The 72089-nt window shown below is 32.7% G+C and overlaps 1 protein-coding gene and 1 non-coding gene across 2 annotated transcripts; one reads left to right on the top strand and one right to left on the bottom strand.

Moving 5' to 3' along the window:
- Positions 1–7492: 7492 nt before the first annotated feature.
- Positions 7493–7599, bottom strand: LOC120122292. Its single transcript, XR_005516067.1, has one exon. It is a non-coding gene; the product is annotated as a small nucleolar RNA R71 (small nucleolar RNA).
- A 23924-nt stretch (positions 7600–31523) lies between these two features.
- Positions 31524–43849, top strand: LOC120122183 (probable calcium-binding protein CML25). The gene is made up of 2 exons (XM_039141397.1): positions 31524–32099; positions 43687–43849. The coding sequence occupies exons 1-2, from the start codon at positions 31543–31545 to the stop codon at positions 43847–43849; spliced, it is 720 nt and encodes a 239-aa protein (XP_038997328.1). The 5' UTR covers positions 31524–31542.
- Positions 43850–72089: the final 28240 nt, after the last annotated feature.

Genomic DNA, 72089 nt, shown 5'->3' with positions numbered 1-72089 from the left:
ATTGTATTTAGATAACTAAGTTGTGTATCTAACATGAATTCCTCAACCATTGGGTTTTAGGCCCATCCTCCTTGATGAATCCATAACTAATTTCTAACTTAACCTTTTGGTAAGTGGATTAGCAATGTTCCTCTTCGACTTCACATATTCTAAAGAGAGTACTACATTCCTTATTAAATGTATCACTAATTCATGATTATGTGAATATGTCTCCTTTTTACCATTGTAGGCTTGATTTTAAGCCACACATATCGCTGCTTGCAAATCACACAATAAGGACACTAGATGAGTTATTTTTCCCTATAATGGTATTTATGCTAACAAATTTTAAGCCACTCAGCTTCTTACCCAACTAAGTCAAGAACAATAAACTCTGACTCCTGGTAGAATGAACGATACAAGTCTATTTATCAGACTTCCATGAGATCATTGCACTACCTAAGGTAAAGACATACTCATTCATAGAGTTTACTTCATCATTATTGGTAACCTAGTTAGCATCACAATATCCCTTTAAAATCGTAGGATATCCAAAAAAACTTGACTTTCCAATCCATAGTACCCTTAAGATATATTAGTAAGCATCTAAGCACAGTATAGTGTTCACTAATAATATTACGAGTATATCTACTCAACTTACTCATAGCATAGGTAATATCAGGCCGAGTATCATTAATAAAGAACATAAGACCCTTGATAATTTTGGCATATTCTTGTTGGGAAACATTGTTTCCTTTATTTTCAAAGCTCATATACTAGAGTCATAAAGAGCTCTAACAAAGACAACATCAAAACTATCAAATTTATTTAACACCTTCTCAACATAATGTGTTTGATTTAAACAAAATCCTTTTTCAATTTTCGTAACCTTAACTCTTAATATCACATCAACCTCTCCCATATCTATTATCTCAAATTGAGTGGATAATTTTTTTTTGCTAATGGATTCAATGTATTGAATATCAACATGTCATCAATATACAAACTTGTGATGATACAATCAATCCCAAACGTTTTTAATACATGTATGTATCCACTCCATTTACAATAAAACTAAAACTCAAAATAGTTTTGTGAAAATTTATGTACTATTGCTTTTGAGCTTGTTTAAGGCCATTAACTAACTTTTTAGGTCTGCACACTTTGTCTTCTGTATCAGGAGCTTCAAAAACCTAGTGGTTGATCCGTATAGATCTTCTCATCTAGATATTCATCCAAAAATGTAGTTTTTACATCCATCTAAAGTACATGCAACTTATAAATGGATGTTATTGCAAATAAGGCACCGGTTGTTGAGATTTTTGTAATTAGAGAGTATTTATCAAAGAAGTCTATACAAAACTTCTGAGTAAATCCTTTGACTACTAGTGTTTCCTTATATCTCCATATTGACCTATCTAGTCTAATTTTCTTTCTTATAACCCACATAGATTTAATTGGTCTAAATACTCTAGGAAAATCAACCAACTCCCATGTGTGATCAGATATTATTAACTCTAGTTTATCATTTATTGCATTTCTCCAAAAGCTAGTGTCAATAGAACTTATATGTTCACCATACAACTTTAGATCCATGTCTAACAGGAAAGTCTAAGCTATAGTTACAAAGATTAAGTATAATCACTAATTTTAGTAATAAAGGAAGTTAAGAAATATGGACTAAATGTAGTAGTTATGCTATATTTTTCACTTCTTCTAGGCTTTAATTCTATCTTTAGAGTATCCTCGATTGGAACAAAAGAATTTGAGGCAGAATTTTCTATATGTGTTTGAACATTTAATATAGGTTTCTTTAAAGGAAAGTTTTCTTCAAAGAACACAACGTCCCTAGATTAACAAATAGAGAAGTCATGAATATACATGAATTTGTATACGACATAGCCGATAAACATTGTATCAACGATTTTAAGACCGATGGTAGACTTTTTAAAGTCAGCAAACTAACTATTTTTAAACACCCTACGATTTTAAGTATTACAAATTAGGTGCATAACCTTTCCACAATGTGTATGTGGTACAGTCTCATTTTAATAAGTCTCTTAAGATGATGAATATTCACATGTCCTAATCTTACATGTCACATATCGATACTCTCAATAATATAAGCAGAACTTATGGTTTTATTACTTTTATTAAAATGAGTTTTTGTTACAGATAAACCTCCGTTTAAATAACCTTTCCCTACATAATCACTATTTTGGGAAAATATATGTTTACCTACTTCGAAAAATGGTTTAATTCTTACCTTATTGAGTAACCCACCACTAATCAAATTTCTACATAGGGAAGGTACATACAAAATATTATTTAAAGCTAAAGTTATATTAGAGGTCAGTTTTAGTAAAACCTTCTGTTTTCCTAATACTTCAGAGCTGCTAAAGTTCTCTATTTACACTTGTTCACCTTTTTCTATGTTCTCGAATTCGATGAAAAACTCTCATTTGGTGTAGAAATGTTGGAAGTGTTAGTGTCTACAATCCCCTCAGCATTGTTCTCCATCAGATTGACTTCAGAAACCACCATTGTTATGACTTTGGCAGCAATATTAGCAACATTTAGTTATGGTTTATTCTTATTTTGGTAGTCTGATCGTTGTTGGCATTGTTAAACTTTGTGTCTGGCTCGTCCACACATATAACAATTGAAGGGCTTTGATGGAGCCATATCCTTCATTGGCTTATAGAAGTTGATAATCTTATGAGTTTTGACCTTCTGCTTTTAGCCACCTTGTCTTTTGGACTTATCAAACTTGGACCTTTAGCCATACCCATATTCAACCAAATTAACCTTAAAAGATATGTTATTAAAAGAATTCAACTAATCATTAAGACGGTGGCTTCCTTTATCTTTATGTGCCTCATTAACTCCTTAATATCTGAAGACACAGCTTCTCGTAATCATGGACTTAATCCATGATTGGATTGTCATCAAACCTCTAGAATTTAAGCCACTCGATGACCATATATTTCTTTATCTCAGCATTAGAAATTGCATACTTTTACTCTATCATTTCTCATATGGCCTTTGCAATTTTCTCTTTAAGAACCATGCCAAACTGTTTATTCAACAGGTGACTTAGGAGAAAACCACAAATTGTCTTCTTTTCCTTCTTATACTTCTCAAAGTTTCCTAAGTAGAAGTGGAAATATCTGAGGGCTGAAGAACTTTGCTGGTAGGAGTAGGAGAAGCTTCACCACCAACAACATTCAAAACATCATCTAAGGACGATGGAGTCGACTGTTGCTAAGGCAGTGGCTTGAGCAACACATAATCAAGATCACGTTGCTCGAAGAAAATGATTATTTGTTCCCATCAAGTGCGTCTAGCTTTGAAAAATCAGGAACAAGCTTTGACATGGTACTTGACATTTTGAAGTAGAAAATTATTTCTAAATTGTTGGTAAAGATATTACAAAGTCAAACTATTAGCACTACTAGTTAATAATAAAACAAAATAAACAGTAAATGAATAATTGTGTCGTGGTATGAATCACTGTCTTAGAAATGATTTTGCCTCGATGTGTATAATCATTGTAGTACACGTCATCCCCTGAGGTTAATATGGTATCTTTAAATAATCGTACACCCAAAATATCGAAGTGGATAGTGTGATATTGCTATTCTCTTCACACCAAAAATATAAAATGGAAGAATTTAGAAAATATTTAAGAGGGCATACAGTTTTTCAAATCAAGATCAAAATGTTTTTGGATAATTTTAAAAAAAACTAAAATAATCAGTTATTTATAGGATTCTGTTGAGGGTAAAAAGGCCAAACAAAAAATAAGTAATCATGGATGATCTAATATTCGAAAAAAATAGCTAATTTAATATCTATAATTTCTCTATTGTAGCTGGATGAATCAACCATTAAAGTTGTCCAGATACATAGTAGAGATAGCTGTTGAAACAGATATTCAATCAGTAGAGTTAACGACTGTGATTAAGCACATGTAATTGCTATAATTAAACAACTGTATATAGTTATAAAACCGCCCAAATACATTCTTATCAGCATCCATACGACTTCTCATAATTTAGTTGTCAATTAAAGCAATTAAATTAGCGAGAATAATGTTTTCATATTTCAAAATCGGATAAAAACCAAGAATAAAAATTCATCACTTTAGAAAACACAAGGGGAAATTTTCTTCGAGGACTCTCTACAAAGAAAGGACACGCATAAACATATTGAAGACACGAATTTTCATAACCACGACCATAACTCAAACCGAGCTAGTTGAAGGATGTTGGCGACAATGCACGCGTGCAAGGAAGTTGATTCGCTAGATTCAATAAAGAAGGGGAAGAGTATCCCTTTAAATACCTTCCCAATGTGGGATATATACTCATACACTCTTGGGCATTACCAACACCACTGTTGTACAAGCTTTTCTCCACTTTTTTGTGTTTTCTCAATGGCTCAAGCAAATGTTGCTTTTTCAAAATAAATTTGATTGTTGACATCTCAATCACCTTATTTCTAGACATCTTGTATATGGCGATTTCCCCATGGCTTGTTGTCGATGGCTAAATAGTTGATGTTAAAGTGTGGTTGCTCTCTTTCCCCTCTTTGGGAGTGGTAGATAATTGCTAAGTGTGCATGTGGCTATGATTTTAATCGTAGCCCTTTATAATTATCATGAATGGTTCGCTATTCAAGGGTTCTCAAAGTTGGTTTTCTTGAGTTGTGCAAGGGTTCATTGTTTGCAGATGTACTTATTGTCATAATTTTGTTTATTTTCTATTTTTGCTTTATTTTTAGGTATGTATTTTGCATTAGGTTGGGGTGCTTTGGCTTACAGTTTGTTTCGAATACTAATACTTTTATTATATTGTGGTGTTGATGAATAAGATCCTCAGGGTACTCTTTCCCCTACTGTCGTTGTAATACCCCAAATTCTAGACTAGTAATTTTAGGTTACCCGAGAGGCATGTAGGCTCAACATGTTTCATCATTTAAGTCGTTGGGCTTGATTAGGTCAGAATCGGGCCCAATTAGCCATAAAAATGGTTTTTTGTTTAGTAAAAATATGAAAAGGGACCAACAGTGAAATTAGCCATTTTTAAAAGATGAAGACTTTTATATATTCTTCTCTTCACTTTGTTCATTCTCACTTCTCTTTTTCCTTCTTTTCCTCTCCTAATGCCTAGCTTAAGGTAAGTTCTTGATTCATTTTATATCTCTTTTAAGCATGAAATGCGTCCTTAATCTCTCCAACAAACTTGTTTTAAATATTCAAGCTTTGGGTTCTTATTTTTTTATGAAAAATAGGGGTTTTATCATTCAAACCTAGAGGAGAGTGTTTGCCAGCTAAAGGAGCTTCATTTCGGGATTCAAACATCAAGGTAGTGTATTTCTAATCATTTGGAGTATTAATCTTTCATAAATTGCAAGAAATTGCTAAGATTTATGTAGTATAGCATTTTAGGGTTTTAAATTTGATTTGTGCCATAAATCATGAATTTGTTGTAAAGCATGTGTTTTATGACACCTTAAAACCCTAAATAACTACCCACATCATTAGTATATGATTTAGAATCAAATTGTAGCATTTAGAGTGGTTTATGTGTTTTTCTGAGCCTAAAATAACCATCTTAGGGCTCGAGTATCGATACTGTTCACTGGGATGAAAAATATCGAGATTGGATGACTTGGGTAAAAATTATGGATTTCATGTTTGGAGTTGATAACTCTCCAAAAGAGTTATCTTTAGTAGCCCTTTTCACCTAGGTTTAGTTTGAACTTGAGCATGTTTAGGATGATTTTATGATTAAAATTACTTAGTTTTACACATTTTGCATGACATGAGCATTATGGTTTACTAAGGGTTAAAATTAGTTTTTACTGTTAAAAACTATTACATTGATGTCTTAGCATTATAGGAACGTTGAGCGGATGCTGTCGTGGTCATCTAAGCTCCAGACAATTGGGGGAAATTTTTGGATTGGGACAACTGGCCGGGGCAACTATCATTTGATTGTATATCACCTGAAACATGGACATCTTTTATTGGGAGATGAAATTCCCATCCAATCTATAAAAGGGGAGTACTTTAGTACAAAAAGTGTGACGCTCAAGAGCCTTTCCAAGTACCCAAATTTCCATGTTAAATCTCTAAGCACATGAAAGCCTAAGTCCTCTGCCATGGATTGCTGCAGCACAAGGGAAGCTTGTTGAGTAGCTTCAACGGTCAACAGATCTCCATTCAAGGCCTTATATTGAGAAAGGGAGTGATTTGAATGCATAAGCCTTTGTTTGATGATATTATGAATTTCATATTTTGTGTTTACTTTGATACTTATTTTTTGAGCTTAGAACTTTATGATTGTGAGTAGAAATGCTTATAATTAAATATATAGTATTTTCAATTAAATCAAGAAATAATTTCAGTCGATTTGCTATATACCTTTGTGAGCATTGGTATTGCAGGTAGTATAGTGTATGCTAAAAAGTATGCGGCCAATTAATTAGTGTTGTTAATATTTTAAGCCTTTAGTTGATGAAAGTGGTTAAAGTAGTTCAAGAGGTTTTAATCAAACCTAATTGCATAAATTGAGTATACATTTTATTCATGAGATTTGGAGTTCATAATTTTGTATTCATTGATTTAATAGTTGACTAGACGCTTCATGGAATGTTGTAGCATGAACTGGTGTTTACCTTATTGATTTTAATATTTTCTTTTTAGCATCTCTAATGCCTGATAAATCTTATTTTTGTGATAACATTATGCTCCTTATGGGTTTGACATCTGTAGCATCAATTGCTACCACTTTATTACTTGAGTGATACGTATACTTGCGTTAAATGCTATAGCTTCTTACGTATCATCAAGTTTTTGGCGTTGTTACCTGGGAACATCGATTTCTCTTAATTTTTATTACTTGTTTGTTTTTTTAAAGGTATTCTTAGTTTTTGTTTTTACTAGTGTATGCCCCTAAGCGACAAAGAATTAGAGTCGTTTGATCCATAAATTGAAAGAACATTTCAAAGATGTCACCGTGAAGCTGTTATGGATGGAAAAAGGAATGATATTTTACCCCCACTATAGAATGGAGAGAATAATGAGTATCCAGCTGGCATTGGAGCTGGGCAACCATGTCAGAACTTGGATTATCATAATTTCCCTATTCGTGAGCATGTGGTGCTGACATTAGATTATATGCATCTGAGCATTATGAGGCCAGTTATTAATGCTGCAAATTTTGAACTAAAACCAATTATGTTCCAAATGATGCAATCTATGGGGCAGTATGGAGGATCTATTATTGAAGATCCTTGGGCTCATTTGAGAGCATTTATGGAGGTTTATGATTCTTTTATTCAGCGAGGTATTTTGGAGTAGGCACTGAAGCTGAAGCTATTTCCTTATTCGCTACGTGATAAAGCACATGTTTGCTTGAGTTCACTACCACCAGGTGCTATGACATCCTAGAATGAATTAGAGCATAAATTGTTATTGTGGTTCAACCCACCGAATATGGATTCTAAGCTTCGAAATGATTTAACTTCATTCAAGCATATGGAAGATGAAAGCTTGTATGAAGCATGGGAAAGATTTAAAAAAGTTCTACGAAAGTGTCTTATACGTAGATTCCCACATTGGACTCAAATGAAGATGTTTTATAATGGGTTAAATATACACACTCATATGGTGTTGGATACTTATAAAAGTGGAGCTTTACTGGATAAGACATATAATGAAGCAAGTGATATCCTTGAAAGAATCTTCACTAATGATTACTAATATCCTAATACGTGCAACATGTTTGGTCGGCGTGCTGCTACAGCAGTAAACTCTAAAGCTTTCAACTCTATGGCATCTCATATTTCAATATTGATTGAAATGGTGAAAAAATTGCACAAACCAGGAGGAATGTATGAAGTCAAAGTTGTATCTCTTATCACTTGCGTATATTGTGGAGATGCCCATAATTTTGATGAATGCCCCTAAAATTTGGAGTCTATCTACTGTGTGTGGGAAAAGGAATGAATAATGCTTTTGGCAATACATACAATACAAATTTTAGAAATCATTCTAATCTTTCTTGGAAGTCAGAATGTTGCCAATCCGCAGCACCAACAGTATCAGCAGCAATATTATACTCAGCAGAGTCAAATGCCACAGCCACAGGAACATCAATTTGTTGCTCAGCCATAACAAAGTCATAATTACCAAGGTTAATCTTCAAAACAAACTTCAACTTTAACACCTTTTGAAGCTATGATGAAAGAATTTATGACGAGCTAATCTGCCTCATTAAGGGCTATAGAGAATCAAATGGGACAAATTGCTAATGCTCAAAATAGTCGATTGTAATGAACACTTCCTACCGACACTGAGAATCCCAAGCAAAATGGTAAAGAGCATTGCAAGGCCATTACCACAATAAGTGGAATTCATATTGGGGAACCAGTTGAAGAACTAAGGGACAATAATGATGTAGCTCATAAGCATGATAAAAGAAAGAGCAAAGAAGTTGAGGCTTAATCGCATGAGAGTCAATTTACAATACCAGATGCAGGGCAGAGTAGTAATTCAGAATCATTATCGATAGTAACCCCCACTACATCTAACGCTCAATCGACTTCAACGCCTCAACAACAACAACAACAAATGCCTCTACCATTTCCATAGCACTTTAAGAAGACAAAGAAAGATCATTAATACAAAGCTTTTATTGATGTCCTATGACAACTCACAATTAACATTCTATTGATTGATGCTTTAGAGAAAAACTGGAACTATATCAAATTCATGAAGGAAATTCTTTCGAATAAAAGGGACTTAGTGAGTTTGAGATAGTCGTTCTTACTAAAGGTTGTAACGCTATGGCTCCAAGTCACTTGCCATCGAAGCTTAAGGATCCATGGAGTTTCACTATTCCTTGTAACATTTATAGGTAAAGCTTTATGTGATTTAGGTGCTAGCATAAATCTAATGTCATTGTCAATATTTAAGAAATTTGGGAGCAGTGAAGCAAGGACCCACTATGGTTACTTTGCAACTTGTTGATCGTTTTATCATATATCCTACTAGTATTGTAGAGAACATGCTTGTGAGAATGGGCAAGTTTAATTTTCCTACGGAGTTCATAATTTTAGATTATGAAGCGGACAAATATGCTCCAATTATTCTCGGCCACCCATTCCTTGCCACAAAACGATCTTTTGTTGATGTTGAAAAGGGAGAATTAAGTATGCGCTTGAATGATGAGCATATTACTTTTAATGTTTTGAATAATGTTTCTTATATAAATGACAATGTTGACTATTTATCACTTGATGTGATTGAAATTTTGCACAAGAGCATTTGGACAAATGTTACAACGCTGATACATCCCTACGTGATTTAGTAGTATTCGAGGAATTCTTAACTGATGAAGAAGAAGAAGAATGTTATAGCAAGTATCTCCATAACATTGAACCTTTGCAAATGAATGATCATACTCTTCAACCATCGAATCCATCCATTAAAGAACCACCAAAACTTGAATTGAAACCTCTACTAAAGTATTCAAAATATAATTATCTTGAAGAAAATGAGAAACTACCAGTCATTATGGTAGCATAGTTTAAAGCATCTCAAGAAACTCAGTTGATTGATGTACTGAAGCAACATAAAAAAGCTATTACGTGGAGTATTATTGATATAAAAGGCATTAGTCCATTATTTTACATGCATAAAATTCTTTTGAAAGATCCCAAAAGTATCTCAATTGAACATTAGCGAAGATTAAATCCAATCATGAAAGAAGTGGTTAGAAAGAATATTATCAAATGGTTGGATGCAGGGATTATATACCCGATTTCGGACAACAATTAGGTCAGTCATGTACAATGTGTTCCAAAGAAAAGTGACATTACTGTGGTGACAAATGATAAAAATGAATTAGTGCTGACAAGAACAACAATTGGTTGGAGGATATGCATGGACTATAAGAAGCATAACAAAACATCAAGGAAATACCACTTCTCATTGCCATTTATAGACCAAATGCTAGATCGACTTGCCTATAATGTTTTTTTTTTGTTTTTTTGGATGGATATAATGGTTACAATCAAATTGATATAGCTCTAGAGGACCGGGAGAAAAGAACTTTCCCTTGTCTATATGGTACATTTGCTTTTAGTAGAATTCCATTTGGGTTATGTAATGCTCCAGTGACATTCTATCGATGTATGATGGTTATTTTCTCCAATATGATTGAAGACAATCTTGAGGTTTTTATGGATGATTTTTCAGTTTTTGGGCAAGACTTTGAGAAGTGTTTGAGCAATTTGGTTGCAGTTTTGAGAAGATACGGGGAGACCAACTTAGTTTTGAATTGGGAAAATTTCTTTTTATGGTCATGGAAGGTATAGTGCTAAGGTACCAAATTTCAAGCTGTGGCATCGAAGTAGATAAAGCAAAAGTGGATATTATTAAAAAATTGCCACCTCCTACCAATATGAAGGCAATTCGAAGTTTTCTTGGTTATGTTGGTTTCTATAGAAGGTTTATTAAAGATTTGTCTCGAATTGCTAAGCCATTGTGTTCATTGCTAGAGCAAAACAGGAAGTTTTTTATTGATGAAGAAGTGTTTCAATCCTTTGCGACAATCAAGAAGAAGCTAGTGAATGCCCCTGTTATTATGGCACCTGATTGAAATTTTCGCTATGAATTAATATGTTATGTTAATGATTTTATTGGAGAAGCAGTGCTAGGGCAACGAAAGGATAAAATGTTTCACGCGATAAATTATGCAAGTAGGACATTAAATGAAGCTAGGTTAACTACATCGCAACTGAAAAGAAGTTGCTTGTTATGGTGTTTGCTTTTGACTAATTTCGTTCATATCTGGTGGGTGCGAAAGTGATCGTCTATACTGACCACTCAGCGCTGAAGCATTTATTTTCCAAGAATGATACAAAACCTTGTTTAATTCGATGGGTACTTTTACTCCAAGAAGATTGTTATTGACGAAGAAGTGCTTCAATCTTTTGCGACAATCAAGAAGAAGCTAGTGAATGCCTATGGCATCTGATTGGAATTTTCCATTTGAATTAATATGTAATGCTAGTGATTTGTTGTAGGTGCAGTACTAGGGCAACGAAAGGATAAAATGTTTCACGTGATACATTATGAAAGTAGGACATTAAATTAAGCCCAGGTTAACTGTACCATAATTGAAAAGAAGTTGTTTGTTGTACTGTTTGCTTTCGACAAATTTTGTTCATATATGGTGGACGTGAAAGTGATTGTCTATACTGACCACTCAGCGCTGAAGCATTTATTTTCCAAGAATGATAGAATACCTTGTTTAATTTGATGGGTACTTTTACTCCAAGAATTTGATATTGAGATTTAGGATAAGAAGGATATCAAAATCAAGTGGCTGATCATTATCTAGGTTAGAATATAACACAAAAATGGCACATTTAGTAATTCCATATGAATTCCCTATTGGGACCGTCGGTGCATCCCACAACGTAGTGGAAACAAAACTCAACGATCTCACCAGCAATCCAAGTACGTAAAACCGAAATCAAGAGGAAGGGATGCGAATACTTACAACGGTTCCTTGGAAAAACAGCAAGAAGAGCAACGAGAAGTGGTGATCACAAACTGTTCGAATCGAAAGCCTCAACGAAAACACTTCTCGGCCTCTACTTAGTTCACCTTATTGAGAGAAAAGTTTTCTTTTTCCGAAAACCTGTTTTGAGAAAACGGCTGAAGTGAAAAAAACGTCTGCTAGACCTTGCCTCCTTTTAAGTATATCAATTACCCTAACATCTTAGGGTTTTTAAAGCTATTTTAAATTAATAAATAAAATATTATTTAATTAATTCAAATTAAATATACATTAAAGACTTATAATCTAAATTACAATCTTTAATGTTTATTTAAAAACTTATATAATTATTTCAAATTATATATATCAATTAAAAGAGTTGTAAACTAAATTACATTCTTTTAATGCTTATCTACTATATTCAGGTTAATTAAAATCATATGTATATCAAATATACATATCTTAACTATAGATATATTTTAGTAACATACAACAAATTGTACATCTTTGCTCATTTCAATCCTAGGGTGTGACCCTGTAGGTTCTTATAACGTTGGTTGTAATTATTAGAACAATTCTAATATTACATACAATGAGTGACATCTATCAGTATATCATTGTTACCTAAGTTACAAGAAATTATGATTCGACATATCATCTTCGTGATTAACTCTTTTATGTATTGCATCATTTTGTCCTTTATATCTAGAATAGGCACAAGTCTTAGAATAGTCATACTTGTATAGCCCATCTATTGTTTCTTTATATCTAGAGTAGACTATAATTAACGAATAATTTTGGTATCACATATCAACTTATTTGAGCATGGCCATGCATTTCTAGTCTCACTCAATCAAGTGGCCTGTGATATATTTCCTATTATGTAGGAAGGACAAATCCTATATTAACCATATACTCCCGCTCCATATATCGAGATATATTCAATAACAGTCTTTATAGTGCAACTAGTTACGGAGCATGTTTAACTGTATCAAAACATACAACAATATATGTTGGGATGATATTGATCTCAAGTCTGAGGATCATACATATAGTCATCACCATGAGCAATGTTATGAGTGTTACATAATAATCCAAGACATATGCTCATGATGGGTCAATCCAATACATTGTTCTCTAACAATATAATCATGTATCAATTCTGACATCTCTATGTCAATGACAACTCCTTATCATCAATAAATAACATGTTAGTCTTAATCGTATTAGTATTGTCCATGCCCATAATAATACTTGATTATGGATCTTTTAATAATGTTATTATATGGACTTTATTATCTTTCAGTTTATGTTAAAAACAGTCATATAACTGAAATAATATTGGCAATGCCTTTATTCAATAAAATCGGTAAATAAATGTATTATTACAATCATCATATGATTGGTCTTTGGGCATACTCTAACATTCCCTGATGAGCGTCTGTTAGTCGCTACAACATTACCGTGATATGCTGATTTTGCCAACTATCTAGTTAGTGGATGATGCCACCCGATCTTAATTACCAAGTTCGAAGGAAATTTGAAAGTGATGTAAGAATACCATTGGGAGGAGCCGTATTTATTTAAGAAATGTAATCATCAACTCATGCAGTGATGTATCCCTCAATGTAAATAGCAAAGCATCTTACAACATTGTCAAAGTGCCCCGTATGGAGGACATTTTGGTGGTATGCATACAATAGCAAAAGTACTTCAATGTGGATATTATTCACCATCAATTTTAAAGATGTCAATGAATTGTAAAGAATTGTGATCGCTACTAGGAAACAGGGAATATTTCACGATGAAATGAAATTTCAATGCAACCTATCTTGGGGATCAAGCTATTTGATGTTTGGGATTAGATTTTATGGTTTCATACCCTTCTTCATATGGAAACCTTGTATATTATGTATCCAAAAAGGGTGGAAACTGTAGCTTTTCCAAATAGCAACGTTAAGCAACATTGTGATTCTTGCACAAAAATATCTTCACTCGTTTTGGAACCCCTCTTACTTTTATTAGCGATGAAGGATCTCAACTTATTGGTCATCAGGTTGCTAGAGCATTTAATACATATGGAGTGAAGAATAAGATTGCTACAGTATATCATCCACAGTCTAATGGTCAAGCTAAAGTGTCTAACAAAGAAATCAAGCAAATTCTTGAGAAAGTGTTGAACCCTTCTAAAAAAACTGGTCACAATGACTTGAAGAAGCATTATAGACTTATAGGACTGCTTACAACACTCTATTAGAGATGTCCCCTTATCATATTGTTTATGAAAAATCTTGTCATTTATCGGTGGAGCTGGAGCATAAAGTTATGTGGGCGTTAAAGAGGTTGAACTTTGATCTAGATGTTGCAAACAAAAAACAAATGCTGGAGCTTAATGAGTTAGAGGAGCTCTGAAATAATGCATATGAGAGTTCACACATTTATAAAGACAAGAGTAAGAAGTAGCATGATTAAAATATTTAGCCAAGAGAATTCATTGATGGACAACAAGTGATGTTATTTAATTCGAGACTAAAGTTATTCATTGGGAAATTATGTTCTCATTAGTCAGGCCCTTTTGAAGTTCTTGAAGTTTTCCCTCATGATGCAATATTACTAAAATAATTAGTGGATGGAAGCACATTTAAAGTCAATGGGCAACGTTTAATGCGTTATTACCAAAAAAAGCCCTGACATTGCTTCAATCACACTAACTGACTCCCCTTGTTTTTGATATTTTTGTTCTTTTGAATATTTCAATTTCTTTGACATTTATTTTTAAGTCCTTATTTTCATTATTCTTTTTGTATATGTATTCTTCTTTCGATCATTCTCAGTCCCAATCATAATCGCCCATTTAAAATTTATCCATATCCCTCCATCCTAAGCATTTTAAATTTCAAAATGTTTTTATTCCATTTTTCATGCAACCTATTAACTCCCATTTACTTTACCTTCTTCTTCTCCCCGAGTTTAAAACCCTCATTACCCTCTCATTCATTTTTCTCATCCATCTACAAATTACTGTGGCGCTTAAAAAGTTGAGTTTAAAGATAATGATCATATACCTACTCTGACTCCTACCGTATCTACGCCCCAGACACTTTCTCTGTCGGAGGAAGTCACTAGATTCACGGATGATGAACAGCGATGGCGTTATGAAGAGGAGTTTGATGGTAGAGATTTTTGTTATGAGCATGGATTTGATTTAACTACGAACGAGGAGCCGTAAATCTTTGATTATATTTCTCAAATGGTTACGCAACGAGGTTGGGGGAATTTTTATGACAATTCTGGCGTCACCAACCAACAAGTAGTATGGGAATTTTATAATAATATCACTAATCAGACCAAGCGATTAGTCTTTGTTCATGAGAAGATGGTTCGTTGGTAGGAAAAACCAATTAATAGCTTATTGGGTATTGTCGAAGAGCCCTGTGAACATTCAGCCTTTGTGGAAAACTTAACTGAGGAAGAACTGGAGCAAGTTGGACGAGATGTTTGCTTACTCGGTCGTTCTTGGACGAGGTCAACAACTAGAGTTTGGACATAAAGCGATTGGATCTCCATCAAGACACAAGGGTATGGTTTATTTTCTTTAGAACTTGTTTAATGCCAACGATGCACTCCTCTACAATTACTAAGATCGAGTCTTACTTCTTCATTCTATTTTAATGGGGTGGAAATTGATGTTGGTAACATCATTTCTGGTTAAATGTTTGCTTATGCCCAGAAGACTTTAGGCTATTTGTATTTTCCATTGTTAATCACTTCACTGTTCTATCAAGAACAAGTGGTTTCTTTGTCCTCTGATAACATTATAGAGAATCGGAGCCCAATCAACCTTGCTACTGTGAGGCGAACACAGTTAAAGGATTAGCTAGACCTCATTAAAGCTTCTGGCGAACCATCTCCTCCCATTGCCACAACACAACTCCCGTTTGTGGATGATCGAACATTAGAGGGCCTAAAAATGGCTATAGCATCTGTTAATGCTAAGTTGGATCAGGCTATGGCGTTACAGAGCCATTCTCTTAGAATCGTCCCAGATGTGGAGCACTTAGGTACAATATTGGGAGTATGCATAGAAAAATGATCTAGCAAATAAAACTATGTTCTCCAAGTTATTTACAGACATTGAAGCACTATTTCCCTATCTTTCCAGCGAAGATATTGGAAGACTTGATACAGGGCTTTGCCTAATATTGGCCATTGTTCAGCTAGCATTGAGAGTCCTAATTCTAAACAGCCATAAGGTGAAGAAGAAACAATGGCAAGTGATACCAAGTCAATGGAAGGTGAAGAGGAAGTTGAAGGTGAAGAAGAAAAAGGAGAGTTGCAATAGAAGGCTACTAATGGAGCTGATCCTACAGTAGAGTAAGTGGTGGCTCAGTTATTGAATCTGAATGAAACTATACTGAAGGAAAGCTATTTTGTAATGAGATAAAATTGGAAGTGAATACGATGATATGTAATGTCATCGCTGCTGTAGAACAATAAGTTGTTGCTAGTCTACCAGAGAGCACTCCTATCGTACAGGTCGTTGACGCTGAGAGACCAGAACTAGAAGCAAAACAACAACTAGATGCTACGATATCCACAACTTCAATCTTTGATATTGTTGTGGAAAAATCATGTCAATGTCTTCCAGTCAAAAGAGGAAGAGCTCAGTGAAGGCAAAAAAAAAATAATAAAGCGTCTCCGCCCGAATATTCTTAGCTGCGTAAAAGCCTGAGGAAATTCACTTAAGAAAGTCTTGCTTCCCCTTCTCCTATTTTAGTTTATTTGTTTTTCTTGTGTAGTTGTTCATATTGCATACATTAGGATAATGCATCACATAGGTTTAGGGGTGTATTGTTAGGTTAAAAGTTGCATTTAGAACTATAGTTTCACATGGAGAATTGCATTGAAAATGCCATAGTATAATTTTGAAGAAACTAATGAATTTGTTAAGGGAATTTTAATGATGCCCGATGATGAATATTATTTAAGATGAAATGTTATAGGATATGTTATAGAGTTTTTTCAAAATAAAGATCTTTAGATTTTTTTTAAAACACTTAGGTATATGTTTTCAATACTTAGAGAATTTAGAAATTTTCAAGCTATAAAACTCTTATTTTTGTTAGATGCTATAGTAATTATTTCAACTTAAAAAAAAGATAAATCTTAGGAATAAGTTGGGTAATGCTGGTAATAGCCATAATCTTAGGGAATAATTTGGGTGATGTTGGTAATAGCTCCAACATAGTTAGAGAAATAAGTTGGAATTCCAACATTGGTAAGGAAATATTATTGTAGTATTAAATACCTTTAACAGAGTAGGTGCAAATTTTTCTAACTTAGCTAAGTATTGATTAGATACACCTAATTACACACACTATACTTTGAGGATTCTGATTTTGAATAGATGAAATTGTATTTCCTTATTTGAGATTGTATATATGCTTCACAACATTAGCTGAGGGTTGAAAAAAAGGTACTTCTCTACTTGGTTAATTTCTTAAAGTTATTCTATGGCATTGTTGTTAGTTTAGATATTTCATGCATGTTTTGCTTGAGGACAAGGAAACACTTAGGTTTGGAGGTCTGATAAGTCTCCAAAAGAGTTATCTTTAGTAGTCTTTTTCACCTAGGTATAGTTTGAACTTGAGCATGTTTAGGAGAATTTTAGGATTAAAATTACTTAGTTTTGTACATTTTGCATGATAAAAGTATTATGGGTTGCTAAGGGTTAAAATCAATTTTTGTTGTTGAAAACTATTACACTGATGTCGTAGTATTGCAAGCAATATTGAGCAAATGATGTAGTGGTTGTCCAAGCTTCAGACGGTTGGGGAAACTTCTGGAATTGGAAAGTTGGCTCGGGCAACTGTCATTTGGCTCTATATCACCTGAAACGTGGAAATTTTAGGGAGATGAAATTATATCCAAGATATAAAAGAGGAGTACTTGAGCACAAAAAGTGTGACATTCAATAGCCTTTCCAAGTACCCAAATTTCCACATTAAATCTTCAAGCACATGGAAACCTAAGTCCTCTGCCAAGGATTGCTGCACCACAAGGGAAGCTTGTTGAGTAGCTCCAACGGTCAGTGGATATCCATTCAAGGACTTCTATTGAGAGTGGGTGATTTGAATGCTTAAACCTTTGTTGGATGATATTATAAATTTTATATTTTGCGTTTACTTTGATACTTATTTTATGAGCTTATAACTTGATGATTGTGAGTAGAAATACCTATAATTAAATATATAGTATTTTCGATTAAATCTAGAAATAGTTTCAATCGATTTTCTATATACCTTTGTGAGCATTGGTGTTTCTGAGTAGCATAGTGTATGTTGAAACGTATGCGGCCAATTGATTAGTGTTATCAATAGTTTGAGCCTTTAAATGATGAAAGTTATTAAAGTAGTTCAAGAGGTTTTAATCAACATTAATTGCATAAACTGAGTATACATTGCATGCATGAGATTTGCAGTTCATAATTTTGTATCCATTGATTTGATAGCTGACCAAGCGCTTCTTGGAATGTTGTAGCATGAACTAGTGTTTTTCCTTATTAGCATATCTTATACCTGATAAATCTTATTTTTGTAAACTCTAATGATAACATTATACTCCATGTGGGTTCGACATCCGTAGCATCAATCACTACCACTTTAGTACTTGAGCGATATGTATACTTGCGTTAAATGCTATAACATCTTACGTAGCATCAGGAGTATCGATAATGCCCCTACAATATTGATACTTAGAGTAACAGTATCAATATTGAGCCCCAATTTCAGCAATAAAATGCATTTATAGTACCAATACTTATAGGGGTATCGATACTACTAGTAAAATATCTATAATGCTATTAAAAACATCTTGATATTTTGATATACCAAACAATTTTGGAAATTAATTTTTATAAATTTTAAGATTATATTCGATTCAATTATTGGAATATATACAATTATTACTTAAAGTTTTAAAACATCAATTTTTACTCCTTACTTAATGAAAAATTGAGATATATACTGGAAATATTTTTGAAAGGATTTTTACTAAAGGTTTCAAACTTTAATCGAGTTAAAAACTCAATTTTAATATGGTAATACCGATACTACTAAGGCAGTATCGATACTGCTAAGGCAGTATCGATGCCGTGCTTACAGAACCTCAAAATGGTATCGATACCATGCATGGTATCGATACCATGTTAATATAGTAGTACCGATACTACAGGTCTAGTACCGATACTACTCATTTGGTTTTGACTCTGAAATTTTCCAGAATCTCAAAATGGTACCGATATCGTTGTCTGGTATCGATACTACTCTACACAATAGTATCGATACTCCTTGAGATAGTATCGATACCGTTGTCTTCCAACGGTCAAATTTTTCGTATTTATTACAGGTAGTATCGCTACTATAGATATAGTACTGATACTAATAGCTTCTGAGCAGCATTTAATGCGAGAAAATTGGGCCCCAATGGCTCTATTCACTCCCACAACAACTGAAATGGTTGGAATTAATTGAGGGAGTATATGAACAAGATCCCAAGCCATTTGTGATGACGAGAAACAAGAGAGAAAACCAAAAATTCAAGTGTGAGCTAAATCAAGTCAACATTCTTCAATATTCTTTTTTCTTTCAAAGAACACTTCTTGTACTTATTTGTTTTCATTTCTCAAGTGTTCTTATGTGTTCTTGAATTGTGCAAACACATTCCTTGTGAGGTTTTTATAAGTTTGCAAATTTGTAATTTTTCTCTTTGAGAGAGTGTCTCAAAATTTGAGGTATAATTCTTGAGGGAGTTGTAAGGTTACACCTTATCCTCAAAGGTAGATACAAATTAGTGAATTTGTGAAAATCCTTAGTGTGGATAACTAAGGTAGTAGAAGTAGACTTTGGTTGATAAAGTCGAACCACTCTAAATTATTTTGTTCATTCACTTTAATTTTTTACTCTTAAGTGTCCACAAAATTTTAATTGCCAATTCACCCCCTCTTGGCTATTTCATCCTTCGATTGACTCAACAATTGGTATCAGATCTAGACTCATTGGAAGTTTTAACCACCTCTTGAGAAGATCCTAAAAGAGTTCAATCGTCATTCAATACACACATGGCCTCTTCATCAAATTTCAAAATTGTTTATGATTCTCAACTCATCAACAAGCCTTCATACTTCAATGGAGCCAACTATGCCTATTAGAAGAATATGATGAAGCTCTTTATTCAAGCTAGTGATTTGGGAGCATTGAGCATCATGATAAAAGGTCACTCTACTCCAACTAGATGTGGAGTGAAGAAGAGAAGAGATTGTTCCAGCATAACGCAAAGGCAATGCACATTTTATTTTTTGCACTTGGGCCCGATGAATATGGGAGAGTACCATCTTTTTCCAATGACAATGAGATATGCAACAAACTTGAAGTTACTCATGATTGTACTAATGAGGTAATGTAAACTAAAATTAGTTTCCTCAATCATAACTACGAAAACTTCAAGATGAGACTGTATAAAGACATAAAATCCATGACCTTTCGATTTTCGGTTATTATTTAATGATCTCAAAGGCTTTGGAGAAGATATTCCAAATGATAAGCTAGTTAGAAAAATAATCTACAGCCTTCCCAAGTCATGGCAATCCAAGAAGACCGCCATCATTGAAGCAAAGAATATAAAGACTCTTACCTTGGATGAGCTCATTGGATCTTTGCTTACTCATGAAATGATGGTAAAAAAAGAAGAAGATCAAGAAAATAAAGATAAAGAAAATAAGGAAATGGAAAAGAAGAAAAATATTGGGGTTGCTATAAAATACACTAAAGATGAGAGTAACTCAAATGATAAATATGAAGATGAAGAAATGGCAATGTTTTCCAAAAGATTCAAACGATTCATGAAGTCAAACAAAGGAAGAAGATTTCAAAGAAAAGAAAACTTCAAGAATGAATCCAATGAGAAGGGCCCCATAATTTGCTATGAATGCAAAAAGTCAGGGCATGTTAGAATTGACTGCCCATAATTAAAAAAGAAGAGATCCCTCAAGAAAAAACACAAAGCATATATAGCTACATGGAGTGATGATGAGTCATCCAACAAAGAGGAAGAAGAAGTAGCTAACTTGTGTCTCATGGACATCGAGGGAGAATCTAAGGTAACCTCTAACTCATTTACATTAAATGAATATTCCTTTTATGAGTTGCAAGAGGCTTATGATGAGTTGGCCTCGGAATTTGAGATCATGCTTTCAAAACATAAGAAACATATTTCAAAATTGAAAAATGAAAATGATCTCTTATCCAATACTAACAATGAACTTGAAAGTAAGGTCAAGGATATGCAAGTCAAACTAGAGGAGTTTGAAAAGAAAAATCATGACTTGCAAAACCTATTTTCAAAAGTTCGTGATGATCATCAAAAGAAACTTGATGGTCTTAAAGCTTCTTTTAACAAAGATGGATCAAATTGATTTGAAAATGGACAAAATTCAAAATCGAAATATATTAGAAATAACTTTAAACCATACAATCATAGAGGTCCCCAAAGAACAAAAGGGGACTAAAGACAATGATATCCTAGAAAAATGGATACCTAAGGGGACTAGATTATTGGCAACTAATGCCTATGGACTCAAAAGAATTTGGGTACCAAAAATTAAAACATAATCTATGTTTGTAGGTGGATGCTCAAGATACATGATCAGTATTAAGAGTCGATTCTTGGAGCTTGATGCTAAAAGTGGAAGAGTAGTAACCTTTGGTGACAACTCAAAAGGTCACATTGAAGGAATAGGTTCTATTAGTAATAACTCTTCCATTCTTATTGAAAACATTTTATATTTAAATGGGTTAAAGCATAATCTTCTTAGTATTAGTCAATTATGTGACAAGGGATATAATGTCTTATTCGAGTCTAGTGGTTGCAAAACTGTTGACATTACATCTAATACGGTTATACTTGTTGGTCATAGAATATGAAACATTTACATGGTGTATCTAGATAATATTGACATGTCTAACATATGCTTAGTTGTTAAAGATAAGCATGATTGTTGGTTGTGACATAGGAAACTTGGACATGCTAACATGACTGTTTTACAAAAACTTGTTCAAAGCAATCTTTTTAGAGGCTTGCCAAAGTTAAAATTTAATCTTGATAAAATTTTTGACGCATGTGTTAAAGGTAAACACAAAAGAACTCCTTTAACCTATTAATGATGTATCATCTAGTAGAGTATTACAATTGATCCATATAGATCTTTTTGGGCCTATTAGAACTACTAGCTTGGGTGGAAAACAATATGCATTTGTATTGGTTGATGACTACTCTAAGTTTACTTGGGTTCTTTTCTTAAGTACAAAAGATGAAGCTTTAGAAAATTTTATCACTTTCTCTAAAATAACCCAAAATGAAAAAGGTTACTTTATTTCAAGTGTTAGGAGTGAGCATGGAACCGAATTTGAAAATATTAGGTTTGGTATTTTTGTAATTCAAATGGAATTAGCCATAATTTTTCATCCCCTAGAACTCCTCAACAAAATGGAGATGTTGAGAGGAAAAATAGAACTTTAGAATAAATGGCTAGGATCATGCTTTGTGAAAACAATTTGCCAAAATATTTTTGGGCGAAAGCCACAAATACCACTTGTTATGTAATTAAAAGAGTAATGATTAGGTATATTTTAAAGAAAACTCCATATGAACTTTTCAAAAATAAAAAGCATAACATTAGTTATTTTTATCCTTTTAGATGCAAGTGTTTTGTTTTAAATAATTAAAGAGATAATCTTGGCAAATTTTATGCAAAAAGTGATAAAGGGATTTTTCTTGGTTATTCTTTAAATTCTAAAGCCTATTGAGTGTTTAATAAAACAACTTTAGTGGTAGAAGAGTCAATACATGTTGTTTTCGATGATAATCCCCTTCCGAGGAAGGCTTTTTGTGTTGATGATGATGTAGGTATCTTAAATCAAAATGACGTGGTAGAATCATCATCGAAAGAAGAAGTGAAGAATGAGGAAATTCAAGATGCTTTCGAGAATCTAACTATAGAGGAAAGGAAAGTCACATACCCAATGGAGTACAACTATGTTAAGGATGGTGAGATTTTGGGTGATCCATCCAAAGGGGTAACAACTAGATCTTCTCTTAAAAACATTAGTAATTATGTTGCATTTATCTCATGCATAGAGCCTAAGAATATCAAAGAAGCATTAAATGATGAACATTGGATTATGGCTATGCAAGATGAGTTAAATCAATTTGAGAGAAGTCATGTATGGACATTAGTTGAAAGGCCTAGTGATAAGTCTACAATAGGTACTAAATAGATATATAGGAATAAATTAGATGAAAGTGGTAATATAGTGAGAAACAAGGCTAGACTTGTTGCTAAGGGTATACTCAAGAAGAGGGTAATAGATGAAAGTGGTAATAGATTTTGATGAAACTTATGCTCCCGTAGCTAGGATGGAGGTTATTAGAATGTTGTTAGCATTTGCATGTTATCATAGATTTACATTATTTCAAATGGATGTTAAAAGTGCATTTTTAAATGGTTTTATAAAAGAAGATGTATGTGAACAACATCCTAATTTTGAGGATTCAAAATTTCCAAATCATGTTTTCAATTTGACAAAAGCTTTGTATGGTTTAAAACAATCTCCTAGAGCTTGGTATGAAAGATTATCAAATTTTCTTATTGAAAAAGGTTTTTGAAGAGGGAAGGTTGACACTATGTTGTTTATAAAATGCAAAGGTAAAGATTTGTTAGTAGTTCAAATTTATGTTGATGATATAATTTTTGGTTCTACTAATGATGTTCTTTGCCAAGAATTTGCTAAGCTAATGCAAGGTGAATTTGAGATGAGCATGATGCGGGAGCTTTCATTTTTCTTGGGGCTCCAAATTAAGCAAAGAAAAGATGGCATCTTTATCAATTAAGAAAAATACATCAAAGATATGCTCAAGAAGTTTGGATTGGAAAATGTGAAACCCCGAGCAACTCCTATGAGCTCATCTACAAAGCTTGACAAAGATGAAGAAGGTAAGTGAATTGATGTTAAACTTTATAGGTCTATGATTGGATCTTTGCTTTATCTTACCGCAAGTAGACTAGACATTATGTTTAGTGTTTGCTTATGTTCTAGATTTCAATCATGCCCTAAGGAGTCTCACTTACAAGCCATTAAGAGAATCTTTAGATACCTTAAGGACACTCCTAGCATAGGACTTTGGTATCCCGTAGACTCTAGAACTTTGATAGGAAAAGCACCTCCGGTACATGTCAATTTCTAGGAAATATGTTAATTTCTTGGTTTACAAAGAAACAAAATAATGTTGCACTATCTACCACCAAAGCGAATATATTTCTGCTTGTAGTTGTTGTGCACAAGTTTTATGAAAGAAACAACAACTTTAGACTTTGGAATTGATGTGGGCATCATTCCTATCAAGAGTGACAATACTAGTGCTATTTGTCTCACTAAAAATCTCATCCAACACTCTAGAACTAAGCACATTGAAATTAGACATTATTTCATTAGAGATCATGTCTCAAAAGAAGATACAGTTCTAGAATATGTAGATACTTTGCACCAAGTAGCGAATATTTTTACAAAACCTTTAGATAAAGAAAGATTTTGGACACTTAGGAGAGAATTATGTCTAACCAACCTACCTTGATTTTGTGTTTAAAATAACTTCTGCACTTTTATGAATAAAGAAAAATGAATAAAAAATGACTTCTTTAATATCTTTTATGCTATTAGTTAGGGGGACTTTATAATTTTTCATGAAAATTAACAACATGTTCAAATTATGCTTAAGTGTATGATTATCTACTTGAACATAATTGATTTTCTCAATTAGAGTTGCCTATACCACTATTCTTGTTAAAAATTGCATCATATGTGTTTATTTGCAAATTTTTGAAACATTTTGTGCACTTAGTATCGATATTGTTCATATAGTATCGATATTGTTCTTGCTTAGTATCAATATTGTTTATCCAGTACTGACACTCTTGATAGGGTATCGATACCATGGTATCGATACTACTTGAAATTTGCCTTTAAGTATCGATACTCTTCGAAGAGTACCGATGCTACTCGACAGTTTTAGGCTATCAGACCCTAATATATCATCTTTTTTCCCTAAATCCACAAAACAAACACTCTGGCCGTTCCTCTCACTCTCAAAATCCCCTCTCTCACATTGCTTCAATCCAACAACTTTAAGTCAGATTTTCGGTGTTCTTCAACTACAAAACCTGCTAGAATCATCAAACTAGTGCATTCAACGTTAAATCTCATCTTAATCCAATTTTCAAGGCAATTTTTTTAAAACCCTATTTTATTTCTTTCCGAATCTAGTACTAGTTTTAGATAATTTTATTTTAAATTAGAGCATGGGCATCACTTATTTTGTTGTTTTACATTAGATTCTATTTTTTTCAAAATCTTCATAATTTCAAAAATTTTAAATTAAAATAAATTGTGTTTTGTTTGATTATATATGTATATTATTTTTTTCACAAAACTATACTATAGTTTTTCATTAAATTGTTTTTCACAAAAAAAAATTAGCCCATTATAATTTAGTTCTAGGTTACCTTAATTGAGGACTCATAATGAGTTTTGGGATTAATTGTTTGCATACATATGTTGTTTATTTGCAGGTATATTATTCCGATTTTAGTAACATGTCTCATAAATGCCCTAGATTATCCTATAGTCATGAAAATCAACCTCAAAACCCTCCTCCAAATCCTTCTCCCAATCCTCAAGAAATAACTATCCAAAACTCGTGTTTTAATGAACCTAGTCATAGAAACCTCTATTCTAGGTACGTTAATCACTTTGAGACATACGTTGTTAGGGGTTAGCATCTTCCCTCGCTTAAGGGGATGCAACAAATGAACTTTAAGTATCTTCCAATTCTACAAGCTTGGAAATTTGACAACACTTTTAAAGTCAAACTCGTTGTCTATAACCAGCTTGTCCGTATTTTCTATTCCAATGCAGTTTGTGTCCAAAACAAATCCCGCACTGAAACTGAAAATATTTGTTCGTATCTCTTGGGCGAATATATTACTATTGATTCAGATTCTATAGCTCGTGCTTTTGATTTAGAAAATATAGGAATAGATAACGAGCGAGATTTCATGTCTTCCCCATATCAAGTCGGAAAGAGTGCTAGTGTATTAGACTATCACGAGCGATTTCTACACTTAATAATCTCTTGGTGGTTTCAACCATCTGGAGGTAAATACTCCACTTTCAGTAGTATAGATATATGGTGGATACATTTTCTGCAAAATAATAAAAGAATAAATCTCTCTCAAATCATCTTTGGAAAGCTAGTAGAAACCGTCAATAATGTACCTTCTAAAAGAGTCGAATCTTTAGTTTACGGTTATCTACATAGTAATATGTTCATAAAAGTCGATCCTAAAGTAGACCTAGATGTTGCCATCCTTTTAAGTACAAAAATAGACTTTACCTCTCTTAGAAAATCTGGATGGACTGGGGACAATACTACTTGGACACGATCAACCAAAAAGACTTCTGGTGTAAGTTCTTCACGAGCAGCTCCGGCTCCTCAACTCGATGACGTTTTACAAGATGTCGATGATCCTGTAAATCATATTCTCGACGATGAGCCTTTTAGCAAAAGTAGTGCAATGCCTCCATACTTTCAATCGCTGTTGGAGACATTGGATTTAAGATTCGCATCCATGGAGTCCCATTTTACTGCTATGGGAATTCAGTTGTCCGATCTTCAATGGGATACTCGAGCTACATTCGATACAATGAATAATAGATTCAATGCAGTGGATGATAGGCTCGACGCGCTTACTAGAGATATGGCATCTTTTAGAGCACATCGATCTGAACCCGTTCCACCATCGGATATTTGAGCTTACTCTTTCTAGTTATTCTTAGGTTGATTTCTTGTTGTGAACCTTGAATGTTATTTGATATTTTGATACTTTGGATTTGGTTGAATATTTATGTTTGTGGATTATTGATTTTATTTATAAGATTTTGCATTTCTTATTCATCATTTTGCATCATAGTATGTTTATGACCATACCCAAATACATATTGAATGTTGTTCATGTTGACTAACCTCTTTTGGCTATCTTGATCTTTACAACTATACTTATATCTTGTTTATACTATATGAGTTTTTTTGATTTAACAAAAAGGGGAGAAATATTAAAGTAAAGGGAGTAATTTTTCAAAGTAAATTTTCAAAAAAAAAAAATCTTAAAATTTCTAAAATATTTTGTTATATATAAAAAGGGAGATTTTTGAAAACATTTTGATATTTTGATATACCAAACAATTTTGGAAATTACTATTGAGCCCTAATTTCAGCAATAAAATGCATTTCTGGTACCAATACTTATAGGGTATCGATACTACTGGTAAAATATCTATAATACTGTTGAAAACATCTTGATATTTTGGATATACCAAACAATTTTAGAAATTAATTTTTATAAATTTTAAGATTATATTCAATTCAATTATTCGAATATATACAATTATTACTTAAAGTTTTAAAACGTCAATTTTTACTCCTTACTTAATGAAAATTTGAGATCTATACTGGAAATATTTTTGAAAGGATTTTTACTAAAGGTTTCGAACTTTAATCGAGTCAAAAACTCAATTTTAATATGGTAGTATCGATACTGCTAAGGCAGTATGATACCATGCTTACAGAACCTCAAAATGGTATCGATACCATGTTAATATAGTAGTACCGATACTACAGGTGTAGTACCGATACTACTCCTTTGGTTTTGACTCTGAAATTTTCGAGAATCTCAAAATGGTACCGATACTATTGTCTGGTATCAATACTACTCTACGTAGTAGTATCGATACTCCTTAAGACAGTATCGATACCGTTGTCTTTCAACGGTCAAATTTTCATATTTATTGCAGGTAGTATCGATACTATAGATATAGTACCGATACCAATAGCTTCTGAGTAGTATTTAATGCAGGAAAAATGCCCCCCAATGGCTCTATTCACTCCCACAACAACTCAAACGGTTGGAATTGATTGAGGAAGTATATGAACAAGATCCCAAGCCATTTGTGATGACAAAAAACAAGAGAGAAAGCCAAAAACTTCAAGTGTGAGCTAAATCAAGTCAACATTCTTCAATATTCTTTTTGCTTTCAAAGAAAACTTCTTGTACTTATTTGTTTTCATTTCTCAAATGTTCTTATGTGTTCTTGAATTGTGCAAACACATTCCTTGTGAGGTTTTTATAAGTTTGCAAATTTGTAATTTTTCTCTTTGAGAGAATGTCTCAAGAATTTGAGGTTTAATTCTTGATGGAGTTGTAAGGTTACACCTTATCCTCAAAGATAGATACAAATTAGTGAATTTTTGAAAATCCTTAGTGTGGATAACTAAGGTATTGGAAGTAAACTTTGGTTGATAAAGTTGAACCACTCTAAATTCTTGTGTTCATTCGCTTTAAATTTTTCCTCTTAAGCTTCCACAAAATTTTAATTGTCAATTCACCCCCTCTTGGCTATTTTATCCTTCGATTAACTCAATAAATACCCACCTCATATGATCAGATTAAGCCTGTTTAAGGCCTATAAAAGCTAAGGATTGTCCGTGAGGGATGTAAATGGCCAAAGGAGCCCATAAACACTCGTGGGAGCATGTTACAACCAGAGTAACCATAGCATGCGTAATGCGTCCAAGTATCTTCAATTGAGAACGTAGTGGGTAACTATGGATGGAGGATCATTATATCGGGTGTAAAGGGAATTAGTATAACCGAATAATTAGATTTCAAAATAGTAGAGTTGTTTACGATAAGAGCGATCGAGTGTGGGACGTATAGTTATCCCTTTAATTCGAGAGCGAATTGAGGGGAAGCGTAGTAATAACAAATATAGTATTGCTACCTAGAAGTGATCCCGGGTCAGATATCAGGATACCAGAATTACAGTAGTAAACAGTAAACATAGTAATCATCATGGAGTCATAAAACATGTAGAGATAGGGGTGTTCATTCGGTTAAAACGGTGGCCGACCGAACCGAACTACCCTTAACCGAATTAACCGAACTTTTTTTTTCTTTAACCGTTAATCGAACCGAACTTTTTTTCAAACATATTAACCGAACCGAATTAATTTCGGTTAATTCGGTTAATTTTCGAATTAACCGAATTTTTTAAAATTTTCTAATTTATATAAAAATTAAATATTTATAATTCAAAAAAAATGTATAATTAATTTTAAATAATATATAATTATAAAATAAAAATTTCAGATAAATTTTTTAATTAATTAATATTGATTTAGATTTAAAAGTTATTGGATCTTAAATTATTAATTGAATTTTAAATTGTTTGGGCTTAGCCCAAATGTTATATATAATATATTTAATATTTTTTAATTAAAAAACAGTTTACAATTAATTTAAATAATATATAATTATAAAATAAAAAATTTATATAATTTTTTTAATTAATTAATATTGATTTAGGTTTAAAAGTTATTGGATCTTAAATTATTAATTGGGTTTTAAATGGTTTGGGCTGAGCCCATATGTTATATATAATATATTTAATATTTAAAATTTAATTTCGGTTAATTCGGTTAATTCGGTTAATTCGGTTAATTAACCGAATTCGAACCGAATTAACCGTTAACCGAATTCTAAAAAATTTTTTAACCGTTAACCGACCGAACTAATTCGGTAACATAACCGAATTAACCAAACTAATTCGGTTCGGTCGGTTAACCGAATTAGTTCGGTTATTTGAACACCCCTATGTAGAGACTTCTCTAGAGCTAGAAAATGACTAAAACACCCTTAAGTAGTGAAAAACCATATCAGTACATATTATCAGTAATAACAGACTAATAAACTCTCACATAACTTTCTAGATGAGAGAACGAGTGAGATAACAGCTAGGGAGAGCAGTAAACGAGATTAGTAATAACTCAGAACAGCTACGATGTCAAAAAAACTAGCCTTGTGTGACACTCCGGAAATAGCTAGGACACCTAAGCTACTTTAGCAATAGGGAGATGGCATGTTTGTTAGAATGTCTAGGCATATATCAGTCAGTGCCAAGGCACTTCAGATGACATTTGAGCGTAAATGCCCCAAGACTCGACGGAGTAAGTTGGTGGGGTATACGTTTTCTATGTAGCTTCGGATCTCACTCTATACTATGCAAGGGGTCGGATGTACGTTTTTGATACAGTTTTGGATCTCACCCAGGCACCCAAGGGTATCTTAGGTAGGCTAGAGGGGTGTGTAAGCTCTGAGATGCAGGCCCTTAACCGCACCATGATTCCTACCTCAGCTTGTGTGTTGCATAATAGTATTAGTATTACATTCATATAATGCATAGTAGAGTCAGTGTTGCATTCAGATAATGCATAGCATAATCAGTACCACATTAGATAATGCTCAGTAGACTTAGTATTGCATTCAGTTAATGAATAGCAGAGTCAGTGTTGCATTCAGATAATACACATAAGTGTCATTATCACATTTACATAATGCGCATCAGATACAATTATTAGGGTTAGAGACCTTTTAGAGGTTAACTCTTGGCTAAGTCCTTAACAGAGGTTTTAGGGAAGTATAGGACCTCATACTTAGTGATAGAACAACTAAGCCTTGAGTAGGTAGCACTTGATCTAGATCATGCATGTACCTACAACTTAGCACATATTATCTTTCAAAATTATAAATTAAAAAATAATAATCAAATCAGACATCAATAAACAAAGTTATAACTTTAGGATTAAATTACTAAAATTTTGAATTATAGTATTAATACATGACTCATGATATCGATAACTAACCTAGTATTAGTACCTTTTACAAGCTATTGATAATAATTTAAGATGAAAAAAGCCCTTGTATCAATACCTTATGTTTAGTTATCAAATTCCTACAATAGAAATGGACATTTTGACAGTTATAACAACCTTGATTCAACCATGAACTTAATGAAACCTTCGTATACATCTAACAGACTCTAAATGTCATATGAAAGTATATTTAATACATAAAAAATATAGAATTTATCAAGTAACTTCAGCGGTTAAAATGAGTATAAGTCTATCCCTAACGAACCGCAAACGATAAAATTAACGAATTACGATCCCGTACACGTTCCATGAATCAAAGCGAACTGTGAATTAGGTAACACTGCTTCAAACTATAAGTTTTTCTCTCAAAACCGAAGTATTCTTCGGTTCTCTTAATCGCTCAGACCATAAAATTTATTGGGTTCTCTATTTCTTCTTCACTATTCCCCTTTTCTTCTCAAACTCTCTATGAAATTGATTCGTTCTAAGAGGAATGAAAGAAGAAAAGTTATAGAATTTAGACTTTTCGTGAGAAGTAGGCCTTAACGTTTCAAAAAAACCCTTCCTTTTTCCCTCTTTAATTGATTTAATAATTAAATATTCATTAATTTCAAAATTTAATTATAATATTACTTAAAGAGTCGATAAATGGATATCAGCGGTTGTCCACTATGACGGTCAACAATCCAAATCAGCATATAATGGTCCAGTTGTGATTTTCGTTAATCCTATTAACGGTTGTTAATGTGGAATGACCGATTTGTAACAAATGATAACATTAGTGACCTATTTGTGACTTTTCAAACATCAATTATGAAAATGAAAACTTACTCAAACATTAATGATTATTTGTGTAGTTTACCCTAAAAATAACTTGCCCAAAGTATATCATTTGATAAGAAATGCAAAGAAATTTGCTGATAAAAAAAAATTTTATACTGATCAATATTTTCCTGTTTGATAGGGGAAAAAAAGGAAATCCTAAAATTAATTCCATAATGATAAATTAAGATTTGCCATTCATCGGTTATATATAGATTACCATCAACCCTTTTGCTTTTCAAAATTTCTCCTCAATCTCATTCAAAGAGAGAATAAAAATCCAATGGGATTCGGGTCGATTTTCAATCGGAAAAAGAAGAAACCACCACTTACTTCATCAGCATCTCCAGCCGTTCCGCCCAATGGGTCACCCTTATTTCAATCTCCAATGCAATCTCCAACCCAAATCCAGCTCCAAGAACTCGAAGAAGTCTTCAAGAAGTTCGACGCCAACGGCGACGGCAAGATCTCGTCGTTGGAGCTGGGTTCCATCATGGGTTCCCTCGGCCAAAAACTGTCCGACGAAGAACTCCACAAGATGATCAAAGGTCGCCCCGACGGCGATGGGTTCATAGGCTTCGAGGAATTCGTGGAGCTGAATACCAAGGGGATTGATTCCAATGAGGTTTTGGAGAATCTGAAAGACGCGTTCTCGGTGTATGATCTAGACGGGAACGGTTCGATTTCGGCGGATGAACTCCATAAGGTGCTTCAAAGCCTGGGGGATGATTGCTCCATTGCTGAATGTAGGCAGATGATTAGTGGCGTCGATAACGATGGGAATGGGTTGATTGATTTCGAAGAGTTTAAGGTTATGATGATGGCTGGTACAAGGGCATGGTATGGCATGAATTCTTCTTAGCTACTTATTTTCAAACGAAAAAAATGATTGATGATTAATTTTTTGTTTTTTCCTGGATCTCTGCTTTTGGTTATATGGAATTTTTGTATATACTTTTACGTTCTTTTAAAAGAATGGTTATTATGGTGGTGGTGTTATGTTTCTTTCTCTTCATTTACATAATTATTTTTAATATTCAATATATATTATTTTAATTAATCTAGGTTGATTACATAATAATCTTTAGTTTAACGATTCTTCATCATTTAACAATGAAAGTTAAACACCCTTGCAATTTCTAGTATTCGGACCTAGACCTCTAGATAATAACTATCTCTTTGATCACTTAAGTAATTTGATTCGTATAAAAGGCGATGGTTGTAAATACGATAAATATGATAATAAGTTTTATGATAAATATGATAGGAAATAAAAACATGTATAAGAACGATAGAAGGCTGTGGTTGTAAATATGATATTTGAGTTTATAACTTATTTGATTTTGATTAAAAAAAGTTTTTATTCAATTTTGTTATTCAAGTCTATATTGAGTTGTTTGACTTAGATTGAATTTGAATATTTTGATGCAGTTAATGAATTTATTTGAATTTGGATATTGAGAATTTTTAACTTAGGGTAGCATCTAGTTTTAATGAATAATAAAGAGAAAAAAATTGAAAAAGAATAATAAAGAGAAAATAATAAGATTCTTAACTTTGAAAAAGAAAAGTCTATAAAATTTGAAGTAGATAATCACATTAATCATTTGTTTCTCTTAAAAATATTAAAGAGAAAAAATTAATTACAAAAATAAACAAGATAAGATCAAATAAGAAAGAGTTTAAAAAGCTCGATCAAACAACTCAAAATAAAATAAAATAAAAAACAAAAATATGCAAACAAACACATCATAAATACCATTAACAATGATATCACATGATAACACGTTGACAGATATTCTTACCGCAGTTTAAGTGCGACATATTTAGAACGATTGTGAGCACTTATTAATATGAAAGAATAGACAAAAATAAACATATTAAACAGTATATTATGTTATTAACAAGGTGGACATTGTTAATTTTCAATATTATTGAAAATTATTAAAACTAATAATTTGTAATTTATTTAGTTAGGGTTAGGGACGGAGCCAAGATTAAACTGAGGGGAAAAAGAATTTAAATAGTGGTTCGTTATTGAAATAGTGGCTATTATAGAGCGATAAAGATGTCATCTGAAATCGTTATTGTTCAATCACGATGCCCTAATAACATCCGCTATTGTCATAATCGTGATGAACACAACACAACCAAAAAGGTTATCATATCCGTAATTGAAATTCTTGGGATAATTTGTTTAATTTTAAAATAAATATGATATTAAAAAGTAATTAAATCATAAAAAATTAAGAGATTGAGGGTTTAATTCTACTAAATTTAAAATTTAAATCTCTTAAAAAATAATTAAATCACATGAATTTTGGGCCAAAACTTAATTCGATTAATTTTAAAACTGAAAGTATCCCAAAATTAATTATACCAAGAAATTTTTGGGGGAGGGGAAGGACTTAATTTTAATAGTTTTAAAATGTGCATTGGCCTAAAATATAGTTATCCCGTCTCTGGTTAGGGCTTTTTTTTCTTCTTTAAAAATACCTATTAATATACAATGGTTTTGGCAAACTGATCAGAGACGAATGGATTTATTATTATTTTATCTGTTGCCGAATGATGAAGAAGAATGGAAAAGAAAAATGAAAATTAAGGCTATAGGTTGATAATATTTCGGTGGAGTGAAAATAAAACAATAGAAAACAAGTAAAACTTTAGTTCAGATGTCATTGGACATAGAGAGATTATAACAAATCAAACATGTTGTTCCCCATTTGAGTCAACATGTGACCCTTAGACCATTACATTATCTTGCTCAAACATGAACCTTTTTTTGGAGTTAATGTCCCCAATATAATCGGTGATGGAAGGATTGAACATTACATAGTCAGTCTCCTGTTGTTAAAGAATATAACTATTTTTTTAACCAACACCGGTAGTTACACTGCAGTAAGTATGATCTTTGTGATCATTCAATTGTAACATTAGAGAATTTTGTCAAAAAAATATATTATATGTGACAAATATTATTTTTGTTACTTTTGAAATGAGTAATTGTAACTTATTTCTATTGGTCACTCATTAAATAATAATTTTGATAATTTTAAAGTATATCACAAGTAACACTTCAATAATAGTGTTTTATTGTGATCAAAATAGGTTGTCATTATCAATTAGTCACTAATAAAATGCTCAAATTGACGTCAACTTATTTTCCGAAAAAAAAAATTGTAATTGTAAATGTAATCGCCATTTTTGTCCTCCCATACCCTGCCACCTCTGCTGCTGCTCCATGCCTCCATTCCTAGCCATGCCCTGCCATCTTCCTACTCCATGCAACACCAACAACAGCACCAGTTATCCACCAACTCAACATCATTTTTTTATTATTTGAGAGATATGTAAAAATGGGGATAAAAACCCATCAAAATATCGTTGTAAAGGAGCCCCCGAATCGAAAAAAAACAGTAGGGAGGCTCCTCTCCCCATTTTGTTCTTTCTTTTATTTTCTAATTAAAGTAGAAAACAATAGTAGAGGGATTGAGTTTATTTTTCTTTTACTTTTTCTTTGTCGTGGTTCTACGTCTCCGGTGGGGGGAGTCTAAGGGACGAGCGATGCCCATATGGGGTTTCGGTCGAGGAGTTTGAGCTAAGGTAAAAAGGGGTTTTGGTTCTTTTTGAATCGGTTCGGGCTTCACGGGTTGATTTGGCGTTGATTGAGGTGTATGACGACCAGCGATTTATGGTGGCCGACGTTTGGCCGGTGAGAAGGGCCTTGGGTTTTTGAGTGGCCAGCTGCGTGAGAGGAAGAGAGTAAAAGTGGAGAGGATGAAGCTTAGTTAATTTAGTTTTTTTTTAGAATATAATTAGGTTTGTATTAAAATTTTAGGGTTAATCACGCTATAGTCCCTTAACCTTCACCGTGTTTTTACGTCTTGGTTACTTCTTTTAGGTCAAATCACCATATAGGCCCTCTAAACGTTGTTGAGTTTTTGCATTTTAGTCACCAGGTACACTCCTTTCAGTTTCGTTGATTTCGGTACTCTACTCTCATTTTATTTTAATTTAGTCAATGTTTTATTTTGCCATTGCCATTTATTTGAAATTGATCACTGAATTTTATGTTATTACAGTTTAGTCACTAATTAGTTCTATTATATTTATTAATTTATGAATTTGATGTGATACTTTCAATTTATGCATTTTAGTTACCGTTTATTTCTGATTTGGCTACTATTCTTCCATTTTATGCATTTTGGTCATTGTTTATTTCTGTTTTGGCTACTTTTTTCTTTTAGTTCATTTTAGTCCCTACTTGTTTTGTTCCATTACTTTGTAAATATTTTATATTTTGACTGCTAATTTATGAGATTCACATTTTGGTCACGTGTGTATGCTTTTAATAGATTAGATTAGTTTACACTTTAGTGCCTAAATTTATCCTTTTTTTTATTTGGTCACTATTTCCAACTTTATTTTTCTTATATGAAATAACATGGGTTTGTTACATGTTAGATCTTGTAGTTCTTCCACTGTTTTGATTTAGCCATAGTTTTGATTTGATTTGAGAATCATGGACTGTAGTTCACTTTTATTTTAATTTATTTACTTCATTTTATTTAAAGGTTATGGTTTTTGTTTTATTATATTTTTGAGATCCATTTTCTATAAAAATTCATTACTTATTAAATTTGTAAAATACATGTATGTTTGGTACTAATATTCATCATTTTTTACTCGTATATTTTCAATAACATTTATCGTAGAATGAGCGTGAAAAGCACAACTTGATGATTCGACACGATATTTGAACGAAAATAAATTTGAAATAAATCAAGTTTATTTTTATAAATAATAATTAATTTATTTTTATTTTAATTCAAATGATGCAATGTGTGTTTCTTTAAATAATAATTTATTTTATGCAATTACCAATAATCAATTTTTATTCAATTTGTGTTTTTTATAACGTTGGGGAGGGGAACATTTCTCGTATAAAGGAGAAATAAATAGGATAGCCTTCCCGTTGGAGGATGTACAAATCCTGTGATTTCTTATCAAATTAAGGAATGTTCCCAAATAATTAATTCAAAACAAATTATTCAATGTTCAATGAAAGGATCACACTTTATATATTAATTTGAATTTACAATGTCCACCATTTACGAAAATGTATAAGTGACTAGATACCAATTTTGGGCGCGGTAGAGGTTCTTATCCTTTCCCACTCGTAATCGAATCACGAATCCTTAAAATGAATTATCGATAAGCGTAGACCAATTTTTTAGTCTTAAAAATGATTTTTTCTAAAAGACGTTTTTAGGTGTTCAGCCTACCTAACCCAAAGGTTCGATGGCGGCTCCAAATCAAAATAAACTCCAAAATTAATTTTTTCCCAAATAAGTCATAATTTAGGATTTTCTTCGAAAAATTATTCATTCGTCAAAAAACACGTTTCGACAACTTGGATGTAAGTCGCTTATACATTGTCATGGTGGTGGAAATTGTGGATTCGAGTCCATAATTAGTTTGTGATCATTTTCCTTGAACATTGATTAATTTATTATTCATTTTTATATAAATAGTTGTACTGATGTTTGACTTCATGGTTGCAACTTTATTGACTTTCTCTTTACGAAGATGATTATCTCCTTGTTGTTTTTGTCAAAGCTTTGTAAGTTCCTCCTCACACACCTCACGTGCATTTGTATGACATAAGTTCTATACCTGAGCTTCGTCCCAAATAAGTAGGAGTGAATGCTTTGCTCTCATAAGAATTTATTCTTCGTATGAGTCTTAGCAAATAACCTCTGGGGTACATATGCCTTATACCTTCATAGGGATTTATTCCTTGTATGGGTATAAGGAAGTGAATCCCTTAAAATTGAACTTTACCTGTTTAAACCTATAATGGGTTAGGATTGAAGGCTTGACAACCCAATGGGGCACCGACAATAAGGACAATTCGTGTACCTTTCCCTGTTAGAGCTGAAACCATGCATATAGTGAACCATAGACTGACCACCCTAGGTAGAGCCATACAAAACCATTGTCTGTTAGTAGGCGCTGAAATAATTGTACAAGAAGGTGGAATGACTCTAAACCTTTACATTTTGATTTAAATTCATAGAATAGATTTCTCTTTGAATGAAAGCTGGGAATTAGATACCAAGTAGTTAGGATCAATTTTCTTGAAATTAAAGCATGTCGGGTAGAAATCATGTCTGGGTATAATTTCTATTTAATAAAAGCATGCTCGGGTAGATATCATGATGAGGTAGGTGTTATATTCATCTTTGAATAGCACTTTTATCTATATCGATTATCTTACATTACTAACTCATTTATTTTCATGTTTGTGTCATTTTCTCATTTTTTACATTGCATTTCATCGACATGCCATAATGCAAAACTGTTGATCTGTAAGGGGATATTTAAGTGAACATTTTCACAATGAGAGAAAAGTTTTCAAACAAGTTGTCGCGTACACAGACATGCACTGAGAACTAAAAGAAGTTCAGAGAGTACAAGAAGGAAACTTGCTTGAAGATCATGTAACATTCGAGAATAGAAAGATGATTCATTGATCCAAGAAGTAATCTAGTATTAGAGTCTTATCTATCATCATTTCATCGCTAATCACCGATGAGTGACGCGTGACTTCAGCACCGTAGGGGCATTAACCGAGATAGGTTATAAAGCACATGACATACATAATTTTCAAGGAAGAAGCTCCGAGATGAAGCATGGACCCATTTTAGACACAACGTCTAAGCGAAAGCATGTATGTAAAATGGACTATCTTGTGATGTGAAGACCTTTTATCTCTGATAAAAATTATTATATTATATTCATCGTTGAGATCAACACTTTTTGCATCTGCATTTGCATATTTACATTCTACACTGCATTTATTTAAGCATTTTTACATGTATCATTCACAATAACATGGAATTAATTCGTGGAGGATTCGATGATAGTGGTCCTAATCACAAGTGACACCACATTAAGAATAGAAGCAATATTCGAACAATTAAAGGAAGAAACTAAAATCAGTACGAAGAGAGTATATTCAGCTGGCCCTGGGGTGAGCCTTTAGGATTATCCGAGTAAAGAGTCAATTTGAACCAATTCCAATGACCTATGAGGAATTACTTCCAACGCTGGTTGAGAATAATCTTGTAACTGCAGTTCAGTCCAAGCCAAAAAGGTCCCCATATCATGAGGGCTACGATGTTGATGCCATATGAAACTATCACATAAGAAGTTCAAGACATTCCACTGAGAACTGTAAGGCACTGAAGATCAAGGTCCAATATTTGATTGATTCAGAGGCATGGACATTCGAAGAATGATGGGGCATTCTGATGTGGATCGAGAAGTCATTGCATCTACCATGAAGCTTTCTTGCACTTGCACTAAGAGCATTGTTTTGTTTGAACTCGTTTTTGGTTTTTCTTTAATATTTGCTAAAACATTTTGTAAATTGTTTGATGATTGAACTTATGATACCTTCTAAGGATAAACAATGAAGAAAATTTTAATCTTGTAGTTATTTGAATATCGAATAAATTATAGATTTTTTTAGTTCGTCAAGAATTATAGATTTTAGACATATGACAAGATTAGACCTTTATTATCCCGTCCAAAACCAAAAATAAAACCTCCCGATTCATTACCCGTAATAACTCATGGTCACTGCCAAAAGACCAAATTTTGACATTACTTCTCTTTGGGACTTTGAAATATTGTCTTTATCTTTTTCGAGACACAAAAAGTCACACCCTTACCTTTCGTTGAGCCAATAAAGTCACACCATCATTTTCTTATACACAAAATCGACATTTTTTTACTAATAACACCTGAAGGCATTGAGTATAAGATGTTCACTTGAATATGAACCTTCCTACAAGAAGAAACAATGTGGGACATCTTGAATCAACTTCCTAAAGATGAGCATAAACAATTGAGACATGATAGAAGCAGGAAAAAAAGAAGAAAAAAGGAAATTAATTCGAAATAATTCTATCATGCACTAAATACATTGTTTTCATATGAATAAAATTAATCTTGAAAATCTATCCCCTAAGAATTCCTCTTCTGTAGAGGAGAAAATATATATCCCTTGTGTCCCCAAGGGTATAACTTTTCAGGATATATATACATTGTTTTCATATGAATAAAATGAATCCTTAAAATCTATCCCCCTAGGGATACCTCTTCTGGAATGGATATATATTTTCTCCTTTTGTGAAGGGATAATGAAATAAAAGACACATACGAGCATATTCAAACTGAGCAAGACAAGACTGAAGACAACATAACGAATTGATCCTTGATTCGATAACCCTTAAACATGTATTTGGGCATATTTATCCCATTCTTTTAGAACCGTGAGCTCTGGCCTACATTATGTGCCTTAAAAGTCTCTTTAATCATACATGAATTTCTAAACATAATATATTATCTTCAGATTTCATCCCGCCCATCATGATTAATCTTTTATTTACAAAGAATTTTCTAAAATATTTAATACATGATAGAGAAAAAATGATAAAGATGGTTCAAGATGTAAAATTTTGAATTACGTCCTGAAACCAAAGGAGGATTGGAGTTGAAAACCTAAAAAATGACTCGAATATGAAGATTGTGCAAATTTTGTATAAGAGGGGATCTCACAAATCCCTTAATAAGACATCGCACAACCCGAATGTGCTCATGAGAGCTGAGAATCAGAGAACACTTCCAGTAGACGAGAATAGAAGCTACTCCATCATATCAGTGAACATCAAAGAAATGAGAATACCAGATCTCATCCAAAGACAATAACCCGAAACATCTTATCCTTTTCTTACTTAACCCTACCTCAAAGATAGCATTAATCTTGACACTTGTCAAATAGCTATATTTTTTAAAGAATTAAAAATGTAATTAATTATTTTATATCAAATTAAATCTTGTTTTATGATTTGTCTCAATTTTGAAACCTAGAAAAGGGAAATATTTTTTCAAAATTTTTTATTAAACATTTTTCAAAACTCTTTTATTTGATCTTTTTCAAATTTTGAAAATAAAAGAAGAAAAACATTTTCAAACAATACAATCTCTCTATAGTAGATCTTGGTAGTTGACACATATCTCTCAAACACAGAAGCTCATGCTTAGAATCATTACTGGAGCAAGAAATGATAAATGTTGGGGCATTATTGAAGGCTCATATCATATAGGAATACAAGATAATTAAATTGAGAAAACATTTATTTTAAATGAGACAGAAAGGTTTGAAGACTGGTGAAGCAGAGACAGTGAAGCTTACTATATATGATTGTTTTGTCAACCATCACAACATACATTTGTATCATATTGATGATTTGTCATGCATTAATGTTAAAGCCACAAAAAAATGATAAACGCTTCATGTACTAGTAGTTACGAAGTTGAGTCAATGTTGAGTTCATAAGAGGTTTCTAAATCCCAATTGGGATGTCTTGTTCTGTCTGCTCCAATACCAAAAACGGATAATGGGAAAGTTACCTTTCCACTAAATGGGTGACAGAACTTTGAAAAATTAATGCAAAGCTTGGAGAGCTGAATTTGATGTTAGCAATTAAGCAAACACCTTCAATTTCTATTTTGATTGCCTCTATGGCTCCAACTACTATCCTTGGCATGGATGTATTGTAGGGCTTATCAGAGACGTAGATGTCCCATCGATTACTGAGGTGGCTATCTCTAGACAGTGGCTATTGATTTTTTGTCATAAAGTAGCAGCACATACATAGTCTCTAAAGCTTGAAATGATGGATTCTCTTTTCAAAGCAAGGATGAAAGCTCTATTGGATTTCTACACAAGTTCATAAAAGGGAAGCCAAAATTTATCAGGGCAAAAATTTGATGGGGCAATAAGTATTTGACATGAGTCAAGAATTGCAAGAGTACACTCTGGTGGAAAATAAAGACAACTGAATCAGGAATTGAATGAAAACTGCTCGTGCATCTATTGATAAAGAAAACATGCATCAACATAAACATACATGTCACATGAATTTGCACCTTTCCATCATACATTCATCATAACATGCAATAAAAAAACTTTGTCTCCCCTCTCGTGAGTATGCCTTTATAATCTTTTTTGAGAAACTAATTTCATATTTCTTAAGATTGTTCATCTAAGAACATCAATATAGTCTTTCTTAGGACTATTTTTCCCTGAAATCCTTATTTTAATTTTTTAAAGGCAATTTTTATCCTCTCACGAGGACATCATCTAATTTTCTTTTCTCAAGATAATTTTCTCCTCTCATGAGGAAAAATTCAAAAAGTCATTTTTATTAAAATAAAAATTAAATCAAATACATGAAATAAACTTCATCTTGGTATTCATAAAAAACATCCAAGATATTCATTCATAAATGATTCATTTTTATAGATATTTCAGGAAAGAAAAGTTTGGTGATGACTAGACGTCCTCAACATGAAGGAATAATGTCATTCACAAATTTGACATCCTGAAGTGAACGATCATATCTTCTAAAGGAAACTAAATCTCCTCAACATGTAGGAGCAGACTATCTGTCACTTTTGAGATTGTTTCTCTCGAACTAAAGTTTCATCTCGTTTGAGACATTTTTTCTTGAAACAAAATTGATCTCACATGAGATTGTTTTCCTCAAAAAAATATAGTCTCGCTCAAGACAATTTTCCCTTGAAATGAAAATTTTGAAATTGTTTCCCTCGAAAATATATTTTATCTCACCTGATACAGCTTCTTTTGAAACAAATTTCTTTCCACTCATTTATTTTCACTCAAATGTCGAGTATTTGATAGGAATTAAAAGTTAGCATAGACTTTGTTTCATAATTCCATGTTGAAGAAGAAGATTTCATTTTAAGCCAATCATTGGCAACTATGATTGGATCTCCTCAACGAGAAGGACCAATGCCATAATTAGATTTGACACCGAGTAACGATTAGCTCTCCTCAACATGAAGGAGCAATGTCATTTTCAAAGTCAAACAATCTTTACACAATTAGACTTCCTCATCAAGAAGGAACAAAATTGTCTTCAAATTCACAATCCTTCAAGAACGACTAGTTTTCCTCACTAAGAAGGAACCATGTCAAATCAAACCGTCAAAGTACGACTAGATATCCTCAACATGAAGGAACAATGTCATCCACCAACCAGATCTCTTCAACGTGAAGGAGCAGTGTCATTCTTAGACAATTAGACTTCCTCAATGCGAAGGAACCATGTTGTTTCCAAATTATCCAAATAAGTCTAGACGGCCTCAATGCGAAGAACAAGGTTGTCCACCGACCAATTCTCCTAAATAAGAAGGAGCAGTGTCATCCTCAAACATTCATACTTCCTCAACGCGAAAGAACCATGTTATCTTCAAGTTTTCCAGATTGACCTAACTTTCTTAATAAGAAGGAACAATGTCATATAAAAGCTGCTAGAACTCTCCAACATGGATGAGTAGTGTTGTCTTAAACACCAGATTATCTCCAGAATGACTAGACTTCCTCAAAAAAAGGTACAACATCATCTAAAAGCGGCCAAAACTCTTAAACATGGATGAACAGTGTCATCTTCAACACTAAATTATCTTCAGATTGACCTGATTTCCTCAACGAGAAGGAACAACATCATCTTCAGCAAATAATTTCCCTAAAAGTGGCCAGATATGTTCAACGTGAATGAGCAGTTTCGTTTTCAACATCAAAATTACCTTAAAAAAAGAATGTCATCAACAAACAACAATTACTCGAAGAAAAGGGGGCTCGATCGAAGAAAGAGAAGAACTTGTCCGAACAGAAAAGTGAAAAGTTCATAAGAAGAAGAACTTGTAGCTTGGGAATTTAAGCAGTTCAAGCAAAAAACGGTGCTTTAAATCTTTCCTTCATTCCTCTTTTATAGCATCGAATAAAGAGGACAGTTGTAATCACTATTTTTGTCCTCCCATGCCATGCCACCTGTGATGCTGCCTCATCCCTCCATTCCTAACCATGCCCTGCCATCTGCTTACTCCACGCAAGTTCAACATCAGCACCAGTCAGCCACCAACTCAGCATCATTTTTTATTATTTGAGATATATGCAAAAATATGGATAAAAACATATCAAACTCATTGTAAAGGATCCCCTGAATAAAAAAAATAGTGTAGAGAGGCTCCTCTCCCAGCTTTTTTTCAAGAAATCAATACAACAAAACAAAAACCCATTTCCAAGGTTTCCTTTCCTTTTGAATGTGTTTTTTTCTTTCTTTTATTTTCTAATTAAAGTAGAAAAGAAAGCAGCAGTTGAGGGATTGATTTTTTTTACTTTTGCTTTGTTGTGGTTTTGCGTCGCCTGTGGGGAGTCATTGTTTGTTTAGGTCAGTTTAGCATCTCGACCACCGTGGATGTGGTCGGAGGGACGAACGATGCCTATATAAAGCATTTGGGATTCAGCTGAGGAGTTTGGGCTAAGGTTAAAGGAGGTTTTGAATATTTTTAAGTCGGTTCAGGCTTCACGCGTTGATTTGATTTTGGTTGGGCTGTGTGAGGACCATCAGTTTATGGTGGTCGGCGTTTGGCCAGTGAGAATGACCTTGGGTTTTTTAGTGGTCAACTGCGTGAGAGGAAGTGAGTAAAAGGGGAAAGGGCGAGGCTTAGTTAATTTAGTTATTTTAAAATTTAATTAGGTTTATATTAAAATTTTAAGGTTAATCACGCTATAGTCTATTAACCTTCACTGTGTTTTTATGTCTTGGTCACTAGTTTTAGGGTCAAATCACCATATAGGTCTCCTAAACTTTGTCGAGTTTTTGCATTTTAGTCACCAAGTACACTGCTTTCATTTTCGTTGATTTTGGTATTCTACTCTCATTTTATTATAATTTAGTCATTGTTATTTTGTCATTTATTTGAAATTGATCACTAAATTTTATGTTATTACAGTTTAGTCACTAACTAGTTCTATTATCTTTATTCATTTATGAATTTGACTGATACTTTCAACTTATGCATTTTAGTCACCGTTTATATCTGATTTAGCTCTTGTTCTTACATTTCATGCATTTTGGTCACTGTTTATTTCTGTTTTAGCTACTATTTTTTATTTTAGTTCATTTTAGTCCTTAGTTGTTCTTTTCCATTACTTTGTTAATATTTTAGATTTTGACTGCTAATTTATGAGATTCACATTTTGGTCATGTTTGTATGCTTTCATTAGATTTGATTAGTTTACACTTTAGTGCCTAAATTTATCCCTTTTTTTGCTTTGGTCATTATTTCCAGTTTTATTATTTTTATATGAAATAACATGGGTTTATTGCATGTTAGCTCTTGTTGTTCTTCCACTGTTTTGATTTAGCCATAGTTTTGATTTGTGAATCATGGATTGTAGTTCACTTTCATTTTAATTTATTTACTTCACTTTATTTAAATGTCAAGGTTTCTTTTTTATTATATTTGTGAGATCCATTTTCTCTAAAAAAAATCATTATTTATTAAATTTGTAAAATACATGTATGCTCGATACTAATATTCATCTTTTTTTAGTCATATATTTTCAATAACATTTATCGTAGAATGGGTATGAAAAGCAAAACTTGATTGAAGTGGTGCAATTTGATACGATATTCGAACAAAAATGAATTTGAAATAAATCGAGTTTATTTATATTAATAATGATTAATTCATTTTTATTTTAATTCAAATTATGAAATGCATGTTTCTTTAAATTACAATTTTTTTATGAAATTACCAATAGTCAATTTATATTCGATTTGTACTTTTTGATAACGTTGGGGAGGGGGACATTTCTCGTATAAAGGATAAAAATGGCATAGCCTTCCCGTTGGAGGATGCAAATCCCGTGATTTCTTGTCAAATTATGGAATGTTCCCTCATAATTAATTCAAAACAAATTATTCAATGTTTAATAAAAGGGTCATAATTTAAATATTGATTCGAATTTGTGATGTCCACCATTTACGACAATGTATAAATGACTACGTACCAATTTTGGGCGTGGTGGTAGTGCTAATCCTTCTCCACTCGTAATTGACTCATAAATCCTTAAAAATGAATCTTTGATAAGCGCATACCAGTTTTTTTGTCTTAAAATTTATTTTTCTAAAAATTGTTTAAAAGACGTTTTTAGGTGTTCAACCTACCTAACCTAATGGGCAATGGCATCTCCATATCAATTTAATCAAAATAAACACTAAAATTTAATTTTTCCCAAATAAATCGTAATTTAGGATTTTCATCAAAAAATTTTCCGTTCGTCAAAAAAAACATCACGATAGTAAAAATTGTGACAAAAACATTTTGTCATTAATTTTAGTTGGTGATTTGTGACGTTAACTATTATTGTCACTATCGAAGTGAATAATTGTATCATATTTCTATTTGATCACTATAAATTTTGACAGTGCCATTTAATCTTCAACTATGATTAATTTCTTCTTCAAAAAATGATTAGTACCTTGTTTCTTAATTTAGGACTTTCACCAAAAGGACACTTGATGTTATAGGTTTAAATCTTAATATTTATATATTTTTATTTTAAAACCAACCTAATTAATTTTTTATATTTTTCTTCCACAAACGTATTTCATACGATAAATCATAGAACATTTAATTTAATTATAATAATAATAATTAATATTATATTAATATATTTTCATAAAATAAATAAAATTAATTCCAAAAAATAGTTTAACCTAAATATTATTTTAGGCCAAAAAATAAATATTGTTTTCTTAGCATAATGGTTAGGCGTTGCACTCTTCCCCTGAAGGTTTTAGGTTCGATCATCCTAAAAGTCATGTATTGTATTAATTTATCAAAAAATATTGTGGAACCAACAACAAATTGGTCTATGAAAATGATTGCAATGTAAGTTCCTAAAGAAGATGGATACAACTAAAAATGTATCTATTATAATTATAATTAATTTCATAATGAAATTTTAAATTAATCAATTTAATAATTTTGTTTTGATAAAATATATATCACTAATAAGGATAATATTAATGTTTAAATTTTTGTCACTATTATTAATCTTTCTGTGTCAAAAAACCGTAAACACCAAAAACATAAGTAATTGTGAAAAAATTCATTAAAATCGTCACTAATATAACAGTGACGGGGTTATTATTGACAACTCAAAATTTTTATCACAATGATATTTAATGACTAAATTTGATACTTTTAGTAACTATTATTAATGTCACTGAAAATGAAATTTCTTGTAGTGTTAGTTTTGTCTATAACACATTCAAAACTCTCTGGTGCAATTACCATTTTGCATAAAGAAGTTATCAGCAGTTTTCGCTTCCAGGACAGCGGTGGTGGCTATGCTTGTTCACTTTCTTGTTATTTCTGTTTTTTTAGAAGGATGTTATTTGATTTTTTCCAATTATATTTGAACACATTTATAATAATGTGTTTGGCCATTGTTCTAGTAAAGGATATCATGGATAACGACGTCTTTAGGCTCCCAGTGCAGGTTTATTTCATTGGTCTTCTTCTTGGTATGTGATTTTAAGAGATTCCTTAGTTGAATGTTTTCATGATGTATGGTTTCTATGTTCGTTTTTATATGACATTTCATTAGTTTTCGGATATATGTGTTGTTAGTTTTTGTTTAGATATGTACTTATTTCTTTGTTCACCATGAGTCTACTGCATAAAATATATATTCTGTTGTCTATCCAATTCCTGATCTCCCTTTTTCTCGTTATGTTATCCCTTGATCATGTTTTCCTTTATCGGGGCTATGAATTCTGTTCGACGATCATTCTTTTGTTCTCGCTCAATACTTCTCGTGATGGTAGGATGGGCTATAATTAAGGGAGATTGATTTTTCATTCACCTACTTTGGATACTTTCCAGATTCTCTAGGTTCTCTTTTGCATATCAGTTTATCACTAGTTGTTCACCATTATATTTTTATCTATATATGTCATGTATGTATCTTTGATATTGTACTAAAATCTAAATGATGCACTTTATGGATAATACAATCTTAATGATAAGGATAATACAATATAAATGATGCATATCAATTACTTTTTTTTTAATTAAGTTAAGGTGATTATAAATCTGTTTGAAATACTTTCAATCATTTGACAATGAACGTTCAATCATCTTACTGGCAAGTGACTCTAACTTAAAAAGATTAAAAAAGGCTTATTTATGTTAACAACTATGTTCAACAAAAATATTATAGAATTGCTTCTAAATTGCATGGAAAAAACTACTAGAAAACATATAGTTACTTATGACATTAAAGAAATCATAATCATAAAAACTATTTATCGTATGGTGAAAATATCAATATGTTATAAATGTTTTCATCCTCATTAATATAATCGAAAGATGTTGTTTATGTTAGAATGTTAATAGAAATAGTTAATATATGTTATTTTGTTATTAGATAGTTACACTTTGGTTAATTTGTTAGCACGGCGTAATGGACTATATAAGCCTCCTATTATGATGGGTTAAAGAGAATCTATTTTGTAAGCCATTTTTCTATAGTTAGTAAAAAAATCTAATACTCTCTATTTAATTGTTATCATCTATTGCCTTTCTCTATTTCATTACGTATTGGCATTCAACAATACCCGACCTTTTTTCCAGAGCATCAATATTTCAACATGGTATCTTTCTTCCGTTGTTGTCATTCCATTTTTTTTATCAATTTTCTTGTTAGTTGTAATCTTGTTCTTGACCTAGTGCGCAATAGATCAGAAAGTTGGGATAAGTTCTTCAATCGAACAACGGGAAATGCTAGATCGCCATGTATTTTTAGGTCTCCGAGGCAAAGATTGGCCCGTCAAGGTCGACGCTTGCTCATCGTGGCTTGGTGTCGAATTTTGAAACTGCTCCATCTTGAACGTCATTGTTTTCTTTTTTCAAAATCTATTCATTTCTTTTTCAAACATGTTGAATGGTACCATAATTAAAACTTAAATACTATTATAAAAGTCATTTTATAAAACTAGAGCTCCATGACGCATAATTTAAATAAAAATAATACAACTCTGAGTTTAATAAATTGAATACATAAGTAAGGTACTATGAATATGTCTGCCCACAAAGCTATGACAAAGTTCTCTAAAGGAGATGCTGGAAGTCTTGCTGCGACGGTGCTCCACGAACTAGTTATGCTACTAACCTACCAACGAAAAACATCCAAAGGCTGAGCTTACAAAGCCCAGTAGTATAATCGCTACTCTAGAGCAGCATAAGAATTCATAAACCCATGCATGTTGGAGACATGGTACTAAGTAGTAGGTACATGCATGATCTAGTCAACTGCTACCTACTTACACCTTAGTTGTCCTATCTTTGAAATAGGGATCTCTAACCCTGATATTTGAATCTGCTACACATTATCTATATGTGGCACTAACTATACTATGCATTATCTAAATGACATGCTAACTTTGTTGAGCCTTATCTAAATGAAATACTGACTCTGTTGTGACTCATATGCTAACTTGGGTAGGCATCATGGTACGGTTGAAGGATTCTGCATCTGAGAGCTCACAAAACCCTCTAACTTGCCAGATACTAACATATGATACACAACAACAAACAATAATTTGTGGATGACATCATGGTGTGACTAAGGGATTTTACATCTCACAACTCACACACCCTTCTATTACTACAAATATACCTGAAGTACAAATGGGTGAGATCCATAATTCTACATTGAAAATGTACACCCGCCAACTCATTCCGTCGAGTCTTGGGACATCTACCCCAACTGGAAAAAGAAGTATCATAACATTGATTGAATATCCACTGACTGATGCATACTGAACTAACTGACAAACAAGATAATCGCCCTATTGCTAAAGTGACTCGGGTGTCCTGGTTGTTTCCCAAGAGTCACTAAAAGGCTAGTTTTATGACATCCTAGATGAAACTATTTCTATTTGTTACTGTTATTGATTCTATTTTTGTTATTATTTTGGTTGTTACTAAGTTATTAGTGATTTCGTTTGTTATTCACCCTAGTTGTTAACTCACTAGTTCTCTAATCTAAAATTTTATGCGAGGAATTACTAGTCTCTTATTATTGATTATCTATACTGATCTAGTTATATGTTAATAGATGAGATCTTAGTCAATCTCTAACTCTGGGGAAGTTTCTACATGATTCGAGACTCACAACGATTATTGTGTTTACTGCTTATTGGCTAGGGTTCTGTTTGGCCCAATATTTGACTCATGTTCATTTCTTGGTAGCGATGCTCTATTCACTAATGTGACGTTTTTCCTCAATTCTCCCTCGAAATAAAGGGATAATTGTACGTCCAACACTCTCGGTCATTCTTACGATATACGACACTACTGTCTCATAATCTGATTACTTGATTGTACCTCCCGTCGATACACCTTGCGTACTGATCATCCATCCAAATATGTCTATTACACGCTTACTGAAGATACTTGGGCGCATTACACCTGTTATGGTTACTCTGCTTGTAACCCTCTCTTATGAGTGTCTCTGGTCCCCTTTGGCCATTTATGTCCATCTCAAACTAAACTTTATCCTTACGGGTCATCCCAAACTCTTACGGACCTTAATCGGTTGAATCTAATCGTCTGATGTGACTAGTATCGATACTCTACCCATAGTATCAATACAAAAAATGCATTATATTATAAAATTGGGGACTCAGTATCGATATTGCTACCCTAAGTGTTGATACTGCAGGGACAATATCAATACTCACCTTTAAAAACCTAATTTTAGCCCTAATTAAATCAATATCGATACTCGAACCATGAAACTAATATTTTAGACTCTAGAAAACACCCAAAATCATTCTATATGACTTGGGTTGGTTCCTAAACTGATTTTGAAGTTCTAGTAAGCTATTTAGGGTCCTTAATGTGATTTAATCTTGAAATCAAGTTTAAATCTTAATATGCTCAACTACTCAAATATTAGCAAGAACTTGTATTTTATGAAATCTAAATACTCCAAATGATTATAAATACACTACTTTTCTAAAAGAATCCCGAAATTGAGCTTATTTATCTAGATATCATCCCCCATTAAGACTTGGATGATAAAACCCCCTTTTCTTACAGAATAAAATCCCAAGCTTTAAATCTTTAAAACCATGTTGTTGGGGTTTAATTAGGACAAATTAAAATATAAAAAGGGCTAAAAATGTAATATTGGCCATGAAACTTGGAGGGGAATAAGAAGAAAAGAGAAAGATGATGAAATGAGGAGAATGAGAAAAAAGAAGAAATAAAAACATCCATATATTGAAATGGGATAATTACACTGTTGATCGCTCATCTTTCTACTACGCAAAAATCCCCTTTTTATGGCTAATTGGTCTCAAGTCCAACCCAATTAAATAACATGAATTATAATTTATTCGGGGTCTATTTACCTCTGGGGTAGACCCGAAACTACTAGCCTGAAATTTGGGGTGTTACAACTCTCCCCTCATTAAAATAAATTTCATCCTAGAAATTTTCTTGGACTGGAAGCAACTTACCTTTTGGCCAATGACTGAGGCTCTTATCTGATCTAATCCTCAAAGAGGAAACCTTCTAACCTGACATGATGTTTGGGACTCGTAAAAGCAGTCTACGATTTTTCTAGGATGCTACCAATGCTGAACTTTAAGCGGAAACCTTCGAGAAACATGAAGCCAAAGAATTTACTCTCTTACTGTCTGGAACTATACGCTTAGAGCGTTTACCAAGGATGACGTTACTCCATGACTCACTGCTATCACTGAACCCTTTATTGGCTAACTTTAATCAATCCAGTTGACTTACTGCATAACTCTATAATCCCTTTTAACGGTTGAACATAGGTGACTGGTCGCTATACCATAAGATATCATGGCATTTGACAATGCTATCTCGATACCGACTACTAAAGACATGATGATAACTCGCAACCAACGTTGATCCCTATACTTCTACTGCATAACTCTGATATAATATTCATCTATAGTAAATGATTGTTTCTCATAACCTTTCAACTTATATGCGCTCTACTCACCTGATCTAGCATCTAAGAAGCTGGTAAAGGAAATCGGCCACTTGTTGAGTGAAACTAACAACATCTGGCTCTCATAGAGAGCACGCCTCACAAAGAGAAGATCTATCGTAATCGCACCCTGGCTAAGAATTATAAGACTCTACATCTGACACACACTATCATTTACTACTACTGAGTTATGCGATGATTTTTAGTGCTAGTCAAACATAGCTTAACGAACTTGATTTCTTTTAATCTAAAGCACCCAAAATTTGTGATATTTTACAATGTTACATACTATTGAGTGTGGCATATAGCTCACGCTGATATACCATACAAAGACACTACTGAAGAGGTTTGGCTCACTTAGCTAATTCATTTAATGTTCATGCAACAAGATGTCCTGGTGATATTTTAGGGTTTATTGAATCTCGAGACTCACAGCTCATTATAACACCTATAGAATCAGGGAAAAATTTCGAAACTGCTGCATCAGAATATACACATACTAACTTACTCCTCGCGAGTACCTGGGGTATATGTGCCTAGTTAGCAACTAAAGTGTCTTGGTACTTGCTGAGGCATGTTTTGAGATTTATGACAACAGGGTGATCGCTACACTGGCAAGAGTAACCTAAGTACTCTTAACACTATCGTAGAGATCTCTACCTCTAAGACTGAACCTAGGATTATTGATTCTCTGCGTGTTGATCGGACTAACCCTCTACTGAAGATACGAATACGCTCCTTATAGTCTCGTATCTGACGAGACTGTAAGCAAGGATATTCTCTTGGGGGACACAAAAGGGTGAAAGATTCTATGGCTAAACATCTCTTACAGCTTATCTTAACCTCAACAAGGAACAACCACATATCCTTTTGACTCTGAATCTCAAAATCCCGAGGTTAAACAAAACTTATGCTAACAACTGCCCTTAGTCGATGGTCGAGTCTGATTCTATACCCTCAACAACTTTCTAAGGTAACCTTTTCTACTAAGGTCTACTTGCTGACCACTTGGATCTGCACCTTTGGATCCTCTATCCAACATCTCTTCAGCGATATCATCGTTTTGACTCAGTCTCTCCTTCGACTGCCAAATTGAATCGAAAATTGGTCAATTCGTTTCACTACTTTCTTGACTGAACATATAACTGACAGCTCCCTGTGAGGGTTCTCAATCATACTGAACTACTGGCACCGTTTTCCTTAATCGAGCTGAAACGTCGCTACTAGAACTAAGGTAATCCTTCACCATGAACACTAAGCATCCACATCTATAACATTTCCTTGAAAATTTAGAACACCTTTCTCGTTGACTTTTAACTTAGTACTCACACTCAGGATACTCCAAACTCTACTAGAGCTTCTAAAGCTCGCAACTAATGATTGAGCTGACGGTTTCCTATAAGACATACAACTAACCCCTGACTCAATTGGAGTGATTAAGCTGAGATCACTCTTTTCTATTCATGCAGGTCCCTGTTCTTCCTTGACACTGACTTAGATAAACCTACGGGTACATAAGTCCTTATAATCGGGTGCCTAACTCACCTAACAAACTCATTCTCATGCTCTGCTCTGAAGCTCTCTAAGCGGGTGTACCGCTAACTAAAAATTGATATCCAATTGAATTACTTCATGTGGGCCTTTAAGGATTTGATCACAACCAACTCTAGAACATAACAAGTCAACCTAAGAAGGTTATTTTCTCCTATTTAAACACTGGGTGACCTCCCTGAACTAGTTAAGAGAACTGAAATCTTAATTTATCCATATGCGCCTCAGTAATATACTTATTCTAAACTCGTTCAAGAATTGGTTCCACGTGGACACCTCTGGCTGTAGGGCTATCCCTAAGGTTTTCCACTATTCGTTAGCATCACCCTTGAATAAAATGATGATGCCCTCTATCTTACGTTCTGAGGTAAGGTGAAGCTTCCTGAAAGTCCAATGGGATCTCTTTAAACCGCTGATCAGTTGAGATCGGATCATCACTGCTTGAACTGATAAAGTGGGATGTCTGGTATTTTCTTATCCTCTCTACTGGGGATTTTGTTGGCACTAACACACCCTAGTTGGTTAACTAAACTATATACATTCTAGGAATAATGTCCACTACCTCTGAAAGTGGAAGTTAAACCTCATAAAAAGGTTGCCTCTACGATACCTGTTCCTAACTGGACACCAAAAGTCTATAACACCTAAAGCCTCTATATGTCTCGTAATATGAGCCACAAATGCCACATCAATTTGATAAACATTTACTATGCATAAAGATTTAAAATCTCGTTTCTTTTTAAACTTTCATTGTTTAAACTTTTATCTTATTCGTATAAAATCATAAAACAATATTTAATCACTGGAAAAAAAATCCAATTTTAGTCAGTAAGTAGGCAATTCAGAGCTGATCATAACTATATATACACATATATATCACTGCCTAACTACTACTTAATTTTTTTAAATATTTAAAATATAATATTTATACTATTCATTCATAAATACGATTAATACTAAAAATTAGCCAAAATTAAAGAAAATAATCATAGTTACTAACATGCCCTAAAAAATGAATCTAATAAAGCAACCCAACGGATATAATGTACATGCCACTAATAATTCAAAGTTAGCATGTTTTACTGAAACTGTCGGAAGGTTTGATTTCCATAAGATGCTGATAAGTTCCTTACTTCATGGCATCTTCTTTATTTGAACCTATGAATGAAAAGCATCATGTGCTAAGTAAAACTTAGTCAGACAATAATAAATTTAACATGATATAAAACATAAATTCCATAAAATATAAAAACATAAACTGTAATTTAAATAAAAATATTAAAACTTCAAACCAGACTAATCAAGCCATTTCCTCCTGAAAATATGAAAATCATCATCTCATAATTTTATCAAAAATTATGTAAGTCAACATCAAATATCATAAATAACTTGTGTTCTCTTCATTCGAACATATTTCAAAACTTTCTTTCCAATTCTAAGTTCATTTCTTTCATATATTGTCATAACTTTCACATTTACTGTTATAGCCCAATGTATATGTAAGAGAATATAAGGTGTATGAGTTTAAGGTGTGCACTAGGCACAACATGGTGTTGAATCATAACTGAAAATGTGATATGATGCACTTCAATGCAATCATAACCTGAGCACCAACGGTGCTGAACATTGGTACACGAATGTACCAAAGCTGAATTGATAATTGATAACTGATAACTAAAAAGTACTCACTAAATGGCATGCCAAATGTACCTATAACTCTCAATGCAACACAATGGCTTATATATATCATCATAGAATCATTTATTAATCTATGTCTGATCATTGTAAAACATCTAATATCTGTAGATATCTGATAACTGTAATTATCTCATACCTATAAATATTCAATAATTGAAAATAAGCTGATAAATATAAACATTTAGAATTCATCATCATAAATATCATACTTGGGCATTTCATAACCAAAATCATTCATAAAACCTGATGACAAATATTACAGAAATATTCCATACTAAAAATTTATAAATCATACTAGAAAATAAAATGAGGTTGACTTATCGCAAGTCGTCCCCGATTATAATAATCAAATAAATAAACTGCACTCACTTTAACACTTGTTTTTTTTAAATCAAAATATAAGTCTCACTAAGCTTTAGATTTAAATCCTTTGACTTCAACTACTTTTAATAAACAATTTATCAAAATTTCATATTTTGACAGTTTTTATTACCTTCAAACAAATATTATTATGTACTCATCAATATATTGAAATATTATTACGTTTAAATCACTGATAACTAGACTTGAATACGAATCTAAAAATATAAGACACTCCGACTAGTTCCACTTGTACAATTTATAATGAATTTTCAAAGTTAACTGACAAAATTTGTTTTAAGCAGAAACTGCTGCCCTGTTTTCTAACATATCCTCAATTAAAAATTCATACATTTTTGTATGCAGCTTGAAATAAGTTTTGTTTGTTCTAAATGAAACTATATTGGTATATGAATCCAATAGTATAGGATTCATCCTTCAATTATTTTTTATAATTTTTGGTAATTTTCTAAACTTACTGTTCAGAACATAATTTCTAGGTAGATTTCACCAACTTTCATCCTTAACTTATTCACTAATTCTATACATTAGGAGTCACTTCTTAACGTAACTCCAACACTGGCTCATCGCAAGTCAATGTTTGTTCGATAACATAAACACAAGTTAAATGCACTCACCTTTGCCTCATTATTGAATCTTTTCTATGATAATCTTCTAATTCCACATCTTTTCCTTCTCTTTTGAGTTACTTGGATCACTGAATTTACCGTAATTTGACAACTTCATATAACATCATAAAATATTCAAGCTATATGTTAGTATCAAACTAACATAATTTAAATTTGAATATAAAATTTGATAAAAATAAAATCGATACTTAAATCGATATAAAACCAAGTCATACTTACATCATAATTTCAAACTTCTCAAAATTTTCCTTAAATTCCATGAATATTTAGTTTCACTATCACTCTTCAACTTTTACTAATTTCATAATCTAACCACAAATTATAAATTCTTTTTAGAATTCATATCAACTTTCCAATTTAATCCATAACGACCCTTCACCGTTATGATCATTTCACATTAATCACATAAAATTTTCATCGTCTCAATAAAATATTCAAATCAACACTTAAACATTCAAAAGCTTGCAATTTCATCCTAAATTTTCGGAGACTTTTCAAATTCAAGCACCCAACTTGATAAACTTAAATTAAATCTCAACTTAATAATTAAACCCCAAAAATCAGCATATTAAATAAATTTCTAGCATTACAATAATTTATCCAAATGATACTTTCACATTTAATAAACTTGAAATCAAGTCCCCATAATACTGAGACTTTTCGAATTCCACTCTCAACTTTATCAATCTAGCAATTTGGTTCCACTCAACTTTCTAATTTAAATTTCCAGCCTTTCAAGTATAAAAAATAAGCATTGAATCCTCCAAATATTACATTCTCGCAATAATATCCCACAATTCTCAAAACTTGTATACTAACCCTTTTACTAACTCAAGGCTCCAAATTGTTCCAAATCAATCTCTAAATCACATAGAACACTTCTTATATCATTTCTAGACGGTAGGAAAATTTTCGATATTTTTCTCTAATTTTTCCCCAATTAGCCGAATATGACCATGTACATATGGTGGACTTTTCGTTCAATTTCAAGCATGAATTCAATTTCCTTAGATTAAATTCATGTTATTCTAACCATAACAACATCAATTTGCATTGAATTTCCAACATTTCCAAAAAAAACACCTAATTAGGCCAAATAGTATACAAACATGTACACATCAAATTAATCATCATACATGTCTTAGAATTAATCTCCAACCTCGAAAACATCAAAATTCTTCATAAATTCTTCTATCTCACCAAACTTCACATAAACCCTAATTATCAAATCTCAACACACAAGCATATTCACCATGAAATATTGGTACCAAATGATAGAGAATTTCATGTAGATTAATTCTCTAGTTTACAACTTAATCTAAAAATCAATCATATAAGCTTAAAAAATCAAAAGTAGAATTTTTACCTTGTAACTTGTACGTTTCGGCCATGAGGAAAAGGATAGCTGAAAATATGCTACATATCTTGATAATTATAGTATTTATTAATTAATACACTTGGCATTTAACTAATTAAATTGAATTTAAAATTCAATTCTTAAACAATTCCATTTTTAGCATTAATGAACCTTGATAATTACCAAATTCCATTGCATTATCTTCCATTAAAATATTCCTTAGTCAAAGATGAATCAACTTGGCTTTGACTTTCAATTTTTTCCATGCAATTTTAAAAAATTGCATTTTAGTCACTAAAATTTCACTATTCAATCAAATCTGAAAAATTACCCTGATCTGAGCTAAATTTCTCTGATCTAAAATATGAAAATAATATTTCCAACCATTTTATAACATCCTTCTTCTAATTCGCTCCGATTATCCGATTTCAAATACCGAACTTTATTGTTTTATAGCTTTTAACACAAATCCCAGATTAAAAATATGTTTTCCATAAAACCCCATTTTCAAGAGTAAACTACCCATTTATGAAATAAAAATTATTTTTGATAAAATTACCACTTAGGTCCCTAATCTTTTCCCAATTTATACTTTAACTACTAAATTTTCAAAATTTACATTTTAGTCACTAGTTAAAATTTGGGGTATTACAAAGTCGCTGCCCTAAAAGAAATCCTTTAATAACTTTACTAGGGTGAGTGGCTAGTCTCTCTATCTATTCCTTGGAATTACATTCAAATTTGTTTGTCATTTCAATTTCTACAATATGGGCCAAGAAAAGAAGCATCATCAAGATTTCAGACTTATACAAGTACTTTCAATACCTATGGGCATGTATTCAATGAAACTTTTATAATACTAACAACCGGGTCCTAGGACCGACTCAACCTAACGCTCTAATATCACTAAATGTAACACCCTAAACCCGATTGCGCCTAAAGTGTCATATTGGGCTACCGAGGCAACCTCTACTTTTTAAAATCTGTTCATTTATTTTTCAAATATGTTGAATGGTACCATAATTAAAACTTAAATACTATTATAAAAGTCATATTACAAAACTAATGCTCTATGACACATAATTTAAATCAAAATAATATAACTCTGAGTTTAATAAACTAAATACATAAGTAAGGTACTATGAATACATTTGCCTACTAACATACAATAAAGTACTCTAAAGGAGATGTTAGAACTCCTGCTGTAAAGGTGCTCCACGAACTACTCATACTACTAACTTCCCAACAGAAAACATCCAGAGACCGAGCTTACAAAGCCCATCAATATAATCGCTAATCTAGAGCAGCATAAGAATTTATAAACTCAAGTATACTGGAGACATGGTACTAAGAAATAGGTGCAAGCATGCTCTAGTCAAGTGCTACCTACTTACAACTTAGTTGTCCTATCTTTGAAATATAGATCTTTAACCTTGATGTCTGAATCTCCTACGCATTATCTATATGTGGTACTGACTCTACTGTGTATTATCTAAATGATATGCTAACTCTTTTGTACATTATTTGAATGCAATACTGACTATGTTGTGACTCATATGCTAGCTCGGGTAGGTATCATGGTGCAGTTGAAGGATTCTACATCTCGGAGCTCACACACCTCTCTAACCTACCAAATACTAACATATGATACACAATAACAAGCAATAATTTATGGCTGGCATCATGGTGCGACTGAGGGATTCTGCATATAGGAGCTCACGCAGCCCTCTAGTACTACTGGTATACCCGAAGTACACCAGGGTAAGATCTGGAATTCTACATCGGAAACGTACACCTACCAACTCACTCCGTCGAGTCTTGTGGCATCTGTGCCCAGCTAGAGAAAGAAGTGTCGTAGAACTGACTGGATATCCACTAACTGATGTATACTAAACAGGCTGGAAAAAAAGACAATCACCCTACTGTTAAAGTAACTCAGGTGTCCTGGTTGTTTACCGAGCATCACACAAAGGCTAGTTTTATGACATCCTAACTGATACTATTTTTAGGTTCTACTGTTACTGTTATTGATTTTGTTTTTGTTATCATTTTGGTTGTTACTGAGTTATTACTGATTTCGTTTGTTATTCACCCTAGTTGTTAACTCACTCGTTCACTAATCTAGAATTTTATGCGAGTAATTACTAGTGCATTATTACTAATTATCTGTGTTGATCTGGTTATACGCCAACAAGTGATATTTTAGTCATTCTCTAACTTTGGGAACTTTTTACCCAATTTGAGACTCACTGTGAGTACTGTGTTTATTGCTTACTAGCTAGGGTTTTGTTTATCCCGGTATCTGACTCATGTTCATTTCTGGGTAGGGATGTTTTATTCTATAATACTACACTTTCCCTCAATTAGCCCTTGAATTAAAGGGATAATTGTACATCCAACACTCTAAGTTATTCTTGTGATATATGACACTATTATCACAAAATATGATTACTTGGTTGTCCCCTTGTCGGTACACCCTGCATATTCTTGTGATACACGCTTACTGAATATAATTGGGCGCAATTACATCTGCGATGGTTACTCTGGTTATAACCCTCTCCTACGAGTTTCTCTGGGCCCTTTGCCCATTTACATCAATCTCGGACTAAACTTCATCCTTATGGGCCATACCAAGCTCTTATGAACCTTAATTGGGTCAAATATGATCTTCTAAGGTGATTAATATCGATACTCTACTCATAGAATCAATAACCTAGGATCAAGTATCGATACCCCTATGAGTATCGATACCAAAAATGAATTCTTCTATAAAATTAGGGCCTCAGTATCGATATTGCTATCCTGAGTATCGATACTGCAAGGACATTATTGATACTCACCTTGGTAGTATCGATATTCCCCTCTTAAAAACCTAATTTTAGCCCCAATTTAACTAGTATCGATATTGTCCATCCCAGTGTCGATACTTGAACCTTGAAACTGATATCTTAGGCTCAAGAAAACACCCAAAATCATTATAAATGACTTGGGTTGGTTTCTAAACTGATTTTGACATTCTACTAAATTTATTTAGGGTCCTTATGTGTCATAAAAACACTTCCCTAACACTTAAAACGTGATTTAATTTTGAAATCAAGTTTAAACCCTAATATGCTCAACTACTCAAATCTTAGCAAGAACTTGTAATTTATGAAATCTAAATACTCCAAAGGATTAAAAATACACTACTTTACTGAATGAATCCCGAAATTGAGCTCCTTTAGCTATCCTCCATCAAGACTTGGATGATAAAACCTCATTTTTCTTGCAAGAATAAAAACCCAAGCTTTAAATCCTTAAAACCATGTTGTTGGGGGGCTAAAAATGTTACCTTGGCCATGGAGGTTGGAGGGGAAGAAGAAGAAAAGAGAAAGATGAGGAAATGAGGAGAATGAGAAAATAGAATAAAAAAAGCACTCATTTATTAAAAATGGGATAATTATAGTGTGGGTCCCTCCTCATATTCCTACTATGAAAAAATCCCGTTTTATGGCTAATTGGGCTCAAATCCAACCCAATTAAGACCAACAAACTGATTTATAATTTATGCGAGGTCCACTTACCTCTCGGGTAGACCCGAAACTACTATCTCAGAATTTGAGGTGTTACAACTTCAATGCTTTTGGGTTCCCACTTCCCGGGTCAATACCAGATTTCTTTAGAAATCGATTGGCTAATCTCGAGGTTCTTGTTCTATGGTCATGTAAAATTTCTGGTTCAATTCCCGATACACTCAATAACCTGAGTCGACTCACTTCTTTGTACCTTCATGATAACAATCTTGCTGGTTCAATTCCTGCTACATTGGGACAGTTAAGGAAATTAAAAAAATCTATATCTTTCTATTAATTCATTCATTGGTTCAATGCATGAGGAATTAAATAAGTTAAGTAGTTTAAGAAAGATGATAATTGGGGGTAATGAGGTTGAGGGTCATCTGTCAATTGATTTGTTTTCAAGTCTTGTTGAGTTGCAAGTTGAGGATTTGAGTAGGAATAAGCTTGATTGTGATCTTAGTAGAGTAATTTGATCAATGACTAAACTATAGTCTTTTGACGTATCAAGCAATAATTTTACGAGTACTTTTCACCCTTTCATTCTAATACTAGTGTTGTCACGACTATTGTGTTCAATCTGTCATACAATTTCTTTTATGGAGCTTTGAAATTCTCACTTGGGATGTTAAACTTCATTGATCTGTCTATTAACTATTTTCAAGGCAATGGTGTCAATGGCATTGAAAGGAATGCTAGTGTCGACAAGAATTGCCCTCAGGTCGTGAAACAAAGGAGTTTGGAAGATTGTGAGTTGTTTTATAGTGAAAGAGGTATAAGTTTTGAAAATTTTGGAGCACCAGACCAAGCAACGTTACCTCCTGTAGAATTTAGTTCAAAGAGCAGGAAGAGATTAATATTTATCCTAGCATCATTCTATTAATTTTTTTTTTGTTCATTTTCTATTGATTGTTGCTGAAGCTGATGGCTTGAGTTTAAATTAGTTGTCATAAGATGATGTTGGTTCTAATGATATGTTCTTGTTTTCTCTTTTTGTTATTCGTTTGTTTATTTCACAAGGTAACATTGGGACTTGAAAGCTTCAGTCAAGTTTCCATGACAAAATCTAAAGGAACTTTGGATGAGATGATGGATGAACAAGAAAGAAAAAAGGTGAATAAAGTAAAACAGAAGGAAACATCGTACTTTCGATTTAAGTAGAACGAATGGAGACATAGCACTTTTGATTCTCATCTAAAGTAGAACAGAAGGAAGCATCACACTTTCGATTCAAGTAGAATGAAGGGAGGCGTAGCACTTTCGATTCTCGATGATAGAATGTTGAATGAAGAGAATGCATATTTCTTTATCAAGAACCAACTCAAGTGCTCATATTCACATCAAGAAGGTTGAAGAAGTAGGGTGAATGTTAGAATGTTAATAGAATTAGTTAATATTTGTTATTTTGTTATTAGGTTGTTACACTTTGGTTAGTTTGTTAACAAGGCTTAATTAACTATATAAGCCTCCTATTATAATGAGAGGCATCTATTTGGAAGCCATTTTTCTACAATTAGTAAAACAAATCTAATACTATTCATTTAGTTGTTATCATCTATTGTTTTTCTCCTTTTCATTATGTATTGTCGTTCAGCAATGCTCGACCTTTGTGCCGGATCATTAACATTTCAACAGATTCCAAGATTAATATAAAATTCTCAAATTCATACATACAAATATAGAAGGAATAACTCAATTGTCTCACTAAAAATCCTAGAAATAAACTAAATATAGAAGGAAAAAAAATGAAAGTTTAAAATGTTCATTGTGTTAAATGAGATTTTGGATCTTTATTTTTAGGTAAAATTGAGAGATTAGATTGTAAAAATATCAAGAATAATTTTATAAAATCTACTACAAAAAAATATTTTTATCAAATTAAGAAACATTTAAAACAAATTTTTTTGAAAAGTAATATAAAAATAAAGTGATACTAATAAAAAACACACACACATACATTGTGTTATATATTGCATACTCGAACTAAGAGGTAGTAAGAACACGTGTGTCTTATCTCTCGTTACTTAATAAAAGTGTTATAAAACAATAAATAAATAATTACAAAAGGGAAAATTCTACAACGCTCGATCTAGCACCGATAAGCACCACTAATGATGAGCATCATTAATTTAATTTATAAAAATTTAAAATTCTAAAGGGCTCAAAGTATAATTATAAATTAGTTAAAAATTTAAAGACAATTTATTTAAAATAAATCGTAAAATATACTAATGACCACTTAATTATTGTCCCTTTTCATTTTGACCACCATTTTTGAAATTTTGTTAATCTTGTCACTCAACTATTTAAATACATTCAATTAAGTCACTTGCTGTTAATATTTAACAGAGTAGCTGATATGACATTTAAAATATTTGGTATAATTACACAATTAGTCACTGCTAGTTATATATTCTATGAATTTGGTCCTAATTTTAATTTATTAACATAAACATAACCCTCAAATCAAATGGTGTCATGTGTCACTGAAACTTAACATTAGCGTGTAAACTTCTTTGATTCCATTTGTGTGCCTAATTGAAATACGTAACTTATATTAATTTTAGAATCTAAAATTGTTTCAATAAATTTAAACTATAACTTGAATTAGTTATATTTGTAGGAATCATGGAACTTTGCGAACATATCTCTGGACATTTTTTCATTACAATAATTTCAATTGAATTAAAGTAAATTTTAAAATATTAAATTAAGTTTGAAAACGTGTAAATCAACGAATAAATGAAATATCAAAATGATATAAATGAAGTAATAATCTAGTGCAAATTTTTGTTATCGAAAAACATTAATTATATTAATAATAAGTTTGGTTGATTGAGGTTTTTTTCAATGATGTTATTATTGTGGTGTTCATTTTTAATTTATGATGTGGTACCGACTAAACTTCAGAAGATGTCATTTGATTTGAGAGTTAAGTTCATTTTAATTTACTAAGATTAGGATCAAATTGATATAATATATAAGTAACAGTGACCAAATGTGGAAAATAGTTTAACTACCACATCAACTTCTCCGTTAAATATTAACGGAAAGTGGCTTAATTAAACGCATTTAAATAGCTGAGCAATCTTATTAACAAAATTTCAAAAATAGTGGTCAAAATGAAAAGGGGCAATAGTTGGGTGGTCATTGATATAGTTTACCTTTTATTTTAAATAATATACCATTAAATTTTTAACTAATTTATAATTATATGTTGAGTCCTTTAAAATTTAAATTTTTATAAATTAAATTAATAGTTTCATTGTTAGTAGTACTCATCGGTACTCATCAAACGAAGAAGAATAGTCCAAAAGTTACAAAAGGCAATAATTAGCCACTCTGAGATATTACTTATTTTTACTACCAATAATAATTACAAGTACAATCAAAATACAAATTATAAATAACACACATTATATAATTACAAGCACAATTAATTATTATAAAATATGATTAATATAATTATCAAAATATATTTGGATGTCAAATGTGGTTAGATGATTTTTTTTCCAGGTAGGGTATGGGAAAATTCTTTTATTAGGTAGTGTGATTGTTATAGAGTACACTAAATACGCCTGAATGACACAATGATTTTGGGAAGATGTTCGGATAACACAGTGTCTTCCCCCTAATTGTATACAAGCTCGAAAACTTATAATGTTAGAGTTTTATAAATCTCTTTTTAACATCTTCTAACGTGTATTGTAACGATCTCATTACCTAAGAAAGTAACTCCCCCAGTGGATAATCCAGAAAAATATTATTAACTGGATCAATATAAATATAATAAAAAATCATCTAATATTACTCATATATATATATATATATAATCTTTCAAATTAAAAATTTAATTGTAAGCACCATTTTTTCAGAGCTCTTACCCCACCCATTTTTATGCTGCAGAACCAATTCCACCAACTCCCATATTTCAAAGCCCATCATACTCTGATTCCTACAGAAATTTGCGCACAACCACCCCACTAGTTTGCTTATTTTATGTTAAACTTATTTAAAGTTAAGTTATAAAAGAAACTGAACGAAATGTACGAAGGGGGATTCAAACAGAAAATGATAGTGAAATAATTGTAAGGTTTTTTCCCCTCTGATTTGAAGAGATTGAAATACAAGCATATTAAAGGGTAAACTCTTTTTTATTTTTTTTTACTCTATGCTATTACGAGAAAATACCAAAATAAATTAGAAGGAGGGAAGAGATTACCTTGAGTTTGTGGTGCTCCTCGGTGAATATGGTCATAGAGGAGGTGATAAGAGTCGGGTTAGTTGAGTTTGGGCATCAGCACCGTCGTGTATGGTGGTGGGTTTTAAGTTTTGAACCTCTCGGCCAAAGGATGGATAAAGGGGCTTGGTTGGGTTCGTCGGGGTTTGTCAGTGATGGATTTCGATGAGGCGATGGTGGGTAGTTGAGAGAATGGCCACCCATGTAGGGTGGCCGAGGCGTTGATGCTTCGGTTTCTTTGGTGAGTGGCTGCCATGGATCGAATCGAGAATAAAGGGAGAGGGAGTTAGGGATTAGAAGAGTTCGTGCAGAAATGAAGTTGGGGAAAGGGGGATATGTTGATATTTAATATTTTTGGGCAAATCACGCTAACGTCCCTAGACCTTTAGCATGTTTTGCATTTAGGTTAATAATTTTAGATTAAATCACCCATAGGTCCTCTTTGTTTAGTGCGATTCATGTTTTAGTAAATTTTTTAGAGTTAATCGTGCCTCAGGTCCCTTCAAGTTTAGCGTTTTTTTTTTTGTGATTTGGTCACCATTTTCTTTTATTTTACATGATTTGCGAATTGGATACTTTGTTTTGTATTATTTTAATTTAGTTCTCTATTGTATGTATTTTTTTGTTCGAAATGGGGTACTGATGTTTATGCTATTCCATTTTAGTCCTATATTTTCTTGTTTCATGCCATGATATTTGTTTTTATTAATGTTTATAATCTTAAAATTATTTTTCACTCATTTTTGTCACTAAGATATTAATGAATGCATATGTATATTGTTTATTTGTACCATTAAAGTATGTTTTATGTTTTAGGTATTTATTTTACTTATATTATTATATATTACTTTATTATATACATAATATGGTATGAAGAGCATGATAAAAATTTTATTTTACATTTTCATTATATTTTAGAATAAATATTATGTTCTACATTTAATATCATATTTAAAAATATGTATCTATTTATAAAGTAAAATAAAGTTAAAAATAACCTTAAAATTGTTTTTTAATCCATATGTGTATTTATTTATTTTTCTTTAAATATCTCAATGTATCATATTTTATTTTATTTAAAAATAACCTTAGACTTTTAAATCTTTCAGAGCCCGATATTTTAGTTATCTTGACTTTTTAGTCCCCGAATTTCGAGTAGAATTTTATTCTTGACATACTTAATTAAGATTAATATCATAGCCTACATTTTTAGTTTTGAGCCTCTAGGTTCTTTAATTTTCATAATTTAATACCGTAGGTTAGAAAAAGCCTTAATTTATTTTTAGTATAATTAGGATTAAATAAAATTTTGCTTGAATGCATTGTTTCTAAAACTTAAGACACTGTTTACTTATTAAGGAGTTAATAGTATATCCTCCGCGATCGTGCTCAGGGGGTGACTACTGGTAATTCCCTAAATAAGTCGACATATTTTTCAAAACCACATCATGTTTTCTAAAAATGAGGCAATGTTCGGTAATTAGACACAACAGTTGACCTCCCGCATTTACGCTCGGGGGCGAATGCTATCGGTCTCAATAAACGAATATTCTTTTCAAACTTTGCATCCATAATGATTTTTAAATTAAATAAAGATCGAACTCAAAATTTTTTATTTTAAATATAGGTTAATCAACTAGGTACCAATTTTTGGGTGCTTGTGGGGGTACTCTCGAACCCTATTTCTGGATTTTTTGTAGAACCCAAAACTCGGTATTTTATTAAAATAAAATGTTTTATTAAAATCACTCAGTTTTTACAGTGTTCCAATCACACTTTAAATGATTGGTGGTGACTCCTGACATTTTGAAACGATTTTCAAAGATAAAACCCCTTAGTCGGTATCAGTCTTTCCCCCCCCCGGGCGAAAAATAGTGTCGACAGCTTGGTGACTTCGCTGGGGATTTTGTTTTTAAAACAAATTTAGAGTTGAGCCACGAGTTGGTTACCCTATATTTACTATTTGGAAATTATGAGTTCGATCTTGTTTAATTTACGGTTCATTATGTTATTTCAATAAGAAAAAAGATTTTCTCTCTGATTAATGCTTACATTTCTGTGAAATATTTAGGATTGTTACATATCATAGCTCCAAACTCGAGCTCAATCCCTGTTTACCTAAGTAGGGAGAAACGTCACACCTCACGATGAGCATTGGGCTTCCTTATGTGGGTCTGATAAAGTATATCTGGAAAGCATCCTAAGTTGCCTATCCAGATATCAGATCTGGGGCACGCTTTTAGTGGTGTGATTCCCAAAGCTGAATCATATTCAAAAGTCTATAATGGGCCAGAATCAGGGGCAACCTTAGTAGGTTGTAAAGATGGCTTGGGAACCTTTGCTAGAACCCAGCCTCATATAGAGAATTTAGTAAGCCTACCCCGCTAGAGCCATGTGTATAGCCTAGGAGAACTAGAACGCATACGGTTAGGATTATTAATTTTCTTTGTATGTTTTTTTTTCAGTCTCAACTTTGAGTCATTTATTTATTTTTGCTAATATTACATTTCTGGACTAATCTTTTCAACTAACTTGATTATTTTGTTTTTTTCTAAACATTGGTTTCCTTTTGTCCACTCTTATTACATTTTTGCATGAACATGACATATCATTCAAAGGTATTGATCCTTAAATAACTGATCATTTAGAAAGTTCTTGAAAAACAATGCCACATCAATGCCTTTCTATGGGATCGATAGGATTTCAAAGATGCTCCACGTAGATTAGGTAGCTAGAAGAAGTTTACCTACCAAGAAGATGAGCCAGACACCTGCATGCTGAGGTAACAAGTTGTACTCGAAATGATTCGATGCTGAAGCTAACAATTGAAGATCACAAGCCAGTTTAAAAGATTTCTGGAAGTAGTAGATCGAGTAGCGTCAAGGGAGATTCTACCTACTGAGAAGTCGAACATATACCTGCTGAGGTAACAAGTTAAACTCAAGACGGTTCGACGCTGAAGTCAACAGTTGAAGATCATGAACCAGCTCGAAAGATCTATGGAAGTAGAAGATGAAGTAGAAGCTTTGAAGATGATGCAGTTCCCAGATGCTCAAAGGAGTCGGACAACTTACAAATGTACCAGATCTTCACTTCCCCAGTGTACCGATACATTGTCATTTTTTTTAGAATTGTTCTAGGAACAATTTTTTGGGATCAATTCCTTGTTGCATTTGCATCTCACATTTTATACACCCATTTTGCATATGCATCTTTGTTTTTTTGCATTAACATATACACATTATACATTACATGGTATACATTGCATCTCAACATGCATTAATCATGGATTGAGGGAATAGCTTGCGAAGAGTCTTGTGATAAAAGTTTTGGGGTAAGATAAAGTCACCCATCTGTACCCAAAAAGGATTGAGAGCTATGAACGTAATGTTAGCCTCATCTAAAGTTTGAAGCATTATCGAGATCTGTGGGGCACGGAAAAGCAAGGCCATGATTTTGTTTGACCTAGAGGTATTGACCATTAACTCGTAATGAGACATTCTGGGGCCAGTTACCAATAAATTCTTCCACCACCGTGAAACCTTGTTGCACTGGCCTTGTCCTGTTTTAACGTGCTTTTGTTATTTCCTTAGTGGATATTTTGTTAATTGAGCTTATGTCATTTTCTAAGGTTATGAGCAATAAATCAAGTTTTAAATCTTGTAATTCTTTGAATATTAAATGGATTAAAATTTCTTTTACTACTTCATTAATTATAGATATTTGACAAGGGGAAAATTAGACCTTTCATACCCCTTCCTAGACAGAAATAACCTTTCCATAACATTACCTTTTTCAGAATTATAATTTTGAAGTCATACATTTCCCTTCCTAGATACGGAACCAACATTCATTTCCCAACCTCAATAAATCCTGAGGGCATAACGAGGACCTTTCCTGTAAGAAAGACATGATAAAATGTTGTGGATCAAGTTGTTGCGAGAGAATTTGAATAATTGGGGCATACCGGGGCAAATAGAAGAAGAAGAAATAAATGAAATCATTGAAATAATTCTATCATGCATTAATTACATTGTTTTCATGTAAATAAGGTTAATCTGAATACTCATCCCCCTGGGGATACCTCTTTTACAAAGACTTCCATGTATGAGATGATGAACGACTTTATTTTATTTATCCTTATATATATATATATATATATATATATATATATATTCATTGTTGTATCATTTTGAGCCTATAATATTTTTTTCTTTTGATTATACCCTAACCAAGGATCACCCTCCACACTTGGGGGCAAAGGTAAATGACACCTGCTCGCAATGAGTGAAGATCATCAATCCAGATTTCGTTACAGAAGCAAGTCATGATGAATAAAGTGAAAAATAACAAGATAACACAAGGTAAACCAAATACGAAGCGCTTGAAGATCAAATCAAGTTGATAACATAGAGAGAAAGAAGAAAAGATATAGAAAGAAAGAAAAAACAACAAAGAAAAAGAAAAAGAAAAAAAAAAGAAGAAAGAAGAAAATAGTCAGATCCAACACTTCAAGACGAGCAGTTTAATGATTTAGAATCAATTCACTAGAAGATCAGAGATCACCAAAATAAAATAAAATAAAATAAAAGACACGTGAGAAGATTCAAGTCGAGCAAGACAAGATTGAAGACAACATGATGAATTGATCATTGGTTCAATAACCCTTAAAGACTTATTTGGGCCTGTTTATCCCTTTCTTTCATAATCGTGAGCCTTAGCCTACATTACGTGCCTGAAAAATCCCTTCTAATCAAACATGGATTTCTAATTGGAGAGATTATCTTCAGATTTCATTCTGCCCCTTTTTATTTTGCAAAAAAAATAGTTTTCTAAAATCTTTAATGCATGATAGGAAAAAATAATAAAAGGAGGGTTCAAGACGTAAAATTTTAGATGGCGTATTGAAACCAAAGGAGGATTCGAGTTGAAAACCTGAAAAGACAGCTCGAACACGAAGATTGTCAACCACTGCACAGAAGGACGATCATATACATCTCTTGATAAAGCATTACACAATCTAAAGGCGCTCACGAGGGCTGAGAACTAGTGAACATTTCCAGCAGAGAAGCATGACGGTTGCTTCATCAGATCAATGAACGCCATAATCAAGAACGCAAGAAGCCAACCTGAAACATATTACCTCCCCAAATTAACCTGAAACACATTACCTTCCCATGTCAGCCTGAGCTTTTTATCAACATTAATCTTTACATTTTTCAAATGTATGTAATTTTTTAAGGATTAAAAGAAAATTTTATTTATTTAATATTTAATGAACTCTTGTTTTACAATTTGTTTTGATTATGAACCGGAAGAAAATAAAAACATTTTTGAATTTTATTCAACATTTTTTCACATTTCCAAAATAAAAGAAAAGAGAAACATTTTCAAACAGGGCAATCTTAAGTGAAAAAAGGGTCCTTGTGATAAAGCTCATTCTGCCTCTAGCGAAGAAAAGAGCAAACAATACTAGAACAATAAAACATTTCTTGAAAAAATATAATCTGAGAGATCATAAGGACTAGAGGACTGAACTTCTAACACTTCTTTGTGATGTTGTCAGAATTAGATGAGTGCCTTAGTTGAGGATGACACATATCACATCTCATAGAAAATGAAAGACAATTATGATTACTTCTTAAGTGTTAATCTGATGGTGGCATAATGAAGAGAAACTCTCAAGCTATTAGTTAACATTATTGGTTAGTGATACAAGAGCAAGACCATCCGAGATGAAGATTTTGGCACAAAGAGAGCCATGAGTACCCACATTGGGGCATTACCAAAGCCAGATGTCGTTAAGATAACAAGATTCAAATCAAACAGACATGATAAATGACCCTCTTCGATTGGAGTGTTAGGGTCGAAAGATGAACACAAGTAGAGCTTACCTAGAGAAATGAATCATTCACACTGGACAAGGACTCCAGAGAAACAATTCTGATTGAAAAATCGAGTCAAAGACGTGTAAGGTGCCCAGACACCTACCTGATCACAACGAGAATTCAAAGGAGGAAACCATTTCTTCTAGAATCATGTTGAAGAAACAAGAAAAAATATAGAAGATAAGAGACACGTGATTGTTCCAGAGGATTAGTTTGACCATATTAATGTTAGGGGAAAACTCCATACAAGAGTGGTCAAGTAAAGGAAGATCGAGATCTTCATTTTGAAGCAAAAGAGGATTAGTTATAAACATTTCTGCACATAGGAAAGTCACGCATTATATAAAGATACATATTACATTCACATTTCATGCATCAAAGCATATTTTTGAAGATTTTTCATGAAATGAAGAGAAGAAAAATTACGAAATTCGAGCCTTGAATGAAGAGAATTATATTCTGATTACTTTGATGTGGGGGCACTTTACCCAAACAACATGATATTTTTAAAAGATTTTTTAAGAAACTAAGCCTGATTTTTAGGGGTTTCTTGATGACGATTTTCAATGAATTTTTATAAGAAACTAAGCTTGAGGGACCAACGTGATATAAAGAGGTTCCTTGATGACAAGGTTGAGGGACCAACGTGATATGTAGGGGTTCCTTGATGACAAGATGGAGGGACCAACATGATATGTAGGGGTTCCTTGATGACAAGCTTGAGGGACCAACGTGATATGTAGGGGATCCTTGATGACAAGCTTGAGGGACCAACACAATATGTAGGGGTTCCTTGATGACAACTAGAGGGACCAACGTGATATGTAGGGGTTCCTTGATGAAAACTAAGAAACTAAGTTTTATTTTCAAGGGTTTCGTGATAAGTAAGTCATTTGGGCTATTAGTAAGTCTTTCGAACATGATACTTAAATCCTTCGGGTCATCTATAAGTCTTTCGAGCAAGATGATAAGTTCTTCCGCCATCCATATGACCTTTGGACAGGGTGTTTTTAACATTTCTGGTACTTGATTCATCCCATATGGAGTTGAATTATCACCACCTCACTCGATGGACCAATGTGATATGTAAGGGGTTCCTTGATGACAACTAAGAAACTAAGCTTTATTTTCAAGGGTTTCGTGATGAGTAAGTCCTGCAGGCCATCAGTAAGTCTTTTGAGCTTGATGTTTAAATCCTTCGGGTCATCTATAAGTCTTTCGAGCAAGATGATAGGTCCTTCGGGCCATCCATAAGACCTTCGTGCAGGGTGTTTTAAACATTTCTTGTACTTGATTCATCACATATAGAGTTGAATCATCGTCACCTCACTCGATAGACCAACTTGATATGTAGGGGGTTCCTTAATTACAACTAAGAAACTGAGCTTGATTTTCAAGGGTTTCTTGATGAGTAAGTCCTTCAGACCATCAGTAAGACTTTCGAGTATGATGCGTAAGTTCTTCAGGCTAACTACAAGTCTTTCGAGCAAGATGATAAGCCCTTCGAGTCGCCCATAAGACCCGCAGGTAGGATGTTTTCAA

The sequence above is a fragment of the Hibiscus syriacus genome, unplaced genomic scaffold (genome assembly GCF_006381635.1).
Source record: "Hibiscus syriacus cultivar Baekdansim isolate YM2019G1 unplaced genomic scaffold, ASM638163v2 tig00110384_pilon, whole genome shotgun sequence".
NCBI lineage: Eukaryota > Viridiplantae > Streptophyta > Magnoliopsida > Malvales > Malvaceae > Hibiscus > Hibiscus syriacus.
Note: the sequence above shows the minus strand (reverse complement) of the source record. Positions and strands in the feature narration are given on the sequence as shown.

Excerpts from the sequence above, each read along its gene's own strand:
- LOC120122183 (XM_039141397.1), top strand. The coding sequence starts at position 31,543 with ATGGGATTCGGGTCGATTTTCAATCGGAAAAAGAAGAAACCACCACTT. Across the intron at positions 32,100-43,686 it reads ATGGCTGGTACAAGGGCATG|GTTAAAGGAGGTTTTGAATA; the intron begins GTATGGCATGAA and ends GTTTGGGCTAAG.